Genomic DNA, 72089 nt, shown 5'->3' on the forward strand with positions numbered 1-72089 from the left:
AAGAATTTTTTATACATTTCAAATATTCGTGATACGAATAGTTCAAATATTATTTAAAAATTATTAATTTATATTTTTAAAATATCTAATTTAATTTGATATATTTTAATTTTGTTTATTTAATTATTTAATTGAACTTTATGTTTATAAGTTTTCTTTATTTTAACTTAATAAGAGATTCTAAATACCTCATAAATTATTGTAGTCGTTATATTGAGCGATTAAAGGTATAAAACCTTTCTTTTTGGATTTCGTGATAAAATTATATCTGTGGACAAGTGAAGTTGAGTAAGGCTCTCCCTTATTGCATCTGAAAATTGAGTAGAAGGTTGAGTTAATTCCCAAACTATGCTGTGGACAAGTTATGTTAAGGAGTCTCTTTCTTGTTATATCAAACAATTGGTTAAAAAGTTCAATAATTCTCTTTGTATTCAATTTCAATCTATCTATCTTATTTTTTATTTCAATTTCAATGTATCTAGGGACGGAGCTACATGGAGAGAAAGGGGAGCAACGGTCCCCCTAATTTTAATTTTTTACATGTAAATTATATATAAATTTCAATTTAGCCCCCCTTAAAATTTTATTTTAATCTTATTTTATTGTGTAAATATTTTTAGTCCCTTCTAATATTTCATCTAACTCCACCCCTGAATGTATCTTTTTTATTCGGTTTTACTTGTCTTTTTATTTACTCTTTTTTTTTTTAAAAAAAAAGGGATAAACAAAAACACAACATTAAAATTGAATAAAAAGGTATATTGAAATTTTCAAGAAGATAAGAATTAAAATAGAAAAAGATGAATTGAAATTGAAAATAAAAAAACAAAAAACAAAAAAATGTGTTAAAAGTGAGTACAAAGATAATTACTCTACTTTTTATCTAATTTCTTGATACAATATGAAATGGACTTCTCAATCTAACTTATCCACACCATAGTTTGAAAATTGAATTAAAGGAACTCATTCAATTTTTACCCATTTCTCCGAGGCAATAATAGATGGACTCACTTAATCTTGCTTGTCCATATTATAGTTTCATCATAAAACCAAAAAAAGAGGGGTTTACATCTCTAATCATAATATGATAACTACAATAAATTATGAGGTATTTATAACCTCTTAATTATAAGGTTAACGGTAAAGCTAGAGAGACAAAAAAAAAGCTAGAACTTGTCTTATTTTAATATTTATTAATTGTTGTTAGAATTAATGAATATTAAATAAGGCAAGTTCTAGTTATTTTTTACTAATTTTTTTTGTTATTCAATATTTTCATAAGGCTAAAATAAAGAAAAATTCTAAGCCCATAAAAATAAAGCCAAATTTAATAACTAAATAAATAAAACTAAAATACATCAAACTAAATTGAACAGTCTAAAATATAAACTATTAACTTTTAAATAATATTTGTACTTTTCCTATTACGAACATTTAAAACATATATTATTCTTCTCCTCTTCAAAAAAATTCGTCATCAAATTTTATAGTTAAAAAAATAGTATATAAAAAAATAAATACAAGATAATTTCTGTTTTTTCTTTTTTAAACTGTATGTTTTGTTTTTTTTTAAATAATGAAATTAATAAGAACAGTAAAACAATAATGAAACATAAATACGGAAGACAAGGACATAAAGAAGGATGCGAGCGATGCTAAAAGTCCTTTTTTAGGGTACAAAAAGAACAAATATAGATTAATAAAAATTAATCTAATATCTAATACCAACTGATATAAAAAAAGATAAACAAGAACACATCATTGAAATTGATTAAAAAACATATATTGAAATTTTCAAGAATTGAAATAGAAAAAGATGAATTGAAATTGAACATAGAAAATAGAAAATAGAAAATAAAAGGATATGTTGAAATTAAATACAAAGAAAATCACTCTATTTTCTATCTAATTTCTTGATGCAACAAGAAAGAAACTTCTCAACCTAACTTGTCCATACCATAATTTGAGAATTGAATCAAAGGGACTTACTCAATCTTCTACCCAATTTTTCGACAGCTCAACCTCACTTGTCCACATCATGATTTCATCACGAAAATAAAAAAATGGGTGTTTATACCTTGACCTACAACCTAGAAAGACTCAAAAGGGATAAAACCCAATCAACACTCTACAATTATTGTTCAGGCTTATACAACCTCATGGAGGTCGGGCACGACGACATGGGCTCAGCTCTACTTATCCAAATAAGTAACAAAGTCCTATTATCTTCCATATTCATCTAGAAAGGAGATCTAAATAATCTCCCTACCAAAAGGGAGTAACCAACCCACCATCAAAGGTAGGACTACTCAAAAGGTGGTTATTGACCTCACCTCTACATTTATAAATATTCTGACACTCTCAGGCATTCTTCGAATTCTAATCTACTAAAAACCTGTCTAAAACCCTTGCTAACTTAAGCATCGAAATTCCTTGTAGGTACCACCCTCCAACTCCTCATGAGGAACTCGGATGGCTTCATCCCTGCAGGAGAAGACATCAGATCTTTCACTTAAAGGCGTCTAGACCTCACGTTTTGACCCAAATCACCCTGGTTCTAGATAAGCGTCGGAACATTGGCATCACTGTCGGGGACATGGTAATCAACAACGAATGATGACAGACGACATTGCAAAAGATGGACACACGACTTTCGATTCTTAAGCTCGAGAAGAAGAGCAGTATAATGATGAACAAGCGTTAGTTACACCTCCCCGAGTTGATAAAGGATAAGCTGTTGCTAGAGATGCACATCATTCAAACTCGGAAGGACACAGGATAAGTTTAGAAATTCATCGATCTAAAGGATCAGGACAAGAAAACCTACAAAAATTATTGGACTTGTCCACAGACATCAAGGTCGGCTGAAACAATTTGAGCAGGAGCCAGAGCGATAACGCGAATTTGAACGAGCCCTGAGAAGGGTGGTACAATGACAAAGGGAATTAGAAGAACAACTCTCAATAGAATCTGACCTTAGGGGTAGGAGACCCCACATTTATTAGGAAGAAATACCTTTAGGAAGTAAAGATCCATTTATAGAGGAAATCATATGGGATAGAGTTCCCAAAAACTTTAAAAATCTAGACATGGGCCTCTACGACAGAACAACTAACCCGAGACATCATTTAAGTAATTTTAAAAGTCGAATATACTTGGCTGACACGTTAGATGCAACTCGTTATAAAACTTTCCCAAAAATATTGACCAAGACTGCAATGAAGTGGTTCGACAGTCTACCACCGATATCGATAACCTGCTTCGACGACCGTGCAAAAGGTTTTCTCAACCAATTTTTCATCCAAAAAGATAAGGTTAAACATGTGCCAAGTCTCTTGGGAGTAAAACAAGAAGTCAGAGAATCTCTACGAGCCTATATAAAAGATTTAACAAGGCGTACTTAGAGATTTAGAACCTACCTATTGAAGTTATCATGGGACTAGTTAACAGCCTCAAAGAATGTCTCTTCTCCCAGTCTATATAAAAGATGCCCCCTACCTCTTTGTACTAGGTGCAAGAATGAGCTGAGAAATACATCAACATAGAAGAAACTATGCAATTAAGAGAACCTGTCCCGAGACAACACAATCAATATCAGACTCGAGGCAAAGAAAAAGAATCAAAGAAAAAAAAGAATACAACTCGGACAAACCTTGAAGGTGTCACAACTATTCCCATTGTAAGTTTTTCTGTCAATGTCTCTAGAGAAATCTACCACACAAAAGATTCCACTTCCCAGACCAATTAAAAACAAAAAAGGTGAAAGTCAGTCATAATACTACGAATACCACAAAATCTATATTCATTCCACCAATGATTTCTATGATTTAAAGAATGTGATAAAAAAGCTAGATAGAGAAGGTCGGTTGGACATGTATCTAGCAGAAAGATTGGATGACCAAGGTAAAAAGGAAAAGAAATGAAGATAGGAATAGGCGAGATCAGCCCCAACAGACCCCTAAAAGACATATCCACATGATTGATGGAGATTTTTAGGAGGAGGAGTAACAAAATTCTCCCGCAAGAGATATTTGAAAGAAGTTTACCAAGTCAACGAGGAAGCTGAAACGTCTGATCTGCCTGCCATCACCTTTATAAAGGAGGATGCCTAAAGGGTAGCACCTAGATACAATGACCATGTCATGATCATGATAATACTTGCCAATGCAAACCTCCACAGAACCTTGGTAGATCAAGCAAGTTCGGCCGACATCCTGTTTAAACCAGCTTTTGACAAGCTGGGTTTAGAAGAAAAAGAGTTCAGGGCATACCAAGACACTCTCTTTGGTTTAGATGACACACCTATCCGATCTTTAAGCGTTATCTCTCTATACACCACCTTTGGTAAAGGCACAAAATCAAGGACCTTGAGTATGGATTATATTGTGATTGACATGGCATTAGCTTAGAACGCATTGATGGGTCGGACAATGCTAAACTGACTTGTTGCAATAGTCTTCACCCCTCACTTTTGCATAAAATTCTCTACTCCTGAAGGAATAGCCTCTGTGAGAGAAGATAAAAAATGGATGATATGCTTTTAAAGACTAAGGAAAAAACAAGTCTGCTGCCTCGACCTTACAGAAGTATTTAACATGATAAGGCAACACGAGATGAGATTAAATCCCATAAAGTTCACCTTTATAGTAGAAGCCGGGAAGTTCTTGGGATTTATGCTCATCCAAAGAGGCATTGAAGCCAACACAGACAAATACAGGACAATCCTGGAGATGAAAAGCCCGACCTGTCTGAAGGAAGTTTAGCAGTTAAACAGTAAACTGGCAGCCTTGTCTAGATTCTTTACGGGGTCGAGCTTGAAATGTCTACTCTTGTTTTCAATCCTCAAGAAGGGATCTCAATTCCAACGGACGCAAAATTGTGAACAAGCTTTCGAGACTTCAAAAACTTCTTAGGCCAACCATCTATCCTTACTTGACTTGAAAAAGGAGAAGAGCTTGTATTGTACCTAGCCATAGCGGACAAGGCCACAGCTTCTACTCTCGTCCGAGAAGATAAGGAGGGACAACGACCTATCCACTTTATGATCAATGCATTTTAAGGGGTAGAATTGAATTATCAACAATAAAAAAATTTGCCTATGCCCTCGTTCAAGTTTTCAAAAGACTTCGACCTTACTTCTAAGCTCATACCATTAGATTCCAAACTAACTAACCCATGAATCATATCCTCCAAAAGACGGATATTGTAGAGCAGATGTTACAATAAGCTGTAGAATTATTTGAATTTGATCTAAAGTATGAAGCTTGTACAACTATCAAATTGTAATATCTGGTCGACTATTTAGCTGAATACATAGGAGAACTTCAAGGAAGCTCTATAGACTGGCATCTATATGTAAACAGATCATCAAATAAAGCTAGTAGTAGAGCAGGAATCATTCTTGAGAATGAAGAAGGGACTCGGGTAGAGCTTTCACTAAAATTCAAGTTTCCAGCCTCTAACAACCAAGTTGAATATAAAGTCATGCTCGTTGGCTTAAGGCTAGCCAAAGAAGTTGGGAAATCAAAAGTCATAGTGTTTAGTGACTCCCAGTGATAACCTCTCAGATAAATAGGGATTACCAAGCCAAAGATCCTAACATAAAGAGGTACTTGGAGAAAATCCCGGGACAGCTAGCCCAATTCCAAAAGGCAAAGGTCAAGCATATAACTCGGAAACTCAATTGCCGAGCTGATGACCTTTCCAAACTAGCTAGAACTAAGTTAGGAGGCAAAAACAAAATTTTGATTCAGAAAAGTTTCCACACACCATCAGTGGGTAAAGAAGTCGACAAGTCGGATGCTCTAACAATCTCTAATCTAAACCTGGGTTGGATGACTCCCATTATCAAATATCTCAAGTTCGATATTCTTTCTAAAGAAGAAAGGGGTGCAAGGAGACTTATAAGGAAAGCACATAATTATACTCTAGTTCACAACATCCTTTATAAAAGAGGAGTATCTACACCCTTACTGAAGTGCATTTCGACCTCCAAGATTGAAGAAGTTCTAGAAGAAATTCATAGTGGCATCTGTGGAAATCATATAGAAGCAAGGTCACTAACTAAGTAGGTGTTACGAGCGGGTTTTTATTGGCCGAACTTACAAAGGAAAACGGCCGACTTCGTTAAGAAGTGCCCACCCTATCAAATGCATGTCAATTTCCATGTGGCACCATCGGAAGAGATCATCAATGTCACTTCACCATGGTCTTTCGTAAAATTTGATTTGGACTTGCTCGGACCGTTTCTTCAAGCACTCAAGCAGGTAAAATACCTCATTCTTCACTAAGTGGATTGATACAGAACCTCTGGCATCCATCACAGCTCAAATAAATAAAAACTTTCTTTACAAAAATATTGTCACCCGATTTGGAATCCCATTCTCCATCATTATTGACAATGGTACTTAGTTCACCGACTCGACCTTTAGAAGTTTGGTGGCAAGCCTTAAGATTAAACATCAATTCACATCAGTAGAGCACCCGCAAGCAAATGGATAAGATGAAGCTGCAAACAAAGTCATATTGGCCAGACTCAAGTGAAGACTACAAGACGCAAAAAGAGCATGGGAAGAGGAGCTCCCCCAAGTTCTATGGGCATATCGGATGATGCCCCATTCTACAACTAGAGAATCTTCGTTCTAACTTGCTTACAACATAGAAGCCATGATCCCTGTAGAAGTCAATGAAGAAAGCAATGAAGAAAGCACAATGGTAGGATTCTACAATGAAGTGGGAAACATCCAAGTTCAAAAGGAAGAACTCGACCTCTTTCCAGAAATCCGAGAACGAGCTCGAATAAGAGAAGAAGCATTGAAACAAAGGATGTCCATGAGGCACAACAAGAAAGTCATCAAAAGAAACTTCGCCATGAACGACCTCATTCTGATAAGGAATGACATCGGGGTACAAAGGTTTGGTTAAGGAAAGTTGGTTGCAAATTACAAAGAACCTTATAAGATCATTGAAGTATTAAGAAAAGGTTGCTACAAAGTCTCTGACCTACAAAGGAACGAGCTTCCTAGGTCGTGACACGTATGCAACGTGAAGAGATACCACAGCTAAAAGGCAAACATTGCTTCTTGGTGTATCTTTTTTCCAACTTCTTTAATTTTTTTCAAGAAGAGTTTTTCTGAAGGGGTTTTAACGAGACATCATAGCAAGGATTAGGAGTTAAGATAGGAAAACTCTTAGTAGCAAATAGCATCTGTAAATCATTTTATTAATGATAATTCATCATTTTTCCATTTTCTATTATTGATTGTTCTACCATACGCACCAATTTAAGCTCGATAAAGCACGAAAATCATTGTCGACCTAGATGGTCGGCAAGATAAAGCAACTAGGTTCAAATTAGTGTAAGAAGTTATATAAGCAGATCATGGTATGACCTCATCAAACTACTCGTACAAAAACAAGTTAGTAAAAAAAAAGCAAGTCTAAAACAAAATGCAAAAGTAACTTGATAAAATAAACATAACCGACCTCCCAAGGTCGGAATAAGCATAATTGAGTTTCCATATTAGAAGAAGAACTCATTACCCGACCTTATAAAAATTTGTTACAAGAAGGGTGATTTAAATAAGTGTACCACCTCCCCAACTTGAGACAGCAAGAACAAGTGATCCGACCTCATAGAACAATTCGACCAAAACAAGCTGAAAAGATAGCCAAAAATAACTTGTAACAATGTTCACAACAACAAAAACTACCAATCTCACGTAGTTGGAACAACTAAAAAAAATTTCGAAACAACAGATTAATGAAGAAAAAGATTTGTAGAAAAGATAACATCTTCAATTACTAAAATTTTTGCTATAAAGAAAGCAAATAAAACTACTACTATGCAAGTCAAAATTATAAACACTTATAACACTACAAAAATAAGTGTGAAAAGTTTTTAAAAGTCCAAACTAAGGCAAAATATTATCCAAACTACGACTATTATAAAAAGTAAAGTGTTCAAAGATCCACAAACCGGGCCATCAAAACAAGGATAAAACTCCAAAAATAATGCTAAGTAGGAGGAAGGTCCTGCTCTTCGGTAATCATATTAGCTGCCTCATCAACTCGGATTGGAGAGTCAAGAAGATTCACAGTAGTTTAAATAGGAGAGTTCAGGAGGACCTCATCAACTTGGACACCAAAGTTCTTCGGGTCCTCGGTGGGAATGGTCTCAGCCTCAGGAGAAACAATTTTTCCATCAATCATGACTTTGTTGGGATCAATGGGAGAGACGTCGACCTCAGGAGCAAGAACCCAAAATTGAGTATAACTCTCTTCAGTCTTTTTCTATAATCTCTTCGCCATAGCACAAGCTACCTCGAATTGCTTCACCCTCTCACAAAGTTTGGAAAGATCGGAAGTAAGAACCCCTTTCTCAACTTTTAACTCTGACTTGGCCTTCCAAAGAGAAGCAACCTTAGCACGAAGATAAGTAAACTCATTCTAGATAGTACTAAATGGAGTTGCCTCCAATTGTTTCACGAGGGCTAAACACACCCTTGCTGTTCGAATATGTAACGACCCAACTTTTAGTACGTCATGGCCAATGCTAGTCGCTAGGTGCTACTACACGGCTTTTCCTAGAGACTCTAGACCTTATAATAAATATATACATATGAACCTGTAGTGCTAGTCGAGATCGCGTGTCAGGTATATAGATATAACAAAATAGGTAATAATTAAATAGATAATATATACATGAAGCATAGAAAATATAGAAAACATAGTAATATCATACATATATGCCCGAAGGCTCATTTAGCACATCATAATTCACTTCGGGTTACATCGTTACTTATTCATGAAAATATTTACAGACTCCATATTTATATTAACAGCCTCGACTCACAAGAGACACCCTAGTTTTGGAACCCGTTCTAACTTGTTTTCATAGAAATTTACAAAAGTACCTAGCCCTCTAAAAGTCTATACAGAGCGAGGGCAGAGACTACTACTACTATAATTACTGCTGGTCACCGATCCCTGGAAGCTGAGGAAACATAGAAGTGCTGTTTGAAAGTAGAAAAAAAAGTCGCTTTGATCCATTAGTAATATTACTGCTACTCACCTGTCTCAAAGCTAGGAAATCAAAGAAGATCTTGCCAGTTTGCATCTGCAGAACGGGGGAAGTAAGTGGTGAGAACCTAAGGTTTTCAGCAGGGTACTACTAGAAAAAACCTAAGGCATTCCGCAGCCTAAGTCTAAGACTTCGCACAGTTTGGTCAATAAGTCACACAAACAAGTACAAGCACAAGTATATAGCAGAATAGTAACAAACACAAAGTACAGGATGTATAGATATATTATAATCATAGATAAATGCAGCAACCAAGTATGATGCATGCCTGGTCCTATGCAGATCATGAGTTCATGCGTCAGTTGACTACTCGCAACCCGATGTTACCTAGAAACTAGTCCTAGATATGGTTTTCTGATTTGTGTCCGTCTATGCATACGTGTCGATAAGGTTAAGAATACCACCAGTCTGTGACAATAGGCAATCGTCGCAAAACTTGACTCCATAATATACACGCAAATGAGAAACATAATTTAGCAGTCAGTGGATAATACCCGTCTCTAAACAACCTCAAGCACCTTGAGGTTTACAGTCCTTTTTTCGTAACATATCTCAATAAAATTTATCTCTAATGGACTTCTCTGCCTTCTTTTTGAAAATTTGTGCCTTGTTCTTTTTTAAATTATCTCAGCGTTATCACATATTTTACCATTTTGCCCTTGATAATTTTGTACATTTCCAATCTTACCCATTTTGTACATAATTTCGTTTTTCTAGTTTTCTTTATGCTCTTAGTGACGCTTTCACCACTAGTGTTATTACTTCACTATTTTACCCTCATTTTTTTTCTCAAAGACCTTTTTACAATTCATTAAGTTAATTAATAATTTTTTATTTTTACTTTATACATAAAATTACTAATATGCCTCTAAGTACTCTAGTTTTACCGTTTAACCTGATTTAGCATCAAAATATTACTGGATTAATCCTAATATTTTTCTATGATCATATTATCCAGAATAATTTTAATTAATGCCAATTCTATACTTAGAGACCTAAAAGATCATTTTACCCTTTATTAATTTATTTACTTATTCTAGTTACCGCTTTTTACCATTTTACTTCTAATTTTTATTAAAACTTTTATTTAGGCCCGAAACTTTATTGTAATTATAATTTTGACCCAATTAATTTATATAATTACTATTTTATCTTTGATAGCACTAAGTTAAAAATTTTACTTATCTTTTAATTAAATTATATTTTTACCCATCTTTTACAAAAAATGACCATAGCACCCTTTTTATTTTTACACCTTTATTCCATAGGATTAATGTCAATTTGCTAACCTCTTTTTAACCATTATACACATGAATTTTATGATCATTTAGTGGATAGATTTTTAGGGGTGTAATTTTTTATTTTTATCCACTTTTAGTGACTCTTAAGGCTTGAAACTTAAACTCCAAGTGCTCCAAATAATTTTAGTGGTTCCATGCAATTTTTGGAGGAAAATAATCTACATATAACACTCAAATAACAAGTATAAAATAGAGAAACATCACTAAATTTTTAGAATTAAAAATCAAGCATAAAATCACCACAAAGTGACTTATACGAACACCGAATCAAGTACAAATATATATTCTAACAATTTTTAACCCTTATCTTTTATTTAATTCATTTCTTAAACCTTTAACAAACTAGAAAACATGCACACAAAGGTAGAGGCATGGCCGGTAGTCGTGCAGTTTCGTTGTTGGTCTAAAACTGTCACAAAAACGTCGAAATTCAATCACTTTGAGCTTGAATTACTCTAGCTTCTTAGGCGTGCTCTGTGGGTGCTTCAAGATGAGTTCTCTATACATAGAAGAGAGTAAGAATTTATCATGACTACTATTTTAAAAAAAAATAAAAAAGTAAAGGAGAGAGAACAAGAATTTACCTAGCCGAAATTTCAGTATAAACGCAAGGATTAGCGAAAACAGGCAAGAGTTTGTGTTTGTAAGGATTGAGTACTTGAAGAACACATGAATAATAATGAAAGAAGATTTGAAATAGGGCTGGGGCATAGAAAACAAGTGCAAGAATTTTATCTCTTTTTTTTCTCAAGAATTCAGTCAAAAGAGTGTAAAAAAGTATAAAGTGTTTTGTGAATTTTGTGGCCAATGCTTCCTTAAATAAAAAGAATCAACTCTTGCTGAATTTATGATGGTAAAAGAGGCTGAATTTTTTGTGGTCAAGGACTGGGATTTAATGAAGGGATGTGAAAATGAGGAAGTTTGGTCGGCGCTTGCATGTCGAACTTATCCATGGTTAATCGCAATTAGTAATTGGAGGTTAAAAATACAGCAGAGAGGGGTGAAAGGCTGAGGTAGTCTCGGCCCAGAGGCTGAGAAGGAGAAACGAGTTACTTGGGTGACAAGTAAGAAGATTCGGAGTCTCTAGGAGTCCTTTGCAGAATATTTTTCAGAAATTCTGTTCGGAGTAAATTTTACCGTGTGGTAAAATAATTAATGGCTAAGATTTATTCTTAAAGAAATAAATTATAAATAGATGTCTAATATTAATCTTGGGATATAATTACCAAGGTAGAAATTTTTTTTACTACCAGTCTTAAAGTTTTTTGTTACAAGAGTTTTACGAACCGTCACTAAAAGTAAATTTTCGGCTCAAAAAGTCTATAGTAAGGAAAATAAACCAATGGTAAGCTAATATTTATTATTTACTAGTTAAACTTGACTTAGGAGGATTAATTACCCTTATAAAATCAATTTTGACCTTATTAATGACCTTTTTCTATTTAATACGGCCTTTTTCTATTTAATTTTTTATTTTTTATTATTTTCATTTTTTTTACTATTGGGCCAACCTCACTATTTCTTATTGGGTCGTGGTTTGAAATTTTGCAAAATAAATTTTAAAATAGGCAGAAAAATCTGTTTACCAAAAATCGAGTTCTTACATTCTACCCTCCTTAAAGAAAACTTTGCCCTCAAAATTTCAGCTATGCACAAGGAATTATAAGGACCTCTATATCTTGTGTTATGATTAAAGTTCTTAATTAGCATAACACTCACCTCAAGTGAAGTGACTGGGTCTAGTGGCGCTTGTTAGTAGTCACGGTAAAACTCCTCCCTGTTGATGGGGTTTAGAGGCCCTATCTATAATCCTCTTACGGCAGTCCCTTGCCAGATATCCTTCCTTATTGAAGTAGTAACATATATTTATACCAAATCAGCAAGGCCTACCGCCATGATTTTTCCCACACTCTGGGCATATGAGGCCATCCTGAGTTTGCTGAGGTTGTTCTCCCTGTACCCATCCTAGGTCATAATTATTGTTACTGCCATTAAAACGAATGGGAAGGTCGCCTCCAAGTCGGTTCCAGCGCTGTTGCTGCCCATTAGTTGAAATCTCTACCCTGAGGGGCTAGACTCCAATCGAAACTTTGTTGTGTAGCCTCTCGACAATTTGCTCATGCAACGCCAACTTCTATGAACATTAATTCCTCCGCCATTTAACTCTTATTGACTAATTCAGCAAAGTTCTTGATCTCCATTAGATCCATTAAGGCTAACAGCTCCTCCTTGAGACCTTCCTCATACTTAATACACTTCTACTCCTCATATATTTTCAATATGTTTTTGGCACACCTTCAAAAATTGGCACAAGTCCTCGAATATCCGGGTGTATTTAGCCATCGTCATGCTTCCCTGCCTTAACTGCAGCAATTCCAACTCCTTAGCAGTACGGACGGATGGAGGAAAATATTTCTTGTAGAACTTAGTGTGAAAGTCAGCCCAAGTGATCTCTTGATCTCCATTAGATCTATTAAGGCTAATAGCTCCTCCTTGAGACCTTCCTCATTCTTAATACACTTCTACTCCTCATATATTTGCAATATGTTTTTGGCACACCTTCGAAAATCGGCACAGGTCCTCAAATATCTGGGTGTATTTAGCCACCGTCATGCTTCCCAGCCTTAACTGCGGCAATTCCAACTCCTTAGCAGTACGGGTGGATGGAGGAAAATATTTATTGTAGAACTCAGTGCGAAAGTCAGCCCAAGTGATCTCTTGATCTCCATTAGATCCATTAAGGCTAACATCTACTCCTTGAGACCTTCCTCATACTTAATACACTTCTACTCCTCATATATTTGCAATATGTTTTTGGCACACCTTCAAAAATCGGCACAAGTCCTCGAATATCCGGGTGTATTTAGCCACCGTCATGCTTCCCTGCCTTAACTACAGCAATTCCAACTCCTTCGCAGTACGGGCGGATGGAGGAAAATATTTCTTGTAGAACTGAGTACAAAAGTCAGCCCAAGTGATCTCAGCGCCTCCTTGTTCCAACAACTAGCTCACTCCCTACCACCAATGTTGTGCATCCCCCTTCAGCATGTAAGTGGCGAACTCCACTTGTTGTCCTTCAAGGACATGTTGTACCTGCAGAGCCCGTTCCATGGCACGAAACCAATCATCTATCCCGGTCGGGTTGGTGGTTCCAGAAAAATTGGGCAGATTAACTTTAAAGAAATATTCCAAAGTTATTGGCCTATCCTCCCTCAGGTATGCTGTTTTTCAATCTGTTTCTATTTCCATGGCTATTCCCATTACCATTTCCGTTGCTGTCATTCCATTCTTTCCACTACTCTGGTGGTTGTAGTGATAGAATTGTGCAAAACTACAACCATTGCGTTCATAGATTCTAACAAGGCGGCCGAGTCAAATGCCAGCTCGGAACTCGGACTCGATTGACGGGGGCTACGCCTATTTGTAGACATTGAGGTTTTGTTAAAACCAAACGATCAACATTAAGGTGATCAATCTTAACATATCTAATTTAAGTGCTAACATTTTCAAAATGAAAGCTCATAGATCATCATGCAAATGTATCATTAGAGATACTCTAGCAGCATAGAAATACACAAGCAGAGCCTACGGTGAAGCATGGTCAGTCCATCCCCAGGTTTTACTAAGGATGAATTGCTCTAATACCATTTGTAACAACCCAACTTCTAGCAAGTCATGACCAATGCTAGCCGTCAGGTGCTACTACACGGCTTTCCCTAGAGACTTTAGACCTTAATCAAATATATACATATGAGCATGTAACGCTAGTCGAGATCGCGTGTCAGATATATAGATATAATGAAATAAGTAATAGTTAAATAGATAATATATACATGAAGCATAGAAAATATAGAAAACATAGTAATATCATACATATATGCCCGAAGGCTCATTTAGTACATCATAATTCACTTCGGGTTACATCGTTGCTTATTAATGAAAATATTTACAGACTCCATATTTATACTAACAGACCTCGACTCACAAGAGACACCCTAGTCTAGGACCTGCTCTAACTTATTTTTATAGATATTTAGAAAAGTACCTAACCCTCTAAAAGTCTATACAAAGCGAGGACAAAGACTACAACTGCTACTACTACTATTGCTAGTCACCGATCCCTAGCAGCTGAAGAAACACATAAGTGTTGTGTTGAAGTAAAAAAAAAAAGTAGCTTTGACCTACCAGTAATGCTACTGCTACTCTTCCATCTCAAAGTTAGGAACTCAAAGAAGATCATACCGGATTGCATCTGCGGAACGGGAGAAGTAAGGGGTGAGAACCTAAGGTTCCCAACAGGGTACTACTCGGAAAAACCTAAGGAGTTCCACAACCTAAGTCTAAGACTTTGCATAGTTAGGTCGGTAAGTCACACAAACAAGTACAAGCACAAGTGTATAGCAGAATAGTAAACAAACACAAAGTACAGGAAGTATAGATAAATCACAATCACACATAAATGCAGCAACCAAGTATGATGCATGCCTGGTCCTGTGCAGACCATGAGCTCATGCGTCAGTTGACTACCCGCAACCCGACGTTACTTAGGAACTAGTCCTAGATATGGTTTTCCGATTTATGTCCGTCTGTGCATACATGTCAATGTGGTTAAGAATACCACCAGTACGTGACAAAAGGCAATCGTTGCAAAACTTGACTCCATAACATACACAGAAAGGAAAAACAGAGTTTTAGCAGTTAATGGGTAATACCCGCCTCCAAACAACCTCAAGCACCTTGAGGTTTATAAGTTTTTTTTTTCGCAGCATATCTCAATAAAATTTATCTCCAAGGGACTTCTCTGCCCTTCTTTTTAAAAATTTGTGCCCGATCTTTTTTTAAAATATCTCAGTCTTGTCACATATTTTACCATTTTGCCTTTGATAATTTTGTACATTTTCAATTTTACCCTTTTATACATAATTTCGTTTTTCTAATTTTCTTTAGGCTCTTAGTGATACTTTCACCACTAGTGTTATTACTTCACCATTTTACCCTCATTTTTTTTCTAAAAGACCTTTTTACCCTTCATTAAGTTAATTAATAAACTTTAATTTTGACTTTATACTTAAAATCACTAATATGCCCCTAAGTACTCTAGTTTTACCTGATTTAGCGTCAAAATGTTACTGGGTTAATCCTAATATTTTTCTATGATAAAATTATTTATAATACTTTTAATTAATACCAATTCTACACTTAAGGACCTAAAAGATCATTTTACCCTTTATTAATTTATTTACTTATTCTAGTTACCGTTTTTATCGTTCTACTTTTAATTTTTACTAAAGCTTTTATTTAGGCCCAAAATTTTATTGTAATTATAATTTTGACCTAATTAATTTATGTAATTACTAATTTACTTTGATGACACTAAGTTTAGAATTTTACTTATCTTTGAATTAAATTACATTTTTACCCATCTTTTACCCAAAAATGACCATAACACCCTTTTTACTTTTACACCTTTGTTCCATAGGATTAATGTCAATTTTCTAACCTCTTTTTAACCCTTATATACATGACTTTCATGATCATTTAGTGGCTAAATTTTCAGGGGTGCAGTTTTTTATTTTTATCCACTTTTAGTAAATTTTAAGGCTTGAAACTTAAATTTCAAGTGCTCTAAATAATTTTAGTGGTTCCATATAATTTTCAAAGACAAATAATCTTCATATAACACTCAAATAACAAGTCAAAAATAGAGAAGCATCACTAAGTTTTCAGAATTAAAAATCAAGCACGAAATCACCACAAAGTAACTTATATGAACACCGAATCAAGTACAAATATATATATTCAAACTATTCCTAACCCTTAACTGTTATTTAATTTATTTTTTAAACCTTTCACACTAGAAAACATGCACATAAAGGCAGAGGCATGGCTGGTGGTGGTGCAGTTTCATTTTTGGTCGAAAAGTGTCACAAAAACATCAAAATTCAACTACTTTGAACTCAAATTTCTTTAGCTTCTTAGGTGTGCTCCATGGGTGATTCAAGATGAGTTTTCTATATATGGAGGAGAGTAAGAATTTATCATGACTACTATTTTAAAAAAAAATAAAAAAGGAAAGGAGAAAGAATATGAGTTTACCTAGTCGAAATTTTGGAATAAATGCAAGGATTAGCGAAAACAGGCAAGAGTTTGTGTTTGTAAGGATTGAGTACTTGAAGAACACATGAAGAAAAATGCAAAAAGAGTTGAAATAGGGGCTGGGACATAGAGCACAAGTGCAAGAAATTTTCTCTCTTTCTCTCTCAAGAATTCGATCAAAAGAGTGTAAAAATGTATAAAGTATTTTGTTGTGGTCAATACTTTCTTAAATAAAAAAAATTAAAGTCTTGTTGAATTTATGATGGTAGAAGAGGCTGAGTTTTTCGTGGTCAAGGGCTGGGCTTTAATGAAGACGGGGTGTGAAAATGAGGAAGCTTGGTCAGCGCTTGCGTGTCGAGCTTATTCACAGTTAACCACAGTTAGTTAATCGATGTTAAAAATAAAGCAGAAGGGGGTGAAAAGCTAAGATAGTCTCGGCCCAGAGGTTGAGAAGGAGACACGAGTTACCTGGGTGGCAAGTAAGAAGATTTGGAGTCTCTAAGAGTTGTTTGTAGAATACTTTTTAGTAATTCGGTTCGGAGTAAATTTTACCGTGTGGTAAAATAATTAATGGCTAAAATTTATTCTTAAATAAATAAATCATGAATATATGTTTAATATTAATCTTGGGATACAATTACCAAGGTAGAAATTATTTTTTCCACTAGTTTCAAAGTTTTCGGTTACAAGAATTTTTGTCGGCGCACGCAAAATCGTCATTAAAAGTGAATTTTTGGCTCAAAAAGTCTATAGTAAGGAAAATAAACTAATGGTAAGCTAATATTTATTATTTACTAGTCATATTTACCTTAGGGAGATTAATTACTCTCATAAAGCCAATTTTGACCTTATTAATGGTCTTTTTCTATTTATTTTTTTATTTTTTATTTTTATTTTTTTTACCATTGGATCAGCCTCACTATTTCTTATTAGGCCATGATCTGGAATTTTGCAAAATAAATTTTAAATTAGCCAAAAAATTCTGTTTACCAAAAATCGGGTTTTTACAAAATACCCCCTCATGCCAATATCTCCAAGTGCCTTTTGAGAAAAATATCATCCATACTTATAAAACTGTAAGGAAGGATGCATTCCTCACAAAAAGGCCACTGCGTTGAAATCCTGGTCGTAAGCACTACCGAACTTGGAAGATAGAGCTTTGAGAATTTCCTCATTCTATGGAAAAAAAAAAAAACTTAAACACTTGCAGCATCTTACTCAAATTTTCTCATTCTTTCCATGTTCCAAATTGGATATATCAATGATTCTAACTCTAACATTCTCCGCTAAAATAGACCAATTTGGAGACTACACCGCCCTCAACCAATTGAAATCATCCCCATTTTCTTAATTCCCGATTTCTGCAACACGACCATCACCACGAAGATCTTCTTTGATCCTTTCGTAGCACAAGCAGTATGGCGCAAACCTCTCACCCCATTACCATCCTTGATTATAGGCATACTCTTAACTCTCAGGTAAAAATTGCTCCTTTTTGCAACGTGATCTAAATTTGATGTGATGCTATGGCAAAAATGTATTCCCAACATCCTCGATGAGGATTGAACCCATCATGGGCCCAATGTAACCCTACAATTCTTCAACTTGTGAATGAAATGGGTCCTCATGCAACCAATTATCCTAACCTCGCAGGAATTGAAATCAGACACTATGAATTTTTCAACCTCTGAACCCTTAAAATCACCCACCAAAAGTGCACCGGATTTGTTCCTGAAACCCAGGGAATCGCTTTTAGGAGGTAGAGACTGCTTGGGTTCTTGTGGAGTAACAATGGTTGTGTTGCTGTTGCTGTTGTTGGCACTTGACAGTGTCTTTCTTGGTAGTAGCCTTGTTCTTGAAGAAGAACTTCCTTTTAAGAAGAAGCTAGGAGGTGAGGATTTTTAGGGTGTGTTTCAAATCGGCAATGGTTTTGAGGGAGGATCGAACATCGTAGGAGGGAAGGAGGTATGAGTTTTCTGTAATAAACTTTTTTCAAATTAAAAGTTAAATATGATTGGTGGTAGGGTTAATTTTAGAATTTAATATGTTTCTTAAACAGAGTCAACAAAAATTTAACAATTGAATATTTTTGTCGAACATAATTCATCTTTCATCAGTGGAAAGTTCATTTAGTTCTTCCGTGGTTAGTTTCATCTGCGACCGAATATTTCATAGTAAGAAATGACGATTTACTCTAATACTTAAACTATTCATATCACAAACATTTAAAACACGTATTACCTTTTTTAAGAGAAAAAATTTGTAAAAATTTAGATAAACCTAAAATCTTAAATATTTGATGAGCGAATATTTTATACGATTTTTGGCATCATTTTATATAGTTTTTAGCACATTTTGTTAAAGTTTTATTAAGTTTTCATAGATTTTAGTGCAAAATTCACATTTTTGGGTTCTACTTTAAATTTGTGTGTTTTTATACAATTTCAGGTAATTTCTGACTGAAATTGAGGAGTTGGAGCAAAAGTCTGATTCAGAAACAGAGAAAGCATTGTAGATGTTATCTAGATCTGACCTCCTTGCATTCGAAAGAGATTTTCTGGAGCTACAGAAGTCTAAATAGAGAATTCTCAATGGCTATAGAAAGCTAACATCCAGAGCTTTCTAGCAATGTATAATAGTTTATACTTTGCTTCAGAATTGAAGGCCCAAAACTGGCGTCCAATGCTAGCCTCCTGCTCGAATCTAAGCGTCTAGCACCCACAAGGAGGAGACCAGCGTTCAAACGCCCAAAAAGGACCCTCTAGCCAGCGTTCAATGCCCTAGAGGCCTCCTAGCATGTGGATCTCATCAAAGCTCATCCTAAACACTTACCAAGTGGGCCCCAAAAGTGGATTTTAGCACTAAAAGACTGTCTTACCCTTTCTTATGTAATCCTTAGTCATTAGCTTAGTATTTAAAGACCTTTTACACTTGATCTTCGAATCATATACAGGGAGATCAGCCATATTTCGTTTTTCACGTATTTTCTATCAGTATGAGTCTCTAAACCTCCTAGGTTGAGGGGAGGAGCCCTGCTGAGGTTTTATGGATTAATAAAAGTATTACTGTTTCTCTTCAATCCGTGTTTGATTCAATTCTAAGATGTATCTTCGTTCTTCAACTTGATGAATGAGAGGACCCATGACAATCATCTTCGTTCTTCATACTAAGACCGCGTGCCTGACAACCAATCGTGTTCTTCTTGGGTTCGTGTGAATATGTAACTGGAAAGCATCGAACCACTAGCTTGATTATACATCTCTTAGATGGCTAATCCACGACTTCGTTAGAGACTTCTCGAGGCACCGGTTCAACTGAGGTATGGGGAGATTAGGGTCTCTGTGGTAGAGACTAGAACCTAAAGGCGCAACATTCTCTGAGTCGAAAGATCCGACTTTGTCTGTGGCATTTTGAGTAGGATCATTAAGGAGAATGGACTGCAGGAGCTTCACCCTCAATCAGAATGGATCCACACTAACCATGGAGTTCAGATATGGAGGGGCATTGGTGACCTCTCAACCGGCGACAATCACATACAGTTTACCATAGAAGAAATCATTCACAATTGAAGAGGACAGTAAGATCAGAGTTAATCCAGAAAGACAAAGCATATCCAAGCTTTAACCATCTTCTTATCATTGTAAGCAGGTCAACCTAGTTCAGATCTCATTATTCCTTTTATGCAATTAAACAAACATATCTACATCTCCTACTCACCTGATTAAGATCTAAAGATAACCATAACTTGCTTCAAACCACAATCCTCGTGGGATCGACCTTAACTCGCTCAGGTATTACTTGGACGACCCAGTGCACTTGTTGGTACAGTTGTACGAAGTGTGGGATTCGTGCACCAATATTGTATAATGATATTTACTTAAAAATAACAGTTAAAAATTATTAGATGATTTAATACTTGATATAATATGTATTTATATTTTTGTTGGTGAATGCTATGGTACCTATCACATTGTATTTAAGTTACTAAAAAGGATAAATAAATAATATTTAATAAATTTTACATGATTTACTTTTTATTTTAAACATTTTTTTATTATAAAAGGTAAGTTACGCAATTTAAATACTATAACAACGACACCATAGAACTCACCATTTTTATTTTAAGTTTTACATAAAATTATTTTCATATGAAGAACTATCATATTGTATTATAAATATCTAAAGTTGCTAATATATGCTATAAAAAAAATTATCTGTCTATCATTAAGAGGTATTCAAATTCTTGCTATTTATTTTTTTTTAAATTAAATTTCTACAATAATACATTTAGAATTATTTTGTTTCTTTTAACATATTTTTAAGAGTAAAATATTAATTAGTTTTATCTCAAATAGTTGGAATAAGTATAAATATTGTCCTAATTTTTTTTATGTCTCAAATATACTTCTTAAAATGACTCGATATTATTTTATCATTAACCTAATAAAAAATTAATAATAAAATGATAACATATATATGTTGAATGGTTGAATCTGACAAATTTCTATGATTACTTTTGTGACTAAAATTTAAAAAATATTAGTACTTTTTATAGAATTAAAAATGAAAATAACATTTAGTCACTTCTAAAGTATTTGAAATACGAGTGGAATGAAAAAAAAAGTTTAAAACAATATTGATATTTATTCTAAATATTTGAGATAAAAATAAAAAATTAAATATAGTTATTTTTATGCTAAATTATAATTAAAAATCATTAGATGATTTAATTAATTCTCTATATAAAAATAATTATATGTAAATTTTTATCTTGATAAAAATATACTTTAACTTTGTTTTTAATTTCAAAAATAAAAAACACTTCAAAGGTATAAGATCCATTTACAAATTTTTAAGTATAAAAATTTATAAATTGGATAAAATTATAATGACTTCAAAATTAATTAAAGTTTGAATATACAATTGCATTTGACATTTTAGTAAATTCTCTTGAAATAATTTCACTTGTTAACAAAATCCTATTTCTTAAGCTACATTTGTTTGCAAGAACAGAACATTAATATAGAGATATTAAAATATAAAATTGTATTTGGCAAATAAAATATAAATAAAGCTATTATATTTAGAAACATAGAATTAATGTATTTTCTGTTTATCTTCACAGAAAAAATATATAAATATTAACAAGAGACACAACTTATTTTTTATTATTTTTATTAATTTTTATAATTATATTTTTTTATTATTATATTTTTTCTCAAATTTTTTAAATAAAAAAATAAAAATAAATTAAATTTTTGTAATTTATTTTATTTTATTATTAAATAAAATACAAAAATATTAAATTATATCTCTATTCTTTATGTTTGTTTTTAGTATTTTATCTTATCTTATTTTCAAAAATAAACTAGTCTTAATTCTTGTTCATACAATTCGAACATGCTTGTGAAAACTTAACTACCTAAACTAAATGACTAATAATGCCAAGACACAAACAAGTCTTCTAAAACATATGCCCTGTAAGAAAGAAGAAAAATTAAATGATATGGGGATGATGATGATGATGGAAATGGAGAAGATGAAATTGACAAAAAAAAAGAAAAAAGAAAAAAAAGAAGAGGTGGTGAAGGGGTGTCACCGTCGGCGATTAACTGAACAAACGGCGTCGACTCCTTTTTGAAATCTATAAATTTAAAATAAAACACTTGATATTTCACCAACCACCCCTACAGACTATAGTCCTATCCTATTTGGTTAGTCAATGCACAATCCTGGTTAAACCAGGGTTTAATGAGTAACCACGGTTGGAGAAGATAATCTTAATCATAGTAGGAGAATAGTACATTTACACACGTGCGACGTTTCGCATAGGCACACAGAACCGAATCGGAATTTACACAAAAGAAACGTTCTTTATTATTTTAAAGATTAATTAAAAACTTGACTTTCCGGTAAAGACCGGGTAATTAATTGAAAATCATTCATATCAAAAACCCAGAAATAACCATTTTTAAATTAAATAAACCCACACTTGTCCTTACCTGCCTCTTCGGGCAGCCCGTACCCAATCTTTCCCCTTATCTGGGACGCTGCCCGAACTGCCCGATACTTGGCTGAGAAATTACGAGCATTCGGTCTTCAGTATGTGTTCTCTCTCTCTAACCTCTGATATTTCTATATTTTGCTGCTCTGTGTTTTCTAGTTTCTACGATCAGGATCCAACGGTCCACAATGTACGGGGCTTCTTCTCCTTCTTCTCCGAGGTTTTAGAGCTCTAACGCCTCAGATCCACGTGTTCGGTCTCTAGATCTTCCTTCCTGGTACGCTCTTTCAACCTTCTTCTTCCTCAATTCTTGTTAATTCTTTCCTTACTATGCTTTTCTTGTGCTACTTTGAGTTCTGTCACTCTTCTTTTGGGATCTTAAGGGTTCTGTGTTGAATTCTCTGCTTTTATGATGTTTTTTGCTGAAAAGCTTCTACTTCCGGCGAGCTCTTCAGCTCAACTTTCTCGTTTAACGCAAAAAATTTGCTTCTTTTACATGCCTTTTCTAATTATATTCAGTTTTGCGTAGAATTATTGCTGTGTATTGTTGTCTTAAAATTCTGGTTGTCGTTGTCCAGTTGTGTCAGAAAATAATATTCTTTGAATTAATTTTTTTTTCAATTTCTTTTGGATAAACCTATGTTATAGCTTTTTTAATAAAATACTAAAGTAATAATCAGTGTATAACTGCGGTACTTGCTGAAACAAGATCTGTGCTCTTATGATTTTACGGATGATCTAACGGTGGTGATTAATTTTTTCCATTTTTAAAAATTTAATTTCCCCCTTTTTTCCCTTTTTATGTTATTTATTATTATTATTTTTCTACAGGATAACGTTTTCTGGCTCGAGAAGGTATTAGTTGGTCTTTTGTACGGATATGGAAGCTAAGAACAGCTCAGTGACGGTTACGCTCAATTATGGCGCGTTGACGTGCGCCGCGGAAGTGCTCGCAACTATGCTAGCTTCTGCTCTCGTCAAAGCCACGCTTTTGTCTCCGGTGAGTCCCTACCCTTCGTATTCAAATTCAACCCTCCGAAACTTATATTTCCTTTTTGAAAAGAAAAAAATTAGAAAGGAAATGAAAGTTCAAAGTTTTTACTTGTCTCAACCTTGTCAAGATCTATCCTTGTTTTGAAAGTAGTTTGTGTTTTCTACAGATGTAAGGTCTCATCAGATGTGGGAAATTTTCGGTCCTTTTTGTCCATGACCTTATTATTTAACTTGCTAATTTGCGCTTCTAAGAGCCACTATGACCCTACGACCTACCTATAGGAATTTTTCATACTGGTTTTACGTTTTTTCTCTTAATAAAGTATCAAGTATAATGGGAATAAATATTTCTTTCCGTTACAAGATCGTAGTCTTTATTTATGAATTATTGAAAGGTTTTATAATAGAATTATTCTAAGAAATTTATTTCGGAAACCGTTTTTTATTGTTTTTGGCACAATCGATTTTTGTTTTTAATTTTTAGATGCTAGATAAGATAAGGATTTATATATATCTGGATATAATACTTTACTACTAGACCGGCTAATGTGCGCCGTTGGTTTCAACATTTGGTTGTCTCGAGTTGAGTTTGGTGTTTGCTAACATGCGCACTTTGGTCGTATATATTTTTTGGGATTTTACTCCGATTCCTATAAAACAAAAGCTAACAAAACCTTAAAATGTAAACTCACCAAAAAAACAAAAACCTTAAAATGTAAGATTATTTGGTGAATGTTGTTCACTAATAATAACAGGGTTTTGTTGTCAGATTAAGTGGTACATGTTATTCCTAATCTTAGCAAGATTTCGTCGCGGAGAGTAAGGTTTTGTGAATTAAAAAAAAGGGAGGGGTGTGAATACTATTCCGGTCAATGATAATTGTTTTGAAAGGCCACGAAGTCTCCAATAAAAAAAATATTTTTTTCGGTTCTTCATTTTTAATTTTGTAAGACTAGATAGTCTCTGTGTAAAGATAATTATCTCCGTATTTTTTTTTTCAGGGTTTTGTTGTCTCTTGGGGTAATTATCTTAATATCTTTAGCGTTTTTTTTCCCAAAAAAAAAAAAAAAAACAAAATAAGGTGCTTTTGAGGAGCATGAAGCGGTGTTGTGGGATGATTAGTTTAAGTCGTGATAAACACCACGAGGAACCCCGTTGAGAACAAATAATAAAATATCTTTTTTTGTCGTGGTGTGAGTGTGTGAGAAGAGAAAAAGTCAAAAGTCAAGGAAAGTGAGGATTGATTAGGGGTGGGGTAGCGGATTCGTAATCAGTGGTGGATTATTCGCTTGGATATGCTTTTGAGCGTAAAGCTCGTTGCAGCAGCGCGTGTCGTTTTTGCATTCCCCCGTTCTTGGCATCTTGGGTGGGACAAAAAAGAGCCTGGAATCTAATGCGATGGGACATAGTCATAAACTATGCTACTTCCACTTCCACTATGTACCGTCTTAACTCTTCATTTCTAACTCACTCAATTCGTGTAGATAATAATAATAATAATAATAATAATAATAATAATAATAATAATAATAATAATAATAATAATAATAATAATAATAATAATAATAGGAGAGTTAATTATTTAAAATTCACGTTTTAATAAAAGATTGTAAACTCTATATTTTATTTTTATATTAAAGCATGGTTGTGTGTATGTTCTTAATTTGAAGTTGTGTTGTATATACAGCGACAATCTGGCTTGGATCTTGACACAGAAAATGAGACTGGTTTTTATTCGTAAACTTGGATTAATTTTTAACAACAATTTAAAATAACATTAACTTAGTTATTTCTGCGATATTTGTACTTTGTAGTTGAAATTCACTTGACCAAGTTTCTGAAGTACCTAGCAAGATGTATTGCATCAGAATACAAATGAAGTATTTGTACTTGTTTGATTTGATCGATTTTAGGTTGATCTATCTATCTTTATGTTTGACATCTACCCTTGATATAATGATTATGGAATTTAAAATTAAATTCTTTTTAGTATTATGTATCCACTGATGAAAGAATTTGATTATGGAATCGTTGATTCAACTGGTGTATGTAGGATCTATATGGGCTGCTATTAACCAAAGAAGACGGTAAAGCCCAAAACCAGGACAAACAATTTGATGCCGAGGGAGAAGATGGTAATGATGATGAAGGAGACGACGATGATGATGGAGATGGTGGATTTGGAGAGGGCGAAGAGGACTTGTCCTCTGAAGATGGTGGCGGCTATGGCAACAACTCCAACAAGAAGAGCAACTCAAAGAAAGCTCCCGAGGGTGGAGCTGGTGGCGGGGCGGCAGAAGAGAATGGAGAAGAGGAGGAAGATGAAGACGGTGAAGGTGACGGTGATGACCAAGATGAAGATGATGATGAGGATGACGATGATGACGACGAAGAAGATGAAGGTGGCGAAGAAGAGGAAGAGGAGGGTGTTGAAGAAGAAGAGAATGAAGATGAAGAAGATGAGGAAGATGAGGAAGCCCTGCAGCCCCCAAAGAAAAGGAAGAAGTAAATTTAGTCTTAGTTAAGCCTCCTATCTGTATTATTGTGTACCAATTTGGATTCTAACTTCCATGCTTTTTTCTTCCTTTTTTTTTTTTTGGTACTAAACTTCCACGTTTCAATTTTTAGTTTAAAAGGAGGCTTTTTGTAGATGTTTTAAACTCTTAATTGATATCTGTGTTTCCCATTGCGTAATTAGAATGCTACATTATTATCGAGCGAGCAGTGCTTAATTCAATAGAGAAAATCTATATGATATTTTACTGACCTTTCTCCCTATATCCTTGAGCTGGTATTGAAACAGTTTTATTTTCCTTCACAGAAGTTGTTTAGGACTTGGAGTCCTGAGGCTCCTTATCTTTATTGACAGTGACTTTGTGAGGATTTAGGTATTGACGTCGAAAAATTGTTTAAAAAATCAATATTTTTCACTATAGAAGTAGAAAGTTAACTAATATTAGTTTAATGGCCAAATAAGTTTATAAGTAAATTTTTTTAATTTTTTACTTATAAAAAGTTATAATATTAATATTTGGTATAATTTTTAAAAAATTATAATTTTTTAAAAAATTATGTAAATGTTTATGAAAAATTTAAAAAAATTAATTTTTTTATAATAAAGTTTTTTTTATCATTCTTCTTTTAAAATAAGTATTTTTAGAATTAAAAAATTAAATACAAAATAATTTATTTATAAACTATTTTTAATATAAATATTTATTGTTTAAACTTTATTTTAAAAAAAAAGTTAATTAAACTGTTTATTTAAACTAAATCTAAATATAAAATAAAAGAAAAAATATTAATTAACTAATTTAACCAATATTTTTCTCGCATTATTATGAAAAGCATAAAAGCTAGACAACCAAAATTTTCTTTTAGCTAAAGTTCAACCAAGTCAAATTTATATAAGCATATTTTTTATTTTTTTTTTTTTTCTATTTCTTTTTTTTCTCTGGTTTGATTTCTTATTCTCTTTTTTTTCTCTTTTTTTTTCATTGTTATTATCATCAGTCATCACCATTATCACAATCATCGTCATCATATTCTTTGTTTTTTCAATATCACACTTTTTCTCTAGTTTGATTTCTTTCTTTTTTTTTTCTTCTTTCTTTTTTATTATCATTATCATCATCATCGTCATTACTATTATCATTATCATTGTCATATTCTTCTTCTTCTTAATTCAATATCATACAATTAGTTTAACGATAACTAAAATAATAGAAATTTTTTGTTAGTGACACAAAAAATCTGTTGAAAATGGCACTAAATTTTTTTATAAAAAACACAAAAAGTTTTAAAAAACCACAAATTTAAAATTTTAGCCCACTCAACCAACAAATTTAAATTATATACAAATTTGATACAAACAGTCACCAAAAAAATTATTTTTGATACAAATGACACAGAAATGACTAGACCTTTTATTCTTATATATAATTTAATACCACTTAGTTAGTTAAATGATAAAAAAATTAGTTAAAAAATCTTCCGTGTCATGGCTAACAAATTTCAATGTCAACAAACAAAATTTTATATCACAGTTAAAAAATTTTGATACTATTTTTTTTAATAAATTTTACATAATTCAAAATTCTTTTTCCTCTTATTCTTCTTTCACATTTTCATAATTCTTCTCGTTTTACCCTCTTAACAAGAACATGTGTTACGGTTAAAAAATTTCGATGTTAAAATTAAAAAATTCCATATCACAGTTAAAAAGTTTCGGTGCTATTTTTAGTAAATTCTAATCAATTCAAAACTTTTCTCATTATCATTATCATCATCTTCTTTCACATATTTACAATTAAAATATTTCGGTGTTATTTTTTGATAAATTTTATACAATTCTAAATTTTTCATCCTTGTATTCATCATCATCATCGTCTTCTTTTTCTTCTTCTTCTTGTTTTACTTTCTCATAATTCTTTTTATTTCAGTCTCTTAATAAGAATAAAAATAAAAAATCAAACAAAAAAAATAAAAAATACTGCAATAACTACCAAAAAAAAAGAGTGGGAGAGGAAATAAAAGAAATATAGCAACAACAAGAGCAATAAAAGAATGATGGTGAAGTGAAAACGCACGAAGAAAAAAAAAGAACATAAAGAAGAAGAACTGTGTGATTAATGCGTAAGTTATGTGAGTAATTTTTATTGAGTTAGGGCCAACTTGGTTGAACTTGGTTGGCAAAAACACTTGGATGTATAGCGAGACCGACTTGATCAACTGCTACACACACATCCAAGTATTTTTGACAACCAAGTCTAACTAAGTTGGTTCACGCCTAACAAAAATCAGTTTCATTAGTGAGAGCATGTCTATATGCTCCAATTCTTCATTAACGTAAATGTTTGTATCTTGTACGGTTCTTCTTTTTCTATGATTGCTATTGTTGCTTGCGTTTATTTTCTTCTTCTCCTCTTCTACGTGTTGATTTTGTTCTTTTTCTTCTTCTATGGTTGCTATTGTTATTTGCGTTTTTTCTTTCTTTTTTTTCTCCTCTTTGTGGTGATTTTGCAGTATTATGTATTTTTTATTTAATTTTTTTAATTTTTATTCTTGTTAAGAGGGTAAAATAAGAAGAATTATAAAAAAAGTAAAACAAAAAGAAGAAGATGAATAGAAAAAATAGATGATGATGATGATGACGACGAAGAAAAGGAGGAGGATGTAAAACAAGAAGAAAAAGATAATGATGATGAAGAGGAGGAAGAGGAAGAGGAAAAGGAAGAGGAATGAGAGTTTTGAATTGTGCAAAATTTATCAGAAAAATAATAGCAAAATATTTTAATTATAACACAAAAAATTTTTATTTTGACACCAAAATTTTTTAACTGTAACATAGAAATATGATATACTTTCTTATCGTGTGATATTTAATTAAGAAAAAAGATGAGAATGATGATAATAAAGGAATAAGAGAGAAAAAATATAAATCAAATGAAAAAAGAAGAAAAAAAAAGAGATGAAAGAAAGAGTAAAGACCCAATTCAGTCATCGTTCATTTTCACAAAAGATAACGTGATTCCTGTCTAAAAAAATGGACACTTCGGTTCTCAACCTTTTTATTTTAGGACAATACGATCTATCTGTTAAAAAAATTGTTAAATAATAACAAAAATTAATTTTGTGGAGGTTTTATAACCAATTACTACCACTATTACCACTATTTTCTTCATTCTCATTATTATCACTCATACCTCTATTATTTTTATTCTGTAACCATACTTTATCATCATCATTATTTCTTCTATTGTCATCATCACTAATATCAATATTATCAATATTAAAATTATCTTCTTTCATTTCTTATTCGATATTATTTTTTTCGGGTGAAGTACGATTTTGGTCCCTAAGGTAGGGGCTGAAAATTTTTTTCGTCCTAAACCTTTTTTTTCTTACAAAATTGTCCCTAAAATTTTTAACTTAGTTTTAAAATCATCCTTTTTACTAAAATTTTAATTTTTATTCCGAAAATACCACTAACTTAAAAAAAGAATAAAAAAAGAAAAAAAAGGGTTACCGGAGGGAAGGATATCACCCTGGGGTGTTTGGTTTGGGAAGAAAAGGGGAAAGGGAAGGGAAGGGGAAGGGGAAGGGGAAGGGGGAAGGGAAGGCGAAGGACCACCGCCGCTGCTCCTCGCCGCTGTCACTCCTGTTCCTCGTCATTTGCCGTTTCTTCTCGCCTTCACCGTCGTCGTCGCCTCGGTGTTGCCCTCATCTCGCCGCACCTCGACCTCGCAGCGCCGCGACTTGTGACCTATCCTTGCCGCAACTCGCCCTCGCCTCGCTGCGACGCGTTTGGCCGGCGCCCTACTGTTTGTCGTCGTCGTCTAAGAGGTGGTGGTGGTGGTCGTGTGCGAAATCTGCAACAAGAGTTTTCAAAGGGATTTTTGGTAATTATATTTATGGTTTTTTTTGTTCTTGTAATTGAAGATGAATTTAGGGATTTTTTATTATTGTAATTGCATCTGAGTTTTGTTAATGAAAGAGGAAGAATTTTAGTTCTGAATTTTGTCAATAGTTCTGAGTTTTGACGATGATGATGATGATTTTTTTATTTTTTTGAGTTCTGAGTTCTGCATCTGAGTTCTTGTTTTTCTGGGTTCTTGACGTTGATGATGATGATTTTCTGGGTTCTTATTTTAGTCCATTATTGTTGTTGTTCTTCTACTTTTAGTTGCTTATGTTGTTGTTGTTCTTTTGATTCCATTATTTATTGTTGTTGTTATTATTTTTGTGCTTCTGGTTGTTGTTGCTTCATTGGTGTTGCATCTGCTTCTGTTTCAACTTCTAGTTCAGATTTAGCTTTAGCTTCAGGTTTTGTTTTTGTTAATTTTGGAGAAGAAGGGGAAATGGTATTTTTGTCCGAAGAACGATTTTAAAATTAGAGTAAAGGACAAATCCGTCCCTGGCCTTTTTTTCTGCAGACATTTTCGTCCTCGAGGATTGGAAAATACATTTATGTTGTTGACCCTTTCAAAATGTGGACAAATTTACCCCTCCGTTAAAGTGACTCCGTTGGGCTCAACGGAAAATACTGACGTGGCTCCCGTGGTGCTGACCTGGCCGTTACGGGAGCACACGTGGCATGTAACTTTATAAAACAGGACATATTAGTCCTCTTACACCAAAAACGTGTAATTTTTCAAAACAGGACATATGTTGAGTTAAGAAATTAATTAAATTAATTTGATGATGACAAACATTATTTTATTAGGTTAATCAACCAATTAGTTTTTAATTATGTTTGATAAAGTGATGCAGGCCAAAATAGAAAGAAACAGCAGCCCAAATGCAAGAAAACAAAAATATTGCTGGTGGGTCTTTCTAACCAACAAAGCCCATAGAAAACAATGCCAAGAAAGCAGTTGGGCTAAATGAATGAAATCCAACACAAGCCCAAGATTACTTCATTCAAGTTGAAGCCTTCCAATGCACCTCACTAGTTTGCTTAGGTCAGAACCTCAGAGAGAAAGAAAGAGAAAGTTTCGTTCTTCTTCTTGCCAATTTCATCAAAGAAGAAAGAAAGAGAAAGCTTAATAAAAAAAAGCAAAGGTCTAATAACACAAATCAAACCCATCGAGTTGAGTCAAAAGTTAAAGTCAAGAAAAAAGGAGACAACTTGGAAATCCCTAATTTAGGATAAATGAAGAAAGTAATCTCTGTTCACCACTGTTGTACATCAATGGTCAAGATTGTTTCTTGAGGACCAAGAAGTATCTCAAGGGTTCAGATTTGGGTTCACAATTGAAAATAATTTTCTTTGCTTCCCTGATGCTTTCGGTCAAGCAAGAAAAAGTCAGACTCAAATTTCTAATTTGGAGATTAACTGAAAAAGTGACGTGGTAAGCTGGAAGCACACAGCTCAAGAAATTGACTTAGGGAGAGCAACCCAGCAACATGCTAGGAGATAAAAGAAGATTTCTGTTCATTAAGAAGCCAAGGAGAGAAAACCAGAGTTTGATGAGTTGTGTTCTGTAAAAACGTTCCTCTACTTGGATAATGCTTTCTTTCAAAGAAGCATTCGGCTAATATTGAAGAACTTAATTTGAGGTTTGCGAATCTGGTTTGTCACATAGCAAAGAGGCTGTTGATGAAGTCAATCTCTTTCATGTTTTATAGATTGTAATGTACTTTTCGATGTTTATCTTTCTGTAATTTCTTATGAGAAAAGGCATAGTGAGAGAGTTCAAGTAAAAGCCATGAGTGGAAAAAGGCTGAGTGATACACTTGAGAGAAAAGCCTAGAATTATTTTCTGATTTCTTTAGGTATGTCTATGTCTTGTATCTTGTACCTGTAAGGTATCCCTTTCTTAGTTGGGTTAGCACTAAGAGTGAATAGTTAGGTATTAGCATAGCCAATGTCAAGTTAGGTTAGAACTTGAGTGTGAAAGGATTGGGTCAATCCTGTGGAATTGATGTATGTAATACTTTTAACTATAGTAAAAATTCCTCCATTGTTGTAGAGGAGACTGGACGTAGGTTGCATAGCACAAGGCAACCGAACCAGGATACATGCTGGTGTTGGTTTTTCTCTTCTCTGCTGTGTTCTGTTTTCTGATATTTATGAGACAAAAATAAATTGTCTCATAAATTTCCGCTATTGAGTACAAACAGAAACAGAATTGAAAGTTTGTTTTAAGAGGGTCATAACAGTAATTTAAAAGAAAGGCATAGATTCAACCCCCCTACTCTAAGCCTACCACAACCTTCAACATATTAGTCCTCGCGCCCCAAAACGATGTCGTTTCAAAACAGAACATATTTCCCCTTGACTCCCTCTTCCACCATCACATACGCTGCCCCTCCTTTCCTTGCCCTATCTACATCCCTTTCCACTCCCTCTTAACACACTCTACTCCCCTCCCCATGCGCACCCTCTACACCACACCCAACAATAAAGACAAAGATTCAAAGAACAAAGAAGAAGATGAAAAAGAAGGTATTGCTTTTCTTTCTTTCTCTCTCTTTCTTTCTTGGAAATCAGTGTGAACGACCCATCAAAATTTCACACACTGAAATGCTTATTTGATTTCAAAGTTTGATTCTTTTCATCATTTCCCAATCTGAGTTCCGCTCTGTTCCTTAAGACATCACCAAATTACTCTTTTTTATATTGAAAACCAAAGCCATTGGCATGGGAAGAGGCAGAGGAGTTACGGCTCTGAAACCCACGGCGGCGGTTGCAGCGGTGGAGGTAAACGGATCAGGGCCGATGCCAGTATTGAAAGAAGTTAGATACCGCGGCGCGAGGAAGAGACCGTGGAAAAGATTCGCCGCCGAAATCAGAGACCCGTTGAAGAAAGCAAGGGTTTGGCTCAGAACCTTCGATTCGGCGTTGCCCTTCTCATGTGCCTCATCTAGTATTGTGGTTTCAACATGATGACCATCCCCATTGGTTGCATTGGCTTCAACACCGTTGGACTTTTTTGGAAGCTTTCTTTCAAGTTCTTGAGCAGCTTCGAACTCTTCAGACTCATCCTCTTCAAATATTTTAGGAAGTTCAATAGGATTTTGAACAGCTTCCGCATCATGCTTTGCAGTGTCAGCATTTGGAAGCTCTTGTGCCACAGGCCGTTGAGCAGCCTCCAACTCTTCGTACTTGAAAACTATCTGCTGCAGCTCATCATTAAGATACAAAGCTTCAAAAAGTGTCTCTTCATCATCTGTAGTGCTTTCCGCAATTTCCTTAATGATAGAGAGTGAGTGCTTGCACTTGTCCAGTAAACTGAGAGTTAAATCTTTCTGCGAAGAAACGATAAAATTGTAAATTCTATCAAGAAAATGTTATCCCACAAACTAGATTACATGGGGGGGAGGGGGGACACATCATTTTCTATCTACAACCTATCTCCATTTGCTCCATGCCCTTGCATTTAAAAGCAAGTACTGAATCGGAATTTCGATCTTCACAAATATATAGAACATACAAAATCTCCATGATGTAGTGAACAAAACACCAATTTATTATACTAGATAGGAATTAGACCTTCAAGGTTTTGGACTCTGCCTCGAAATTTATTATGCTAGATAGCAATTCAATACTGTTTCGTGCAACTACAAGAAGCTCTTTCTTCTCTTCAGCTGACATGTGTTGGAGACCGGAAGAAAAAGCCAAGTCATCCATAGAAACTAGTCCAGCTTCAGGAATAGGGTAGCTTGAAGGAGGGTCTAATCCCTATTGTTGAAGATAAGACCTTAAATTGTGAGGAACACCGGGCGAACTTCCTCCTCCTACATCAACTAGTTTAGCCCTTTCTTGCAAATTCTGCCATCAACCACAGAAAAATCAGAACTCAGTTAAACTCTAAATTAAGAATGTAAAGCGCTCCAAAATTAAGCACTTCATCTTCCCATGGCAAATTCAATTCTGACATTCAATCATATATAACAATGCAAAACAAGGAAAGGAGGGGCAGCGTAGGTGATGGTGGAAGAGGGAGTCAGGGGGAAATATGTCCTGTTTTGAAACGACATCGTTTTAGGGCGAGAGGACTAATATGTCCTGTTTTGAAAAGCTACACATTTTGGTGTGAGAGGACTAATATGTCTTGTTTTATAAAGTTACATGCCACGTGTACTCCCGTAACGGCCAGGTCAGCGCCACGGGAGCCACGTCAGCATTTTCTATTGAGCCCAACGGAGTCACTTTAATGGAGGGGTAAATTTATCCGCATTTTGAAAAGGTCAGGGACATAAATATATTTTCTAATCCTCGAGGACGAAAATGTCCGCAGAAAAAAAGGTCAGGGACGGATTTGTCCTTTACTCTTAAAATTAAGTTAAATTTTAGGGACGATTTTGTAAACAAAAAAGGTTGGGGACGAAAAAAATTTTCAGCCCCTATCTTAGGGATCAAAATTGTGCTTAACCCTATTTTTTTCCTTTAAAAGGTATTGTACTACAATTAATTTTTTGCGGTATCATTTTTATCAATGGTTTTTCTTCACTTAACCACCATTGGTGAAAGAATTTTTTAAAAACAAACTTATTAATAGTTTGTGGATATTTAAAACTCCCATAAAATATAAATAAAACTCTCACAAACTAATTTTTGTTATTATTTAACGAATTTTTTAATAAAATATCGTATTGTCCTAAAATAAAAAAGTTGAAAGTTAAAGTGTCTTTTTTTAATAGAGATCGCTTTATTTTTTGTAAAAATGGACAAAAACTGAATTTTGAAAGAAATAACGACAATAATATCAAAAGAAAAAAAAAAGGGAAAAGAAAGAAGTTACAAAAATGTATAAGGAAGAAGAAAAAAAAACACGTTTAAAGATGAAGAAAAATACATACACAATAAATAGTGCATAATATAAAAAATATTTATAACAATTTGATCGAACTTGATTGGTCGCTGATGGTTTTTTGCTCAATCAAATCATGCTGTCAAAATAAAGTTCATAGTTGAAAAGGTTGTGTTTAGTTTTGGCGTTTGGGAATTCTCAATTCTTGGTCTCACTGTTTTCTCCTAATTTCGCAGCGTAATCATTGAACACTGAAATTTGTTCTCCACCCAAGAGATACAAAGAGGAAAGCAAGGAATAAGAGGGATAGAGTGGAACCAACTCTTCCTAGTTCCTACACTCAGTAAGCAACATAATTAGTTAGGAATAACAAGAAGGTTTTCGTTATTCTCTTCAACTCATTTCCCCTAGACGGCTAAACTCAACTTCACTGTTCACTCTCGCTTCTCTCCTTTTTACCCTTCCAATCTTCCATTTTCCTCTTACTTCAACTTCCAACTTTCCCTTTAATTAATTAATTAATTAATTGATTGATTGATTATTAGTTAATTAATGACGGATCAAATAGTTTCTTCTCCTCTAATTCCTCCTCCATCTATCACCCACTCTTCCGCCATCGACCTTGAAGCCGGTTCCTCCGAACAAATCCAATGCCGGATTTGTCTCGAAACAGATGGTAATTTTGCCCTTTCCATTCTCTTTTTTCTGTTTAAATGTTTCTAATTTCCAGCTTAGGGATTCGATCACCTGTTCTGAGCTTGTTCCACGATTCTACTCTATTTGTTTAAATGCATTTGCTTTATCTCAATTTGAGCTTGAACTATTTATATCGAGCTATTACGTGTATAATTCTAGCTGTAGTTCTTAGTTTTTTAGTTGTTACTCTGAATTCTTAGCTCAGTTTACTGATACTTGAATTTATTGCGATTCCCTAGTATATGAATTTGTGAATACTTAATTATTTAGCTTAACATTTAGATTATCATGGTTCATGATATATCCTACCAGTTACTATCTGCCTGTTTTATAAATATATTTAGTTAATTTTACTTTTAATTCATCCCAGGCAGAGATTTCATTGCTCCTTGCAAATGCAAAGGTACATCAAAATATGTACATCGAGAGTGTTTGGATCACTGGCGTGCGGTTAAGGTATGGATGCCGTCTATATTTAAGTTTCAACGGTTTGTATACTATCGCAATATCAATCTATTTACTGTTTGCATAGGGTAACAATTATGTGGTTCATAAGTGATGAATATGATTACTAGCTAAGGGTTGCCAACTTATATGTGACAATAAGCGGATCCCACTTTTATTGATATGAATACTTTTCATTTTTAGAAAGTTGTTTTATGGTTAGGAATCTAATCATTGTAAAATTTATACACATTGTTATGAAAAGGTTTTATGTGCTTGCTTAGTTCTTGTTAGGTAGTTAGGTTTCACAATTTAGTTTTATGGCTCATGCTATATGTATCCTCTGCTTTGCAAACTTACTTTTGGAATCTCCTGCCATGTACATATTTTTGAATTCCTCAATATCAAAGTGTGCTTATCCTTGTAGTTCTGTAAGACACAAATTCTTCTGAGTTTAATGGTCAATTCTTGCAGGAAGGGTTTGCATTTGCTCACTGTACTACTTGCAAGGCACCTTATCATTTGCGTGTTCATGGTGCTGCAGATAGGAAATGGCGTACCTTGAAATTTCGGTTTTTTGTCACCAGAGACATTTTGTTTATATTTCTGGCAGTTCAGCTTGTAGGTGAATTGTTTCCATCTTCGTAGCCATGTTGATGCCTTTTGTAATAATTTGTTAATTGCTCAGATGTTCTGATTCTACATGGCTGCCTGTGGCTCTGTATTTCCTTTTTCTGCAGGTCATTGCTTCATTGGCATATTTGGTTTATCTAATAGATGGTTACCAGCAGTACTGGCTTCATCTTGTTTGGGGTTTTGATAGTGAGCCAAGCTTTTACTACATATGTGGTAAATAATTATTAAGTTTGCAGTAGTTATCCAAACGCTTATACCAAGAATTGATGTTCTTGTTTATTTTAGTGATGATGGCTTGATGTTTTTTCCCCCCTATAAAAATAATGCTGATTTATTAGTTCTTATTATGTGCTGGTTTGGTCGTTTATTTCCTTTTGGTCCTTTTGAATGTAGGAGCCCTCTTGTTTTTTGTGTTGCTTGGCCTATCAGGATGCTTCATTACTTGTTATGATCGAAGAGTTCGCAATGATTTGGCACAGCCTTGTCGAGAAATCTGTTTTTGTTGCTGTCATCCTGGGTAGTTCCCACTTCCTCTACCTCTACCTATATATTGAGTCTTGTGATGTTAAAACATAAAACACACCATTATACACTAAATATCTGCCTGAGGCATCATAGGTTTTCTTTCAAATTCTTTATTGCAAAATCCATGGTTCAAGAGTACTGTATAAGACTTAATCGGTGCTATGTTGGATACCTTTCTTTCACTAAGAAGGAATGCTTGTAAACTATAGCTTTCTTAAAATACATATCAGTGAAGCTGTCAAGTGATGCATCCTTGGACCTGCTAAATGTAGACTGTATGCTGGGACAAGAAGTTCAGAACGGTAGTGACTGAGGCTGATTTTATTTTCGTTTCTGTCATTGCAGAGTCTGTGCAGACTGCCATTTGCCGGGGACACTTTGCATGTGGACTGATTGCACTGCATGCTTTGAGAGTTGTGGAACGATGGCAACTGAATGTGGAAGTTGCATGGGAGGTGCTGGCGAAGCAGGGCTGCCATTACTATTCATAATGGCTTTGATTTTTCTCGGACTCTTTACTCTAATTGGGATATTTTACAGTGTATTAGTGGCTACCATGATAGGACAACGAATATGGCAGCGTCATTATCATATACTTGCAAAAAGGATGCTAACAAAGGTGCCATTCACTTTCTTTTTGTTTATTTTTACAGTTTAACGAACTGTCAATTATTGATACATTGCGGTTGCTAAGTCAACCTAATTACCTTACTGATATAGTAACCGAAAAGGAATGTTTTTTTTTTTTTAAAAATAAACTAATAAATAAAGAAAGAAGAAACTCACTGATCTATGCAACTAGCGTGGCTACATAGGGATTTATCTCCAAATTGCTACAATGTGTGGTGGTAGGCTTTTTCTCTTTGCATAGCATGTAAATCTGCGATTGTGGTTTCATATTTTATTATGGTAGGAATAGCCAATACTCTCAATGCAGATTCCTTTCTTCTTGCCTCCATTTTACATGGTGATGTAAATTTGGCAGCGACAGTTTTACAGTGCAGACATATGACGCACAAACTGCTGAAACTTCTAGCCACTTCTAGATTCTAGTAGTGGCTTTTAATACTGGTTTTTCCATGTATGAAGTTAACTTCATTTGTAACTTTTTTACTTTTTTCTTCCCCTGTTCATAAGTTAACTGCATCTTTAATCCTTACTTAAAAAGTACTCCCAAATAACCAGACATCATCTTGATAAGGCAAGTTTCTGCTTATTATCGTAGGAGTATGTCGTTGAGGATATCGACGGAGAGGTGTCACGGTCTGACTGGTCTCCTCCAACTCTCCCACCGGAACATGTTCAACAGCTGAAATCACTGGGCCTTTTATGAGTTTGAATTTTGAAGAGGAATCTACCTGCTCAGAAAAATGACCGTAGAGTCGAGATTGACAATGGGTTTTGGTAATTTGGTCTTCTATCGGGGTGCTACAGGATTGATCTAATGTGAATTATAGTCACTCAACTGAGTTTGGTTAGATTTGTATGGTTGTGGTGATATATTGAAATTGGAGAGCTGCTGTTCCGTCAAATGTAAATAAAATAATAAATAGTCGCTAGTTTTGAGATAACGCCAGTCCATCGTCATACGAAGATGTGCGGTGAAGTAACGACACATAGTATACGGCCAACTTAGTGCATGGTTGACAAAGTCACAGGGAGTAGTTGAAACTTGAATGTATAGTAGCACTCTTTCGGTTCCAAATTGTCACTTTTACTTATTTTATTTTTGTTTTTTTTTTTGGGCAAGTTAAAAAAAAAGTATTTCTCATTGCTTTTTATTATTTGAATTTTGCTAACACTAGTGTGACACTTGTTCATATCTTAAAAATGTTGAAAGCTTTTATTAAAGGTTGAATTTTAATATTCTTTTTTTATGTCTTTAAATTTCGGATTTAATTGTATCGTCCATGTGTAAGTGTATTTTGTTAATGAATTTATCTATCTTGTAGCATAAGGATACATATTAAATTATTAACATCATAAATTGAAAATTTTTTTATTGAAAATATAAAAAATGTAAATTTTTAATATAGTTATTTACTTATTTTATATTTATTAAAAAATTTTAAAATTTTTTATTAATGATAAATTTATCATGTACTTTAAAATATATATTAGCTAATTTTTTTTAATATAACAAATATTGTTTTTGTTATACGAACAGAGAGTGTGATTCATTCACCAATTATGTTAAGAGTTTTGAAGAAAACCAAGTTGGATTGGTCTGATGGTTAGTTCACTAATTTATTTAAATAAGTGTCGAAAATTCGAATCTCGTCTTGTGCATGCAGCAATCTATTGGCAATGGAGCTCCGTTCTGCGACGGATTAGTCCTTGAAGAGTAATTTATGATTAGATAATCACATTTCACAGTTGCGTTTTACATCCCCTAATCCTATTCCTGCAACTCAAGTGGATGTATACTTTAATTATTAATATACTGTATACTATATTTATTATTTCGAGAATTACTTGAAACGTTGATTTGGGTCTGAACGTGAGGTCCAGACTCTTTATGAGGCAGCTTTCAACTTGATCTTGTACTGAGGTACCGCTGTACGAGTTCCTCGTGAGGAGGTGGGAGGTGGTACCTGCAAGAGACTCCAATGCTTAAGTTAGCAAGGGCTTTTGGCTGCCTATCAGTAGATTAGAACGTGAATATACCTGAGAAGTGTCAATGTATTTATAGTAGAGTTGATAACCACCTTTTGGAGTAGTTCCACCTTTATCGGTGGATAACCGTTTCCTTTATCTTGGGAGTTTGTTGGAATCTATCTTTTAGTGAAGATAGAGATAGTGGGAGAGATTTGGGAAGACAATTACTTATTTGGATAAGTAAAACTGGATCTTCTTGTCGTGTCTGATCTCTTAGGAGGTCGAGTAGGTGGGAGATCGGACGATGTCTATAGGTTGGCCTTTATTCATTTTAGGTCTGGCTAAATTATGGGCCATCAGTGCATGAACAATGCTCCTGCTCGATGTTGAGCTTTACAAAGGCGGACTCGAGCAACTAGATGACCAAGTCGAAATGTTGAGCTGTGGAGAAGTTGTTTAGTAGTTTTGAAGTCTGAAGCCAAGGAAGCCGGTCAACTCAACATGATTTGAATGATGTAACGTTTTCGTAACGTTACTCTGTAACTATTTGTACCCTTTTTCATGCGCTATCATTTTGTTATAATGTAGTTGTTACTTTCTTAAAAGTTGTCGTTTGGTGACTTGATATTACAAGTCGTTTTCACATTTTGTGCGACTTGCTCTCTTTATACGATTTATTTTTGGCCAAGTCTTTTGTTTCTAGAACTGATTTGTACAACTCGTTCTTTCTGAGTTATTTAAGGCTTGTAGGCTCTGTATGACTGGTTTTAGCACATCTTGCTTAACCAGAGAATATTTCTTGTTCTAGTTTCGTATAACTCGTTCAGTTCGAGTTGTTTTGAAGATGCATGACTTGTTTTAATACAAATCACTTTTCTAAAACTTATTCTGATTTTGTACAGCTCATTTTATACCGAGCTATTTTGTAGATTTGTTGCACGACTTTGTTTTTGGTACAAATCGCTTATTTTGAGACATGATTATTTTTTGATCGGCTTTCATGCAACTCGTTTAGTTTGAGTTGTTTTGTGACTTAATGATTTGTTATAATACAAATTATTTTTTGAAACTTATAGTTCTGATTTCTTACGACTTGTTTTGATACAAATCGTTTATTTTAAAACTTGTAATTATTTTTTAGTATAACCTCGTCAAGCTCGTTTAATATGAGTAGTTTTAAGGTTTTACTATTTATTTCATTTCAAATCGTTTAATTAAAATGTGGTTATTTCTTGATCTGATTTCATACAACTCATTCAAATTCGAGCTGTTTTTAGGACTTCATAACTTGTTTTAAGTACAACTCGTTTAGTTTGAGTCCTTTTAAAGTATCAGATCATCTTTATAGCCATCGAATTTTGTTGCTTTATCCATCGTGCCCTTACTCGAAGTCGAGCTTTATGAAGTCGGACTCGAACAATCAAGCACATTAGATTATCAAATGAAGCCTTTAAATGATTTGTTCAGCTCGTTCATTCCGGAGTTTTTTATAGATGACTTGTTTTTTATACAAGTCACTTTTTTGAAGCACAACTCGTTATATATCAAATTGTTTTGTGCGATTTGTTTTGATACAAATTGCTTAGATAATATGGATATTTTTTACTCGATTTCATTCAACTCATGAGCTTGAGTCATTTTAAATCATCAAACCGTATTATAATCATTGGATACCAATTTAAACCTCGTCGCTTTATCTGAGCAACCATTAAAAAGATCGTCTCGTGATTTTCGCGCTTTATCGAGTATAAATTGGCGCCTTAGGTGAATGGATTATATGCTTATTCCTCCCCTTTCTAGTTTTTACAAAGGTGTTATCCTTGTGTATGATACAGCTCATTTTACCCGAGTTATTTTAATTAGAGGATTGTTTTGATTTTGTTCAAAAAATTTACAGTCGTTTCTTTCCTTTTCATCTCGTTTCTGTACGAGTTGTTTGATTGAATGATTGTTTTCCTTGTCATTTTTGTTTTTACCCTTTTGATTTTTTACAATTCATTTTATATCGAGTTGTTTCAATTTTGTTTTAGTAATTTATTTTGATACAAATCACTTTTTAATGCTTTGCTTTAATGATTTGTTTTGATACAAATTGTAACACCCTAACTTTTAGCACCTCGTGATCGTACTAAAAGCTCAAGGCATCACCTACCTCTACTCCTTTAATTTCATACTATATTAATTTAATATTGAGCCTTTGACAGTCAGTTAGTGTTTTTGTATACACAAATCATCAGTATTAAGTTGCCCAGACCTAATACCATGAGAAATGCAACGGTCGACTAACATCATTAATCAATAGCCAGTCATGCATGTGAAACTCAAATTCTTGTCACTAGAACAAATCCTACTGCATGATAGACACTCAGAGTATGCAGTGAAGCATAGTCAGTCCATTCCCAAGGCTCTAACAGGAACGAACTACTCTGATATCATAATGTAACACCCTAACTTTGAGAACCTCATGATCGTACTAAAAGTTTAAGACATCACCTACCTCTACTCCTTTAATTTCATACTATATTTATTTAATATTGAGCCTTTGCGAATACGAACCGAAACTTTATATAATATAGCATTATATACATAGACTTATTTTAAGATTCTCAAATACAAGTCCTATCACCTCTAAAACTAAAAACAATAAACGACAAGGGAAAAATAAATTCTAACAACTCAACTCGTGAATAAAATCTTCTATATTCCTGTAGCTCCGCACTAAACCTTCGCACCTGTAGCTGAAAGGGGTGAAAATAGGGAGTAAGAACTGGAGAGTTCTTAGTATAGAAGTTAAGTTCATTTTATATATACTTGGTTAGCATTAATAGTCAACAAGGGACAATCCAATTCAACAATTATAGAACACAGAATTAAATAAATCATTTAGCACACCCACAATCACAAAAAAAAAAAAAAACACACACTCACAAACAAATATGCGCAAACAAGTATGATGCATGTCTATCCCTAGTGCAGGTAATGAGCTCATCTGTCAGTTTCGACGTGCTCTTGATGTAACTCAGCAACCTTTGTCTGAGTTTGGTTTCCAGTGCCATAACCTCCGTAAGCAACTTCTGTCTTACAAGTGCGACTCTCTTGAGTCAATGTATGCAAACATAACCTCTGTAAGCAACATCTGCCTTACAGGTGTGACCATCCCATGGATTGGCCGATGTATCTCTAGAAGCAAATCTTGGTAGACTCACCACCACATCTCTGCTCGTTTTCAGCAGGGACATAATCATCTAAGCTCGTTCTTAAGGGCAAACAATAATTCTACTTATCCCTTTTTCGTTTCGTTCTTTCTTTCATTTCTTTTATTCCTACTGTCTGTTCTCTTATGGCAGAGGTTCTTTATAGAGGTTATCGATACATACATCACACTTTTCTCTTATATTCAAATCCTACGAGTTCTTGGTATTTGAAAACTATGTGTGTGTGCAAAAATTTTTATTTTTTCTCTAATATGTTCAAAGGTAACGTCAGTTTAAATTTCTTCCATCTTATATCAATTTTCTAGGACGAAAATTTTTATAAATGGGATAGGATATAAGACCCCGAATTTTTAAAAATTAAATGATAAGTGATTTACTATTTATTATATTTGTTAATAATTTTATTTTAAAAAATTATTTTCCTAAAAGTAATTAAATTAAATTTTATAATACTTTAAGTTTAAAATTTATTAAGATTTTCAAATTATTTTATTATAATAAAATATTTTAAAAAAATTAAAAAATTATTATTATCATTATTATTATTATTATTATTATTATTATTATTATTATTATTATTGGCCAAAGCCATTAAGGAACAAAGGAAAAAGAAAATGGAAACATGGCTACCTAAGTTTTTCTATTTCATTAATTATCATCCAATTTGCATGGCTGAATTCATTGCAAAGAAAAAAGAAAGAGAATCGAGAGAGAGGAAAGAAACCGTGACTCCGATCAAGAACTTTCGGTTTCGACTTCTTCAATAAAAAATCTAATTTGGTAAAAATATTTTTGTATTCCTCTTCTATATGTTAGTGTTATTTTTGTTTGGTGGAAATTAACGGTGACGTAGCTTCTCTTCCTCTTGAATTCGGCTAATTGGAGTTTTAAGAGGCACAGACAATTTCTGATATTTTTCTCTTTAGCAGCTTGGTCAGAAAACTTTTCCGGGACTTCGAGTATTTTGATTTCGTACAGAAGTAGAATTTCGGTAAATTCTCACTAATTAATTTTGAGTTGGATAAGTGAATAATTGTTATGATTAAGTATTGATGAAGTTTGGTTCAGTTTATATTGAATTTTGTGGATATATTGTTATATGTGATGAAGCTTATGATTTGGTTATGTTTGTGCTGCCCAAACCGTGATAATGAGATTGATTTGGGGCTATCATTGTGTTAGTTTGAATAAAATGAGTGAGGTTTAATGGCTGAGGAATTAAATTAAAAGTTGTGAAAAAAAATCGGTCACTAAAAAAGCTCGAAAAATGGATTTAAAATCAAGTATATATTTTGAAAGGTCACAAGAAAATATTTTGGTTTTGAAAGAGTTTTTGTCACAACTTAAATATTATTTTTGAATATGAAAATTTAGTTTGATAAAAGATCGGGGTTATTTTTAGAAATACGAAATTAAATTATTAATTTTTATAATGCTGGGTTAAAAGTAAAATATTTAAAAGTTTAGAAAATAGAACGTTAATAAGCAGGTTTTGATATAAAAATAGTAAAAATAACACTTTTTTATTGTTAAAACTAACATTATTTGTATCATTATAATATATTAGTATTTTATTTAAAAGATATTATTTTATTTAAGACATTTAGGGAAAGGCGAGGGAATAATGTGAGAATGATTTATATTATGAACGATAAGAAAGAAAGAAGAAGAAAGAAAAGAAAAGGAAAGAAAAATATTAAAGAAACATCTTCCACAGAAGAGCAAAGAGCAAAGATTAAAAGAATCTAAAGAACTTCTGCCATAGGAGAGCAAATAGTAGGAATAAAAGAAATGAAAGAAAGAACAAAACGAAAAGGGGATAAGTAGAAGTATTGTTTGGCCTTGAGAACGAGTTGAGATGATTATGTACCTGTTGAAAATGAGTAGAGATATGGTGGTGTATCCATCGAGATTTGCTTCCAGAGATACATCAGTCAATCTAGGGGATGGTCGCACCAATAAGACAGAAGTTGCTTACAGAGGTTATTAATACATACATTGGCCCGAAAGAGCCTCACCTGTAAGATAGAGGTTGCTTACAAAGGTTATGGCACTGGAAACCAAATTCAGACAAAGGTTGCTAAGTTACGTCGGGAGCGGGTTGAAACCGACAGATGAGCTCATTACCTGCACTAGGGATAGACATGCATCATACATGTTTGCGCATCTTTGTTTGTGAGTATGTTTTTTTTGTGATTGTGGGTGTGCTAAATGATTGATTGAATTCTGTGTTCTATAATTGTTGAATTGGATTGTCCTTTGTTGACTGTTAATGCTGACCAAGTACATTTCTAAACCCGACCCTACTAAGAACTCCCCAATTCTTACCCCCTATTTCCACCCCTTTCAGCTACAGGTGCGAAGGTTTAATGCAGAGCTACAGGAGCAAAGAAGATTTTATTCATGAGTTGAGTTTTTAGAATTTATTTTTCCCTCGTCGTTTATTGTTTTTAGTTTTAGAGGGGATAGGACTTGTGTTTGAGAATCTTAAAATAAGTCTATGTATATAATGCTATGTGAATATATGTGTGTGTGTGTGTGTGTGTGTGTGTGTGTGTGTGTGTTAAAAGTAAAAACGTTCTATTTTCTTAATTAATTAAAGTTTGCTTCGTATTCGTAAATGCTCAATATTAAATAAATATAGTATGAAATTAAAGGAGTAGAGGTAGGTGATGCCTTGAGCTTTTAGTACGATTATGAGGTGCTAAAAGTTAGGGTGTTACACAAATCACTTTTAAAGCTTTGCTCTCAGGTTGACACAACTTGTGCTTGATACAAGTTCGTTGAAAATATGATTGACTGGCACAACTCGTTTAAACCGAGTTGTCCTTATGTTGTGATGGATACTAGCTAGAACAAGTTTTCTTTGGAGAACTTGTTTTTGTGAAGTTTGTTCCATTTTATACGACTTGTCTTTAATACAGGTCATTTATTTTTGGAACTTGTAGAGATGAGCTCATGGGCTTAGAATTTTGTATGATTTATTTGTTACTCGTGTGGCTCAAGTTGTTAAATCGTATTTATGCCTCGAGGGGCATATTTAGTTAAGTTACTTTTGCAACTTGATCTAAAAACAACTTTTTCAACCCGTTTGGCCCGAGCTTATTCGAGGTGATTTTTTTCCAATTCCTGTATTTAACTTCTTTTCACCAATTGGTTCCTTGTCGCTTTATCCGAGCAACCTCTATAGGGTGGGCCCATAATTTTTGTGGTTTGTCGAGCTTCAATTGGTGTATTTTAATTGTAGAAAATCAATTTCCATAGAAAATTGTAGTATCTCTTTATGTTGGAGGCGTGTTGCGACCACGACAGTTCTTCACCCTTGAGGTCGGATACTTTGTAGTAGCCCTTTCCTAAGACTTTAGTAATCTTGTAAGGTCCTACCCAGTTTGCTGTCAGCTTTTCTTTGCCTAACCTCGGTAGCCCGATATTATTTCTTATCAGGATGATGTCTTTTGTGGCGAGTCTTGTCGTACCTCGTAGCCATCCTTTGTCTCAAAACCTTTTTCTTATCCGAGTTTCCTCTCGGATTCCTTGAAGGAGGTCGAACTCTTCTTTTAAGCTTGAATATTACCAACTTCATTATAGAATTTCTCAAAGCCTCTTCTCTTATCTGAGTTTGCTTTCAGAATTTTAAAATTAGGTCGAGTTCTTCTTTTATGCTCCGACTTTATTGTTGAATGTTGTCCTTGGTTTTTCTTTATTTATGTCGATAAAAATCATGGCTTCTATGCCATGTGTATGTTGAAAGTGGAATTCTTCAGTGGTAGTAAAGGAAGATTCTTCAGTGGTAGTTTGAGTCGTTCCATTTGCTTATAGCATTTGTGTGAGTTCTGAAAAGTCAGTCAGTAGAAGTCAGCTTGTAACACCTTCTTGCCGGTGGTCTGCCCCCAGATGAATTCCATAGATTTCATTGTGGGTTTCATCTAAAACCTTTTGTATTCTAAGGCGGGATGCACTTTGATAGAGGTGTTGAGATTCCTCTTTTATAGAGAATATTACAAACTAAGGTGTAGTGCTGAGCTTCTTTCATTAATTTTCTTGCCTTCCTTTACTCTTGAGGAAGGATGTTAAATTTGGTATATTCAACGCTTGGATTATCCATTTCTAGATTGTGAGAATGACCGTCTTGTTGGCTTCTTTTGATATCGAAGGTGATTGTGGCATTTGTTGGATCAGGATTTTATTATTGTCCCAGGCTTTGTACTGGCTAGTTTGGAGAGGGCATTAGCTCGGCCATCCTGCTCTCAGCTTATATGCCCGACCTTTCCTTCTTCATTCTTGAGGATGATGCCTGCCCCACTACTAACTTTGTTTGATGATCCACCTCCCAGTCGTGGAGCTCCCTTTTTGCTCACCGGTATATTCTGCAAGGAAGTCGGCCAAGTATTGTAACTTGATGACCATCTGAGTTTCGTACTTCAAATAGAATTCAGACAGTTCCACAACCCACCGTAGCATTTGTCATGCAATGTCCATTTTTTGGAAGATATGCTTCATGGTCTGGTTAGCTTGGGCCTTGATGGTGTGAGCTTGAGAGTGCAGTCACAATCTCTGTGATGCCAAGATCAAAGTATATGCAACTTGCTCAATTTTATGATAATTGAGCTCAGCTCCATGTGGTACTTTATTAGTGAAGTATATGAACTTTCACCCGACGTATTCTTTAAATAGTGCAGAGGCTACTGCTTTGTCGGCCACAGCTAAATATAGGACAAGCACTTCTCGCATTTTATATCGGGTAAGAATTGGAGGCTGAAGCAAGAATTTTACAAATTCTTGAAAGACTTGCTCACATTCTTAGGCCCATGTGAAGTCATGCCTCCTTTTAAGCAAGTCGGGTTTGCTTCAATTCTCCCTTTGGGTGACCATGAACCCCATGAATTTTTCTATTTCTACGGTAAAGGTGCACTTTGTGGGATTTAGCCTCATCCTGTGCTGCCTTATTGTTTGGAATACTTCTGTCAAGTCGGATAACAAGTTGTCTTCACTCTTTTTCGAGGAGACTTTAATTGTTTTGGCTTCTGTAAGTCCTCTTAACGTGCTCATGCCGATTTAGAGTGCTTATAGACTTTGGTGATCTTTCTTTATATTTGCACTCCTATCTTCTTTTGTGATCCAGCATCGTTGTAGCAATGTATCTATCCAACTGGCTTTCTCTAGCCAGTTTTTCAATCACATTTTTTCAAATCATGGCACTCATTGATAGTGTGGTCTTAGATTCGATGGTATTCGTAGTAATCTCGGGACCTGTGTCTCTTATGGTAATGACTTTGATACCTCCTTCATGGAAGCGACTATACCGCGAGGAAGACTTATATTTATGTTGTTTCCAATTTCACTGTACCAGCAAATCCATCAAACAAAGTCTGGACTTTTGTAGATTTTGTCATTAATTATTTAATCAGACCAATTATTTCTTCTGTTGGAGTAGTAGGAGTCTTGTTTAATCCTTTCCTTCTCACTATTTCCTCTTGCCAATTGAGATTTTTTTTAACATTTTTTTCAGTTGGCTTTCGAGTTCATTTTGGTTTGCTTTCTACAATGACCTTAGGACGGTGTTTTTTTCTCCCTTGTTTTGGTTGTTGTGTGCTTTTTTTTCTGTATGCCATTCATCTTTATTAGTCTGTAAACAACCACAAATTCTAAGACAATATTTTTTTATATTCATTGGTAGTGATGCAATTTATGAGCAATCAAAGAAAGATGTGCCCTGAGGATCTTCTGATTAGGTTGCATTCAAATTGGCTGATGCTACATTTTCTGGCATAAGTTCGAAAGAAAGATTTCATAGTTTTTACCAACAATGTTTTTCATTCCTCCTTCAATTACTGACTTATTTATTTATTTTTTCTTCATCAAACCTGTGTATTTGGAACATGCAACAGCTCCATTACCCTAAGTGGGCATCATGATTCTTTCCGAAGTTGTAAATCGGCACAGCAGTGATGGATTCCAAGTTTGAGAAGAAGCCAAGTACTATGTCGTTGTCCATCCTATTCCACAAGGAGATTGGAATCAGGAGTGTTTGCAACGACAAAGATGGCAGGAAACTCACGTTTTCTTTTCCCTTTTTTTATTTGACGATAGTGATGAATTTGCGGTTTTTAATCCACCATGGTTGGTGTCTATGAGTGCATTATCCTCGTCTCTACCATTTGGTATATTTAATCCAAATTAACTGTAGAAGCAGAATCATCATCCTTATTTGATATCCTCTGTCCATTGAAAAAAGTTTTTACGAAATTTTTGGTATCTATAGAAACTATATCCCAACTTCTTTTTAATATGCTTGCATCCTATTCATGTCGAGTGATTGTCTGACCATCTTGTTGATCATCCGCCATTTATCAAGGGTTGAGCTCCAGGTCTCGGCAACGGTGTCAATGTTCCGAGAGTTACCTAAAACGTTGATTTGGACCTGAACGTGAGGTCCAGACTTCTTATCAAGGACTGTTCTCATGTCGAGGTGCTATCGTCCGAGTTTCTTGTGAGGAGGTGGGAGGTGGTACCTGCAAGAGACTCCGATGCTTAAGTTAACAAGAATTTTTTGCAGACTTTTAGTAGATTAGAACGTGAATATACCTGAGAGGTGTTAATGCATATACAGTAGAGTTGATAACTAAGTAGTTCTACCTTTATTAGCAGAAAACCGTTTCTTTTATCTTGGAGTTTGTTGGAATCTATCTTTTAGCGGAGATAGAGATAGTGGGAGAGATTTAGAGAGACAGTTACTTATTTGGATAAGTAAAACTGGATTTTCTTGTCGTGTCCGACCTCTTAGTAGGGGTGTCCGCGGATCGGATCGGATATGGCAGAAAATTCGATCCGATCCGCACAATTCTCGTCGGATCGGATCGGATATGATATCCGCATTTTTTAGTGTCAAATTCGATCCGATCCGCAAATATTGCGGATCGGATATCGGATATATCTGCATAATTGAACATTTTCTTTTTAATCATATTTTTATGTAAAAAATTCAATAAAAATATTTCTTTCACACTCTTAAATTTATTTATTCCTAAAATATTTTTAATCAAACTTTTTCTAAATAACAAAAATAAAATAATACAATATATAAATAATAATTACTAACTAAAACATACAAACAAGTAAATATAATACCAAACATATATATTTAATTATTTATTATTATTATTTTGCGGATCTGTGAATCTGCGGATCGGATATGCAGATGTAGAGCAGATATCCTCCGATCCGTACAGAATGCGGATCAGATGCGAATATTTACCGCAGATTTGTGAATACAATCCGATCCATGAATATTCTTACCTCTTAGGAGGTCAAGTAGGTAAAAAATGAATAATGTCTGACTAAATTATGAGCCAATACATGAAATACTTATTAAAAATAGCATTTACTTAGTCAATGACATTATCGCTATTAGACTAAATAATGAAGCGTAATAGTCATAAAAAATAATGAAGTTTAATAGTCATAAAAAAATAAAACTCAATCAATTTTTATTTAATCAAATTTGATCCTTTAAATTTGAGGTTGTAAGTTGTAAATTTAATTTAATAACTGACTTATCATTTCAAGCGAGAATAATTTAATAATCAAACCGAATTACAATATCAAATTTGTAGTCATGGATGAAATTAATTAAAAATTAATAGTATATTTGATCTGTATTATTATTTTTAGTGTTTTGTTTTTAAAATTATAAAAAAATAAAAAATAAAAAATATTAAAATAAAAACATAAAATAAAATTACAATCCAAATGTACTTTAAAAAAAATAAAAAATGAGCACAAAATTTAATTTACAAACTTTTTTTAGATTAATTGAAATTTAAAAAAATTTAGATTGAATTTTCACTAAAGAATTTAACTAACCAATATTTTAAAGAGTACATATTAAGATTATAAATTAAAAACAAAATTAATAAAGCTACAAAAAATTTAAATTTTTAATATATTTACTTTATATTTATTAAAAATTTTAAAAAATTATATTAATAGTAATATTATTATATATCTTTAAAATACATGTTAACTAAATCTTTTAACTACTCTTCTTTTAACTTAGGATATGATAGGATTTAGATCAAATTCTAATTTTAATTTCAAATTGATTTTTTTATTAAAATTCAACTCTGTTTTATCAGCGAGTTTGTAACATTTTTTGTATTATTACTTTTAGTGCTTTGTTTTTTAAATTATAACAAAATAAAAAATATATTACGCGCGAGCGTATCAGTATTCTCGTGTCATGTGCCACTTAAATCTTTCTATCGATGCAAATACCCTACTTATGATGGGGAATCAAAGGGAGCAAATCGAAGCGGTTTACGGATCAGATCAACAACCTTAAATCAGTAGGGGAGGAGGAGTTGAGCTAGTAGCTAGAGGGGGAGAGCGAATAGACGCAAAGCGAAGGGGCCCTCCTTCGTTGAGAGGACGGTGAAAGAACCATTTCAAAGCTATTAAGAAAATAAAATTACAATCCAAATGCACTTTTAAAACAGTGTACAAAATTTAATTTAAAAATTTATTTTAAATTAATTGAAATTTAAAAAAATTAGATTGAATTTTCACTTACAAAATCGTATTTTAAAGAGTACATATTAAGATTACAAATTAAAAATAAAATTATTAAAACTAGAAAAAATTTAAACTTTTAATATATTTATTAAAAAATTTAAAAAAATTATATTAATAACAATATTATCATATATTTTTAAAATACATATTAACTAAATCTTTTAACGGCTCTTATTTTAATTTAAGGTATGATAAAATTTAGATCCAACTTTAATTCTAATTGCAAATTAATTTTTTTATTAAAATTTAACTCTGTCTTACTCGCAAGATTATAAAATGTCAATTCTAATTCTATACGTCTTCAATCCATGGGGATCGATCCTAGCCTAGATCATAAAACATGCAATATTTATCTATTTGATATTTATATATCATTAAACGAATTATATAAATAAAAAGTACAATTTGTAATTGAAAATCTTGGTTTAATAATTAAAAATTGTTTATATCAATATATATAGACATGCACATGGGTGCAAATCGATTGTTTTATACTCAACCCTATTCTTAACAGGTCTAATTAATAATCTTATCAAACATATTAGATTAAATTGAATATTTACAAACCATAAATAAGATTATTACTGTCATCCTTATAAAGGAGGAGGAGAAGATAAAAAAATAGAAAAGAGTAACAATGAACAAAATACTGGACAGTTTTGTCACGTATGAAAAGGATAATTGCTTGGAAAAGAGAGAGACATTAGCATTAGCATGTGATATGCATGTGCATATGCGTCCAAAGCTGTGGGCAGACTCGGACAACTGACAAGTAACAACATTAATCAGCGATTCTCCTATAATATTACATACCTCCGGCCATGTTTTCATCTTTATCATGGTTTTCTCACATTCAGCGGCGCCCCCATTAACCTTAATAAAATAAATAATCTTATTTGCAGGTGTCACCTTAGTAATCTTGTATCTCAATTTAACCCATAAAATAAAAAATTCTGATTAATAATAATAAATTAATTATTCTATACATTGTATCTACACATAAAATAAGTGAAATAAAATATAAATAAAAACATGAGATGCTGTCTATTTAAAAAACAAGGTGCCCCACCTTTCCAGAACACGAAAATAAAATAAGACAAAGCAAAACCAACATGAATCAACAACTTTCACAAGTAGAATCAGTGGTCTGTCAGCCTTATCCAAAACGGTTTGCCTATTGACGGTGGTCAAGTTGTGTTGTATGTCATGCACTCCTTTCTTTTCTCTCTTATATATATAAAATTGCTGTTTCCTTTGATTTCCTCAAGCTTAAAGACCAACAACAAATACAGAAAAACATACACATACAAATTCAGTTTCAGATAATTAGTTACAATATCTCTCAACATGTCTGACATTGCTATGTTGGTGGCGGAGGAGTACGAGAAGCGAACCAAGATTCTGAAAAAGGATAATCACGGTGCCATTGGAGACGGAGATATTATCAGGGTTTCTGGTGCTTCTGTATTGGCGTCCAAGCTGAAAGAGGAGAAGAACAGGATTCTCAAATGGTTTTCAGAGTTCGAACCCAAATCACAGTTTGGTGTGGCTGCTTCTGATAGCTTCTTCTCTGCTTGAAAATCAAAATTCACAAATTTAATTATCCATTTCAACTAGGATTTGCAGCAAATTGTGTCTCGTTTTACTTTCACGTCAAATCCTGTATTGTACATAGCGATCTTCATGATCTAAGGATATTGTGTTTATAATCTAAGGATATTATGTTCTCAAATTTTTGGCTAAACTCTTTCTTATCTTGAGTTAGTTTCCCATAGAATATATATATATATATATATATATATATATATATATATATATATATATATATATATATCAAAATTCCTAAATCTATATTTCTATGATCATTAGTATATATACAAAAATATCAAATTTACATAATTAAAAAATAATAAAATAATCGAATGAAACAATACAAAGAGGTTATTTTGGTAGTGAGTGGGTAATGTGTAAGAATTTTGGTACCAGAATTACTAAATATGACAGGAGGAAGGGTTGGAACAATGGTAGCGTCAAAATCCGTGTAAAGATTAAAAGGGTACAATACTCTTTGATGAAATGGTGCTCTAGAACTTCCAAGTCATGTCATCATAAATCAATATAGATTTCAAAATGATGCGTATGTCATATTATAAGGGATTTGCCTTTTTTATTGATTCTTTCCAATTGGATCAAAAATAATTTTTGAGGGAGGTGTATTCAACTCCAGGTATCTGTAAAATGATTATATCTGATTAATAAATATAATTTATGTACATATTTTTTTTATGAAAATCATGGTACAGTGTCAGTTTATTTTTTTTTTTTTTTTTTTTTTACCAAAGATAGGAGACTTGAACCCGCAACCTCTTAATTGAGTATGAGAAGACTATGCCATTTGAATTATTACTCATTGGCTATTACAGTGTCAGTTTACAAATAAAAAGAAGACTGTAATTTACTAAAGAATAATTACTTCAATGATGGCAATTTTTGAAATGAATTTTTCTTATTTTAATGAGTAATTTAGCTATTTATCATTTAACATTCAAAAATATGTTACTTCTAACAAAAAAAATAAAAACTAATATTTTGTATATAAAAAATAACATATAAAAATGACAAAAATATTATATATATATATATATATATATATATATATATATATAAACTAATAGTTTAATATATTAACATAAATGAATATTAAATTAATTTATAAAATTTTAATGAAATATATAAACTCTACAAAATCAATATATAAGATATTATTATTTTCAAAATATACATAAATTTTAGGGTTATATGTGTAAAAATATTTCATCAAACATGTTATGTTTTTTAAGTGATGTTTAGTTTTTTCAATTTTTTTAGTATTTTTTAAATAGTTTTTTTTCTAGTACTCTTAGTACTTTTTTTTAATTTTTTTAGTACATTATATTTTTTCACTATTAAGGCTAATTTTTTTATGTAATTTATTTTACCTAATGAGATCAAAAATACATATTATAAAAAGATAACAACAATAGCATAATATACAAAAACAACAATTACAAAATTGTATTATGTCAAACAAAAAAATAACAAAAAATAATAAAAATAATAATTTATATGTTTTGGTAATGTGTCAATAATTAATTTGTCAATTACTTGTGACAGAAATTAATGAAACCAAAATTTTCCATCTTCAATATAAATGAAAAAATTAATCATAATAAATTTAAATAATTATGTTTTTTTATTAAAATTTAAATAATTATGTTTATAACACTTTATAACATTATAATTTTAAGAATTAATTAGTATAAGCATCCTAAATTTTAATTTTAACTTTAACTTTTAGAATTTATTTATCTTATCATAACATAATTTAAAACATTCTTACCAATCTATATGTAGATAATTTCAAAGTTAGTGTATGTTATATTAGTTGGTAGCTATTTAGTCTCAAATAATAAGCATTACTTTTGTTCTTGCCCTTGACCAAATTTAGAAGGTTTTAAAAGAGATAAAGTCCAATCAACATATATTATTTAGATTGTCATCCTACTCGATTTTAAAGAAGTTGAATACGGTGACATTAGCCTAGTCCTACTTATTAGAATAAATAACTAACTCCTACAATCTCCTATGTTCATCTAGAAATGAGATCTCAATAATCTCCTTAATAAAAGAGAGTAAAAAACCCACCACCAAAGATAGGATTACTAAAGGTGGTTATGAATTATACCTCTACACTTATAAATATCATAACACCTCAAGTATTCTTCAAATTCCAATCTACTAAAAATCTGCCTAAAACCCTTGCTAACTTAAGTATTGGAATCCCTTGCAGATACCACTCTCCACTTTTACCAAGATGTCGGACGGCGATACCTCAGCACTAAAATACCTTAATTAATAAAATGTTTGTTAAGTTATATTTGAAAATCACAAAAAAGCAAACAAGACCATAATTACTACATGCAAGTTGGTGCACGAAATTGTGATCTCTAACAATGACATTCAACTTGGTATGCGCATCTACTAACTCAGCACTTTCTTCACAACTCTGCACAGCTAACCAGCAAGTGCACTGGGTCGTCCAAGTAATAAACCTTACGTGAGTAAGGGTCGATCCCACAGAGATTGTTGGTATGAAGCAAGCTATGGTCATCTTGTAAATCTCAGTTAGGCTGATTCAAATAATTATGGAGTTTTCGAAAGTAATAATAAATAAAACATAAAATAAAGATAGAAATACTTATGTAAATTATTGGTGGAAATTCAGATAAGTGTATGGAGATGCTTTGTCCCTGTTGAATCTCTGCAACATACTGCTTTCTTACTTTCAATCTTTCATACTTCTTTCCATGGCAAGCTGTATGTAGGGCATCACCGTTGTCAATGGCTACTTCTCATCCTCTCAGTGAAAAAGGTCCAAATGCTCTTGTCACAGCACGGCTAATCATCTGTCGGTTCTCGATCATGTCGGAATAGAATTCATTGATTCTTTTGCATTTGTCATCACGCCCAACAATCGCGAGTTTGAAGCTCATCACAGTCATTCAATCCCTGAATCCTACTCGGAATACCACAGACAAGGTTTAGACTTTCCGGATTCTCAAGAATGGCCGCCAATAATTCTAGCTTATACCACGAAGATTCTGCTAAAGGAATCCAAGAGATATGCGCTCGTTCTAAGGTAGAACGGAAGTGGTTGTTAATCACGCGTTCATAAGGATGGATGATGATGAGTGTCACGTATCATCACATCCATCAGGTTGAAGTGCAACGGATATCTTAGAACAAGAATAAGCTGAACTGAATAGAAAATAGTAGTAATTGCATTAAAACTCGAGGTACAGCAGAGCTCCACACCCTTAATCTATGGTGTGTAGAAACTCCACCGTTGAAAATATATAAGTGATGAAGGTCCAGGCATAGCCGAATGGCCAACCCCCATGAATGATCAAAAGACCGAATGGTCAAGAGACTATACTGTCAAAAACACCTAGTACAATAGTAAAAAGTTCTATTTATACTAAACTAGTTACTAGGGTTTACAGAAACAAGTAATTGATGCAGAAATCCACTTCCGGGGCCCACTTGGTGTGTGCTTGGGCTGAGCTTGAGCTTTACACGTGTAGAGGCTTCTCTTGGAGTTAAACGCCAAGTTGTAACGTGTTTTTGGAGTTGAACGCCAGTTTACGTCGTCTAATCTCAAATAAAGTATGGACTATTATAGTTTGCTGGAAAGCTCGGGATGTCTACTTTCCAACGCCGTTAAGAGCACGCCATTTGGAGTTCTGTAGCTCCAGAAAATCCATTTCGAGTGCAGGAAGGTTAGAATCCAACAGCATCAGCAGTCCTTTGTCAGCCTCCTTTTCAGAGTTTTGCTCAGGTCTCTCAATTTCAGCTAGAAAATACCTGAAATCATACAAAAACACACAAACTCATAGTAAAGTCCAGAAATGTAAATTTTACATAAAAACTAATGAAAATATCCCTAAAAGTAGCTAGATCATACTAAAAACTACCTAAAAACAATGCCAAAAAGCGTATAAATTATCCGTTCATCACAAGTCAAGCAAAAGCTATAAAACACTTATAAGCCACCAAATAAGTGTGAAAAACAAAAGCTAAAACATTTCAAAAAGCCCTCAAATAGACAAATTGCATAAACAAAAATATTCAGAAAAGCCCAAAACAAGGCAATAAATATCCAAACTACTTAAGCTATTAGAAAAAAGTGTTCAACAACCCACAAATGGGCCATTAAATATAAGAACAAAGTTTAGAAATAAAACTAAGAGAGAGGAGGATCTTATTCATCAATAACCATGTTGGTTGCTTCATCAACTCGGGTGGATGAGGAAGGAATATCTTCGATAGTTGGAGTAGAGGAATCTAGGAGGGTTTCATCAACTCGGGCACCAGGGGTTTTTGGGTACTCAAAAGGGATGGTCTCAAAGCTTCAGGAGAAATAATTTTTCTATCAATATCAACTTTGTGGGGATCAATGGGAGTGAGATTAACATCGGGTGCAAGAACCCAAAATTGAGTCTTTAGATTTTCAGCCATCTCATCCATGCCCAAGGCTACCAATTCCTCTAAGTACCCATGTTCGTCCTTCAGCCTAGCAAGTTTTTCCTTTAAATCCAGCTTCTCCGTAAATACGTGAGTATAACTCTCCTTAGCTTTCTTCTGCAATCCTTCTGCCATAGCATAAGCTGCCTCGAATTGCTTCACCCTCTCTCAAAGTCTGGAAAGATTGAAGTAAGAACTCCTTTCTCGGCTTCTAATTTTGACTTGGCCTCTTGAAGAAAAGAAACCTCAGCATGAAGATCGATCAACTTTTTCTGGATAGTACCAAACAGTGTTTTCTTCAATTGCTTCAAAAGGGTAGAAGACACCCCTGCCATATGAATACCCCCTTGGGCCAGTACCTCCAAGTGCCTTTTGAAGGAGACATCATCCATGCTTATAGAACTATAAGAAAGAATATGTTCCTCACAAAAGGTGACGGCATTGAAACCCTAGTCGTAAGCACTACCAAACTCGAAAAATGGAGTTTTTCATTTTCAAGAACCCAAGTCGGTAAGGGGGCACAGACAGAATAGTCCAAGGTAGAGGTTCTGTATTCAAAGATGGAGAAGGAAGAGGAAGGACGATTTTGGCCAACTGAGAAGAGGATGAATCCAACTTAGAAAGAGAAGAGAGGTTGCCCGATTTACCAACCTTTTTCAACTGTATGGCCCAAGCCATTACATTCTTCTTCACCTGCCAAACTCTCTGTAAGGCATCCGAACCATTGGTCATCCTTGCTTCAAAAAACAAAATAAGAAAAGAGGAGCTCGACCCCATCATTTCTGAAATAGGGTCACTACACACTCCTCGACCTCGTCCAAATCCTCAAGGTTATACTTAACGACACTGGAAGTCTCCTCCAAAATAGGTTCATCTCTCTCATTAAAGAAAAAGAGGTCGGATACCCTCTACAAGTCGGACCTTAAAGAAATCGTTTTTAAAATCATAAAAAGATTCATCAAAAATAAAAAAAATTCTTCCCATGAATAGCTTAGATAGAAAGCAAATGTTATTAATTGATAAAACTTCATAAAGTCCTATGAGTTCGGATAGAGTTGAGAAGGAGCCACTTTACAAGTACAAAGAATCTCAGTTTCAAAATAAGTTAAAGGAAAGGGCACCCTCAGCCTAGTACACAAACAACCATACATGAAAAAAGAAAATGACTTTTTGAGTTGTTAAGTCGGGAGAAACAAATTCTATCCTCAGGGTCAGGAGCCATTAGCTCATACTTCCTCTTATCCTCTTAAGTCATACAAATCTATGTTGTAAACAAAACTCTTCTACATAATCATTGTCAACTACAAGGACAGCAGAAAGAACAGTAGCATCTACCCAGGTTGAGTCGCAGGAGAATTCCCTGTCACATCTCGTAGGGAGAATGCCCTATCATATCTTGCAATCAGAGAGAGAGAGAATGTAGGTGGAATGAGACCACCATCCCTACGTTACACCAAAGCCACGGACACGTGGGATGAAACCTCCGTCCTTGTTTAGTGTAGGTGCCAAACCAAATACGCAAGCGGGACAAACCCATGACCTTTCCTCTCAAGCAGAACAAACCCATGAGCTTTCCTATTCAATAATCCTTTTCAATTTCAAACAAACAAGCGGGATAAGACCATCGTCCTTGCCAAATCGGTCATTTAGACCACAATCAGTCTTAATCATTGACTTAAGTTAGTTTCATAAATTATTGTACTTTTTAAACCTAATTATTTACTAATTAATCAATTTTGTTATCTCATGAGCAGGACATCGCCACCATCCTCGCCGCGGGTGGGACGAAACCATCATCCTTGCATAGTAATTCACATACTGAGCAAGCAAGATGATACCACCGTCCTTGTCAAACCGGAAATCAGTATCACCTTTAAAACCAAATCCCAATTCCATCCAGTTTTGGAAGATATGACCCAATATAATCCTATTCACTAATTAACTAATCAACCTCATTATTTCGTGAGTGGGATAAAACCACCATCCTCATCGCGGGCGGGACAAACCTCCATCCCCACAATATTTTCATCCGGTTAACCAAGTTTTTATTTGGGAATTAATAAATTTATTTTATTATATCCCACCTCAGTGTATCTAAGGCTTATATATGAACTAGTTATTCGACTCCATACGGAGGTTAAAGGGGGGCTATAAACATACTGAGAAGGTTAAATAGTTAAAAAACAGAAGCCTCATGTGTACGTGCAGAACCTGAGTTTTTTACAAAAATTCACATTCGTGCGTACGCACAAATCTGGGGTCATGCGTACGCACCATGCGTGCGTACCCATAGAACCTCCCTCTGCTCCAAACTTTACAGAACCTGTAATTTTCAGTTTCAAATCCCAATTTTCGAATGTTGATGACTTTTGCAACAAAATTCCTTTTTCATCTGTTCTTAGATGGTTTTAAATCCCTCATTACTAGTTTTAATTCAAGATAAGTCTCATCAAATTCTGAAATTTGAGCGCCATGTTATGACCCGTCGAAGTCCGTCAAAAATCATAATTTACAAAATTTTCTGCATAATGCACTTCTATATTTTTTGAATTCTTTTCATTTCAAAACCACCCTAAAACCATTTCTAGGCACCATTTTTACACAATTATCAATCCCAAATTATTCCCTAGCCATTTAAATCCCATATTTCTTTTTTTATGTGTGTAAACTGCTATACCCTTTAGCGGATTATGATGTCTTCTTTTTATTCGTATACCACAATGCCCTAAAACGATTTTGATCCCCCTAAAATATATATGTAAACTGTTACACCTTATAACGATTTACGTTCAAATTTTAAAACTTTAACATCTTATAGCAGTTTACATAGAGTACATTTAGGATTGAAATATAATTATTTTATAAATATTGCAAATGCGTAATTTTAAACTCTATTTTGTTCAAGTATATAAAGTGCCCTAAATTTAATTTTGATACAATTGTTAATATATAGTAATTTTATAACTATTTTTAATTATATAATGATATATTAATAAAAATAATTATTTTTAGATTTATTATATGAATAATTAAAAAATAAATATAATTAGACAATTGTATATACTTTAGTTAATCTTTTAAAATTAAACTCATTTAATTTTGATACCAAATATAATTTTGTATTAAAGACATGAATGATCATCTAAGCTAATAAATTAAGTATAACATTAGATGATTATAAAAAATATTTTATATTTTAATGTATTAAAATTAAATTCTAATAAAATAAAGGTTATTCCTATTAAATTTAAAATTTATACTATACACGAATTTTATTGTCTTGATCTAATGATGGTTAAATTTTTTTATTTTATTAATTTTTAATTTAGAGAAGTATAATCTGAATCGCGCAACAAAATGGTTAAAAATAATATATACGGCAATTTACACAAATAAAACAAATGAAGCAAATGTTTATCCAAATACAACAATTGAGAACTGGTTACTTGTCCTATTTACATTATATGTAAACCGTAGAACCTCTTCCATTTTTTTGAAGAAACACATAAACCGTAGTATCTTTTTCACGGTTTATGAATAGAGCCATGCATACATAATCCTCTCTTCCTCTACCACAGATTATGAGGAGTAAAAAATTTATATATACACGGTAAAATCAATAGTGTAGAAGAGGATCATTTTTATAATGGCAAGTGAGTAAGTGTTCCAAGGGTTACCTGAAACTGTAGGTCGATCTCAGACGAGATCTTCTGTACTGGTCGGAGTTGTTGTTTCTGACTTGTTAGACTTGGTGATGGTGCTGATCCTTCGTCACCGGAGGGTGGTGGTACCTGCAAGGGACTCCGATGCTTAAGTTAGCAAGGGTATTAAGCAGGTTTTTTTTATAGAATCAGAGTATGAATTATACCTGGGTGCTCCAGTGTATTTATAATGGTGTAGGGTGACCTTCTTAGATAAGATAAGTTAGTTATCTTATCTTAGCTTTGAGTGATGTCATCTTATCTTCAAGGGAACTGTCCTTCTCTGTAGGCTTGGGCTGCCTCTGGATTTGGGTCGTGTTCCTCCATTTGGGCCCTCTTCTGGGCTTTCTTGGCAATTTGGCTGAGCTCTTTGAGAAGAGGTCAGATAGTCTGACCTGAAGAGGTCGGTCGCTTTATCACCAGACATCCCGAGTCTGACAGCTTGACCCGGGGTATGAACAGTGCCCCTGCTCGAGCTCGGTTTTTATTTTGGAGGTCGAGTCTTAGTTTTAAGACTTTGAACCTTCTCGGGTGAAGCCGAACTCGAGCATTTTGTCGATTTTATCTTTGTAGAGTTCCTTTTTGAATGCAGAACGTTTTATCTTTCATTTCTTTTGAAAACGCGCGCTTTTGTATTAGCGTCCTAGCCTTGGGAATGCGAGAGGGTTTTAATGCCCTCATTAATTGGTTTTTAATGCACCCCGTTTCTCTTGCTTCTTTTATTTTGAACTTTACACACAGAAATGGTTTTCCTCTTCTCTGTAACTTTCCCTTTTCTTTCTCACTTTTCTGTTTTTGCCCGTCATATGCATTCTCGCGTTTTTCCTTGCGACGTTGTTTGGTGATCGTAAGTACTTTCTTTGCTTTCGACGGCAATTCCTGATTTCTTCGTCTTCAACTTCCTTCTGTACTCTTCTCCTTTTTCAGGTTGGTTCATCTTTTCTTTTTTGTTTGCATTGTTCTATTTCCTGGTAAAGTAGGGATTTTACTTGAGTGTATGTTTGGAAAGCTTGAACCTTTTCGCATTTCTATACTTTTTGTCACTGTGACTTCTGGTTTCTTCTTTTCTGGCATTTTCTTGATGGTTGAAGCTTCTAGGGTTTTGCATTTTGTTGTATGTTTCTGTATAAATGGCTTGTTTGATTTTGAAGAAAGATTGTGTTTTTGACAATTTTTCTGCTTGGCATATTCTTGCTGTTTGGTAGTTCTCTTTGCTGATAGGCTGAGACCGTAATTTGAGAGGTGACTATTTTGATGACTTTATTCGGTTTGTGGCCTTTCGGAGTGTTATTTTTGTTGAAGTAGAGGCTTTATCTTCCTATTAGAGAGTGTAGAGATGTAGGCTTGTAGATTTTCCTGAGTCTTTATTCTGCCTTCAAAGGATGCCCCTGGATCTTTTTTGGAGTGGGTCTTGGGGTTTCCTTTTGTTACTTTGAATCGCTTCTTGACGCCTATATGCTTTAGTTTCAAGTTGTCTCCATTTATGCTCGAGTTGTTTGATTGGTGTACCGAGATGTTTTTCGAGTAATCCAATCTTCTTTTCTTCTTGTAGGACTAGTTGACCTCATGTCTTCTCGCAAAAATATTATTGAGACATCTTCCCAAGTCCCCGAGGGCATGGCTGATTGGGTGGATTCTATGGTCCTTCTGTGTGTCTCGTTGTTTGACTCAGAGTTTTGTCAACAACTTAGGCAATTTCATAGGATCCGTGGCAACGGTAGTAATGAGAAAAATTATGAGCTCGTATCTCCAACTTCTGAGAAAAGGGTCTATTTTTCGACCCAAATTGCTGGAGAGCGTCCTTTTTCTATGCCTACGACTTCTTTTTTAGTCAAATAAATATTACTCTTCCTTTTACCCCTTTTAAGACCAACCTGTTATGATCCTCTAATGTAGCTCCATCCCAACTTTACCCCAATTCCTGGGGTTTTATAAAAATCTTTCAGCTGCTGTGTCGTGAGTTCGGTATCCCTGCTTCACAATCTCTCTTCTTTTATCTTTTCGTCTTGACAAAGCCTGGTGTAGTGAAAAAGAAAGCCGCTTGGGTTTCTTTCCGAGATTCCCAGGGGAAAAAGGTTTTCTCCATGTTTGATGAATCTTTTTGCGATTTCAAAAATTACTTTTTTAGGGTCCGAGCTGTTAAAGGAGCTCGGCCCTTTTTTCTGGATGAAAATGATGAGCCCACCTTTCCTTTAGAATGGCAAAAGAATGTAATGGTATCGAGATATTCATGGGAGAAGTTAGATGAGGCTAAACAAGCTTTTGTGACTGTGCTGGAGGAAAACTGGGGGCAGCCTCCTCATCTCGACACAAAGAAATTTTTAGGTAACCCCTCTCTCCTCCGAGCTGAGTTGGGTAGTGGTCAATTTTTTCTTTTGGTTTTGCTTATCACTTTGTCGAGTTTGCCTCTTATGAGATCTTTTTCTGACTCCTAGCTTGGTTTCCTGCTGTGATGTGTGTTTGCAGAGATGATTAAAAACAACGAATCCATGAAGGCCTTTAAAAGGGCGAGGAAGGCTACTGCAGCTCAGAATGCCTCGGCCAAGGCGGCTGGAGAGGGGTCTTCTCAGGTTTCATCGAAGCCTTTGGTTACGAGTTCTCTTGCGCCAAGGAGGGTTATCCCTACTCCTCGGGTTCGTTTGGTTGATCCTTCACAAACTTCTGCTGGTATCTCTTCTCTTTTCGCAGCTCCTCCTTTAAAAAGACCTCAAACTGTCTAGCCTTTTAGTCTGGATGCTCCCGACTTTGATGCTGTCGGGTTTGTAGATCAACAGATTGCTCCCTATGGTGTCATGCCTATTGATGATGTATCCATTCTTCATCATTTGGATTTTATTACTCGGAGTGGTATTAAACTGGCACACATGGGAGCGGCTTTATACCGGACTGCTCAAGATCTTCCTATCCATGCTACAAAGGCCTTTATGGAGGAGGAAAAATCAGAGTTTGACCGGATTAAGGGTTTGAAAGAGGAGCTTGAGGTGAAGGTGACCGAGCTAGAGAAGGAGTTGGAGGGAGAAAAGACTCGGGCTATTGGTCTGGCAGCTGCTGTGCAAGTAGCTGAGGATACGGCATTAAAACATAAAGATAGCTATGTTACCACCTATAGAGAAATGATGGATCTCAGGAACAGCTTGGAATCTGTCCGGGCTGATTATACCGAACTTCAAAGTCACCTTGTAGGCAGCGTTACTGCTGCTTATGAGAATCTGAAGGAGCAAGTTCGAGTTCTTGCGCCAGAGCTCGACCTTTCCCTTTTTAGCTTGAACAACATTGTTAGGGATGGTAAGATTGTTCCTGATGACCCTGATGATGATGATGATGATCGTCCTTCACTGCCTGCCACCAAGACCTCTGTCGCGCCGACCTCTCTGACTTCCACTGGTGAGATCAACCGTCCGGAGTCAGAACCTGATTGCCAAATCTTGAACCGAGATGATGGGACGGTGGATGCAGTGCCTCTTCAGACTCGTCCTCATTCACTCCGTGTTGATGCTGCCGAGAAGCCTTCAGATGTTAACTGAATTTTCTAATTGCTTGTGTAGATAGCCCGGCTTGTGGGCTTTTTAAACTCTTTATTTTGTAAATAATATTTTGCTGACTATTGATACCCTTTTAGTTGCTTATTTAGCAACTTTATTTGAAAAACAAAGTAGCTTCCGAACTTTTGGGGCTGATTCTGGTGGCCTCTGAAGTTTGCTATTTATCATAACTAGTAGTTTTTATATCATGCCTGCTTGCACTCGGCTTGGTACCTTTCTAGGTTTCGGGAGTGTTAAAACTTTTCTTTGTCTGACCTCTTTGGATTGGCTTGATTTCTTTGCCTGATGTTATCTCCAGCAACTCGTTTTGTTCTTTGTTCAGTTCGCTGTAGTTGCCGATTTTGTTATGTCGAGTTTGTCCAAAGAGTTTGTTAGTAACCCTCTTTTTTGGACCTTCTTTTGGTCTCTTTTAGGGGTTACTTTTTTAGCTTTATGTTTCAAGCCGACCTCATCACGTCGAGCCCTTCTAAGTTATTTTTGTAATCCTCTTTTTTGAACCTTGTTCAGGTCTCTTTCAGGGATTACTTTTATAAATTTTATGCTTTAGGACGACTTCGTCACGTCGGGTCCTGCGGAACTATTTTGTAATCCTCTTTCTTGGACCTTGTTCAGGTCTCTTTCAGGGATTACCTTTGTAGCTTTATGTTTCGAGCCGACTTCGTCACGTCGGGCCCTGTTGAGTTATTTTGTAATCCTTTTTTTTGGACCTTGTTCAGGTCTCTTTCAGGGATTACCTTTGTAGCTTTATATTTCCGGCCGACTTCGTCACGTCGGGCCCTGCTGAGTTATTTTGTAATCCTCTTTCTTGGACGTTGTTCAGGTCTCTTTCAGGGATTACCTTTGTAGCTTTATATTTTGGGCCGACTTCATCACGTCGAGCGCTGCTGAGTTATTTTGCAATCCTCTTTCTTGGACCTTGTTCAAGTCTCTTTCAGGGATTACCTTTATAGCTTTATATTTCGGGCCGACTTCGTCACGTCGGGCCCTGCTGAGTTATTTTGTAATCCTCTTTCTTGGACCTTGTTCAGGTCTCTTTCAGGGATTACTTTTATAACTCTTATGCTTTGGGCCGACTTCGTCACGTCAGGCCCTTCTAAGTTATAGTAATCCTCTTTTATAGGGCTGGCCAAACCTCTTTCCAGGGATTTACTTATAACTTCGGCTACTGCGACTGGTCCGACTTCTTTATGTCGGCCAATCTTTAAGTTATTTTATAGCAATCCATTTTATTAGGACCTCGTCAGGTCCTTTCTATGGATCACTTTCTATAACTTCTTGCATTATTCTGTTTTTATCTTTGCCGATTTTGTAGAGATTGGGTTTAACCCTCGTTTGATCGACCTTTTAATGAATTCAGTTTTCATTTTTGGTCTTTATCATGAACGCACAGTGAATTTGACTTTCACATTCTGCCGATCTGTAGCTTTATAATAAGACGATGAATGTTTCAGATTAATGCGTCTTAAGCGTTTGTAGAAGATCTAAACATATTTTATTCAAAAGAAAATGCAAATATATACATGCAGGAGGTTAATCCTCTAAGTCGGGTGATTTGTAGGTCTTGGCTTGGCGCCTCATTAAAAAATCTTTTTAGGAAAAAGAGTGCGCCTTATCCTAAGATCCTTTATCATCCCTAACTATAGTACCTTCTTAGGTTGCAGGCATGCCACGACCTAGGAAGCTCTCGCCCATCGAGTTCGGACAGTCTGTAGTAGCCCTTTCCAAGTACTTCTATGACTCGGTAGGGTCCTTTCCAGTTTGCTGCCAGCTTTCCTTCTCCAGGTCAAGTTGTTCTGATATTATTTCAGATTAGGATGAGGTCGTTCTCAGCAAAAACTCGCTGTACTACCTTTTGATTGTATTTCGCAGCCATTCATCATTTTAATGCTTCTTCCCTAATCCGAGCTCTTTCTCGGACTTCTGGAAGTAGGCCGAGTTCTTCCCTTTGAAGTTGGGAGTTGGCTTCTTCACTATAGTGGATCACTCTAGGCGACCTTTCTTTAATCTCCACTGGGATCATTGCCTCCATTCCGTACACTAATCAGAAGGGTGATTCCTTTGTGGTGGAATATGGCGTTGTTCGATATGCCCATAGGACTTGTGGGAGCTCTTCGGCCCAGGCTCCCTTTGCGTCCTGTAATCTTCGTTTCAGCCCGGCCAGTATGACTTTGTTGGCAACTTCGGCTTGTCCATTAGCTTGGGGATGTTCTACGGAAATGAATTGTTGTTTTATGTTCATGTCGGCCGCTAGCTTTCTGAAGCCCGCGTCTGTGAACTGGGTACCATTGTCTGTAGTGATGGAGTATGGAACCCCGAACCTTGTGACAATGTTCCTATATAAGAATTTTTGACTTCTTTGAGCAGTGGCATTAGCTAGGGGTTCTGCCTCGATCCACTTTGTGAAATAGTCTATCCCTACTATGAGAAATTTAACTTGTCCCGATCCCTGAGGGAAGGGTCCAAGAAGATCCAGTCCCCATTTTGCGAATGGCCAAGGTGAGGTCACACTGATGAGTTCCTCTGGGGGGCAATGTGGAAGTTGGCATGTTTCTGGCATGATGGACATGTCTTTACGAACTCTGTGGCTTCCTTTTGTAGGGTTGGCCAATAAAATCTTGTCCGAAGTACTTTTTTGGTAAGTGCTTGCGCTCCGAGGTGATTCCCACAAATGCCACTGTGTATTTCTTTTAGAACTTCCTTTGTGCTAGAAGTTGGTACGCATTTTACGAATTGAAATCCCTCTTTTGTATAGAGTATTATTTATGATAGTGTAGTATTGTGCCTCCCGTTTTAACCTCTTTGCCTCTTTTTCCTCTATGGAGAGTGCTTCTATTTTGAGGTAGTTAATTATGGGAGTCATCCATCCTTGATCCTGACCTGTTATGGCTAGGATTTTTTCTTCTTCTGAGATTAATGGATTTTGCAGAATTTCTTGGATGAGGCTTCTATTGTTGCCCCCTGGTTTGGTGGTGGCTAGTTTTGAGAGTACGTCAGCTCGGGCATTATGTTCTCGGGGTATGTGACGGATCTCATATTCTCTGATTTGTCCGAGATGTTCCCTGGTTTTGTCCAAGTACTTTTTCATGGTGGGATCTTTGGCTTGGTAGCTTCCTGCTATTTGCGAAGTGACTACCTGGGAGTTGCTGAAGATGATAAGCTTTTGAGCTCCAACCTCCTTAGCCAGATTCAAACTCGCTAGCAGTGCCTCATATTCCGCTTGGTTGTTTGAGGCAGGGAACCGAATTTAAGGGAGAGCTCGATTTGGGTTCCTTGGTCACTTTCAATTATCACACCTGCGCCGCTTCCAGTTTTATTTGAGGAACCGTCCACGTAGATATTCCATTCTGTGGGGATTTCCGATGTGCCTGTAAATTTTGCAATGAAGTCGGCCAGGTATTGTGATTTGATGGCTGTCAGAGCTTCGTAGTGAAGATCGAATTTGGACAACTCGACTGCCCATTGCAAGATTCTGCCTGCCAGGTCAGTTTTCTATAAAATCTCTTTTATGGACTGGTTGGTCCGAACCCTAATGGTGTAGGTTTGAAAGTATGAGAGCTGCGTGAGAATCTTATCTATCTTTTCCTAGTGAATTTGCATCTAATTTGTTGAGTTTAATTAAGAATTAATTATATTTTAGCCATTATGGATGCTATTTTGAGTTTTGTGCAATTTTATTTATTTTAGGTAGCATTCGGAGGGATTTAATGAAGTTTCTGCAGAGAAAAAGAAGAAACCAAAGAGATGACCAGCGAAGACCGACGCGGACGCATGGCTCACGCAACCGCGCGGAATGGAGAAATCGCAATGACGCGATCGCGTGCCTGACGCGAACGCGTGGACTGGAATCTACACAAATGACACAAGCGTGTGGACGACGCGGACGCGTCACATGCGCGATCTGTAATAATACAGAAAATGCTGGTTACAAATTTTGGGCCGCATTTTGACCCAGTTTTTGGTCCAGAAAACACATATTGGAAGCTGCAAAATGGACAATCAAGTGGTCCCCACCCATCAGCTGAAGACTTATTAATTAATTCGAATTTAAATTCAAATCTTATCTTGGAGGAAAAGATATTATTTTTTAGTTTTAGATAATTAGATTTTAAATTTTATTAGGATTAGTTATAAATAGAAACTCTGTACATTTAGACAAATACCTAATTGATACCAGAACCCTTATTTTTCTACTCTGAACCATGAGCAACTAATCCTCCATTATTAAGGTTAGGAGCTCTGTCTATTTTCATGGATTGATTCGTTTGATCTTTTTAATTTAATTCATGTCTTGATTTATATTTCAATAAGTGTTTTCGTTCTTTATTTTATGAATATAGGTGGAACGGAAGTATGACCCATATTCTAATTGAGTTCTTGTAAAACTTGAAAAAGCTCTTTACTTGAACAACAGCTTGAAAACACATTATACTGAATTTTTAATTGTTTCTATTTAACGGAATACGTGACATATAATCCCCTTATTTGTAGACAATTAGGATTCTTTTGGCATATAAACTAGAAATTGATCATCACCCTCTAATTGAAATTAATTGACCAAGAAATTGGGAATTAATGAATTTTAGAGGAGACTAGGAAGGTCAAAGGAATTAGGGTCTAGTCACATATAGTTTGCTGGTGCACGAAATTGCAATCACACTTTTGTAATCCACACAACTAACCAGCAACTACACTGGGTCGTCCAAGTAATACCTTACGTGAGTAAGGGTCGAATCCCACGGAGATTGTTGGCTTGAAGCAAGCTATGGTTATCTTATTATTCTTAGTCAGGATATAATATCAATAATAATTTTTAGTTTTAATTGTAAAAAGTAAAAGAGCATGAAATAAATACTTATTATGCAGTAATGGAGAATATGTTGGAGTTTTGGAGATGCTTTGTCCTCTGAATTCCTGCAACATAATGCTTTCTCACTTTCATAAATGGAAGGCTTCTTCCATGGCAAGCTGTATGTAGGGCATCGCCGTTGTCAATGGCTACTTCCCATCCTCTCAGTGAAAATGGTCCAAATGCTCTGTTACAGCACAGCTAATCATCTGTCGGTTCTCGATCATGTCGGAATAAGATCCATTGATCCTTTTGCATCTGTCACTACGCCCAACACTCGCGAGTTTTAAGCTCGTCACAGTCATCCAATCCCAGAATCCTACTCGGAATACCACAGACAAGGTTTAGACTTTCCGGATTCTCAAGGATGCTGCCAATGGATTCTAGCTTATACCACGAAGATTCTGATTAAGGAATCTAAGAGATACTCATTCAATCTAATATAGAACGGAGGTGGTTGTCGTGCACACGTTCATGGATTGAGGAAGGTGATGAGTGTCATGGATCATCACCTTCTTCATGGTGAAGCGCGAATGAACATCTTAGATAGGAACAAGCGTGTTTGAATGGAAAACAGAAATCATTGCATTAATTCATCGAGACGCTACAGAGCTCCTCACTTCAAACAATGGAGTTTAGAGACTCATGCCGTCAAAAAGTATGAAATTCAGATATAAAATGTCATGAGATATAAAATAAGTCTCTAAAAGTTGTTTAAATACTAAACTAGTAACCTAGGTTTACAGAAAATGAGTAAACTAAGATGGATAGTGCAGAAATCCACTTCTGGGGCCCACTTGGTGTGTGCTGGGGTTGAGACTTAAGCTTCTCACATGCCTGGGCTGTTTCTAGAGTTGAACGCCAGGTTGTAACCTGTTTTTGGCGCTGAACTCCAACTTGCAACCTGTTTCTGGCGCTGAACGCTAGACTACAACATGGAATTGGCGTTAAACGCCAGTTTACATCGTTCATCTTCGTACAAAGTATAAACTATTATATATTGCTGGAAAGCCCTGGATGTCTACTTTCCAACCCAATTGAGAGCGTGCAATTTGGACTCTTATAGCTTCAAAAAATCCATTCCGAGTGCAGGGAGGTCAGAATCCAACAGCATCAGCAGTCCTTTTTCAGCCTAAATCAGATTTTTGCTCAGCTTCCTCAATTTCAGCCAGAAAAAACCTGAAATCATAGAAAAACACACAAACTCATAGTAAAGTCCAGAAATATGAATTTTGCCTAAAAACTAATAAAAATATACTAAAAACTAACTAAAACACACTAAAATCTATATGAAATTACCCCCAAAAAGCGTATAAAATATCCGCTCATCACAACACCAAACTTAAACTGTTGCTTGTCCCCAAGCAACTAGATAAATAAAATAGGATAAAAAGAAATTAAGAAGTAATAATATCTCAGAGTTTTAAGTGAAGCTCAGATTCTAATTAGATGAGCGGGACTAGTAGCTTTTTGCCTCTTAACAGTTTTGGCATCTCACTTTATCCTTTGAAATTCAGAATGATTGGCATCCATAGGAACTCAGAATTCAGATAGTATTATTGATTCTCCTAGTTTAGTATGTTGATTCTTGAACACAGCTACTTTATGAGTCTTGGCCGTAGCCCTAAGCACTTTGTTTTCCAGTATTACCACTGGATACATAAATGCCACAAACACATAACTGAGTGAACCTTTTCAGATTGTGACTTAGCTTTGCTAGAGTCCCCAATTAGAGGTGTCTAGAGTTCTTAGGCACACTCTTTTGCTTTGGATCACGACTTTAACCACTTAGTCTCAAGCTTTTCACTTGGACCTGCATGCCACAAGCACATGGTTAGGGACAGCTTGATTTAGCCGCTTAGGCCTGGATTTATTTCCTTGGGCCCTCCTATCCATTGATGCTCAAAGCCTTGGATCCTTTTCACCCTTGTCTTTTGGTTTAAAGAGCTATTGGCTTTTTCTACCTCTTTTGCTTTTTTTTCTCTTCTCTTTTTTTTTTCACTGCTTTTTCTTACTTTAAGAATCAATTTTATGATTTTTCAGATCAGCAATAATATTTCTCTTGTTCATCATTCTTTCAGGAGCCAACAATTTTAACATTCATAAAATTCAATATAAAAAAATGCACTGTTCAAGCATTCATTCAGAAGACAAAAAGTATTGCCACCACATATGAATAATTAGAATTTTCCTTATTAAGAACTCGAAAAAAATTAAATTGCCTCTTTATTCTGAAAATCTACTATTTTATTCATGTTTGATGATGATGAGAAAAATAAATTATAACTTAATTGGAAATAAAATTAAAATAGATATACTAATTACTATTACTCATATAACTTCTAAGGTAAATTCCTATAAGAACAACTATCACAGAGTTAAAGCTAAGATTAGGACTCAACAACCTTTATTTTGGGAGGTGGATGTTCCTCTAGTCTGTGGGGTGCTTGGTCCTTCAAGAGATAATTTTTGACGCTTCAGTTCCTTCAAGTCACGCCTTTGCTCTTCTTGTTCCCCA

General features: G+C 34.6%; 2 protein-coding genes and 1 pseudogene across 2 annotated transcripts; 2 read left to right on the forward strand and 1 right to left on the reverse strand.

The window, feature by feature from the left end:
• Positions 1-17412: 17412 nt before the first annotated feature.
• Positions 17413-19445, reverse strand: LOC112781260 (tubulin-folding cofactor C-like; annotated as a pseudogene).
• A 2387-nt stretch (positions 19446-21832) lies between these two features.
• LOC140183863 (uncharacterized) lies at positions 21833-26242 on the forward strand. The gene is made up of 3 exons (XM_072233441.1): positions 21833-22760; positions 23315-23483; positions 25530-26242. Exons 2-3 carry the CDS (start codon positions 23364-23366, stop codon positions 25983-25985), a joined length of 576 nt encoding a protein of 191 aa, XP_072089542.1. The 5' UTR covers positions 21833-22760; positions 23315-23363; the 3' UTR covers positions 25986-26242.
• Positions 26243-34908: 8666 nt separating this feature from the next.
• LOC112791244 (uncharacterized) lies at positions 34909-38899 on the forward strand. The gene is made up of 7 exons (XM_025833990.3): positions 34909-35410; positions 35801-35886; positions 36349-36495; positions 36615-36723; positions 36904-37027; positions 37381-37654; positions 38261-38899. The coding sequence occupies exons 1-7, from the start codon at positions 35287-35289 to the stop codon at positions 38366-38368; spliced, it is 972 nt and encodes a 323-aa protein (XP_025689775.1). The 5' UTR covers positions 34909-35286; the 3' UTR covers positions 38369-38899.
• The last annotated feature ends 33190 nt before the right edge of the window (positions 38900-72089 follow it).

This window comes from Arachis hypogaea, chromosome 3 (assembly GCF_003086295.3).
Source record: "Arachis hypogaea cultivar Tifrunner chromosome 3, arahy.Tifrunner.gnm2.J5K5, whole genome shotgun sequence".
Lineage (NCBI taxonomy): Eukaryota > Viridiplantae > Streptophyta > Magnoliopsida > Fabales > Fabaceae > Arachis > Arachis hypogaea.

Coding starts and splice junctions, on each gene's coding strand:
- LOC140183863 (XM_072233441.1), top strand. CDS start 23,364: ATGGAAGCTAAGAACAGCTCAGTGACGGTTACGCTCAATTATGGCGCG. Junction 23,484..25,529: donor AAGCCACGCTTTTGTCTCCG/GTGAGTCCCTAC, acceptor TGGTGTATGTAG/GATCTATATGGGCTGCTATT.
- LOC112791244 (XM_025833990.3), top strand. CDS start 35,287: ATGACGGATCAAATAGTTTCTTCTCCTCTAATTCCTCCTCCATCTATC. Junction 35,411..35,800: donor GATTTGTCTCGAAACAGATG/GTAATTTTGCCC, acceptor AATTCATCCCAG/GCAGAGATTTCATTGCTCCT. Junction 37,655..38,260: donor CAAAAAGGATGCTAACAAAG/GTGCCATTCACT, acceptor TTATTATCGTAG/GAGTATGTCGTTGAGGATAT.